The sequence below is a fragment of the Pistacia vera genome, unplaced genomic scaffold (assembly GCF_008641045.1).
Source record: "Pistacia vera cultivar Batoury unplaced genomic scaffold, PisVer_v2 Contig78, whole genome shotgun sequence".
NCBI lineage: Eukaryota > Viridiplantae > Streptophyta > Magnoliopsida > Sapindales > Anacardiaceae > Pistacia > Pistacia vera.
In genome coordinates this window covers 1396488-1468385 of record NW_022196645.1, presented here as the reverse complement: position 1 = coordinate 1468385, position 71898 = coordinate 1396488, and the positions used below count along the sequence as shown (strand labels likewise).

Below are 71898 nucleotides of genomic sequence, written 5' to 3'. Positions count from 1 at the left end.
TAACGATGAATGGTAGACCGTGAATAGTAACCGTGAACAGTGTTCATGTCTGAAATCAGAGATATTCGAAGGAGCCTCCAAAAGTACGTAAGTATTCTAATCGTTGAATGGATTTACTCTATACAAATTTTTGTTTATAAACATGTAAACGGTATAATTTATAGTCGGATCTAGGCAAAGAAAGGTATTTATTTACCGATTAAATTTTTGTTTTCCATTGCGTATGGTAGATCAATTACTTACACCAATATCATTTCCCATTAATAATTTGTCATCTACATATAATATCAGGAAAATCGTGACATGATCTTTTACCACTTGTATACATACGGTTCACCCAGATTCTTTATGAAATCGAAAGTTTTGATTGTTTCATCACACCAGGTATTTGAGCTTTTGGAAGCTTGCTTCAATCCATAAATGGATCTATGTATTTTGCAAACTATATTTCTCTCGGTATTTGGTACAAAACCTTCAAGTTGCTGCATATATATGTTTTCCTCAATAAATCCATTGAGGAACACAGTCTTGACATCCATCTGCTAAATTTCATAATCATAGTGTGCTACTATGGCTAGTATGATTCTAATGGATTTAAGCATTGCAACTGGTGAAAAAGTTTCCTCGTAACCCAACCCTTGTTTCTGAGTATAACCTTTCACTATTAGTCTAGAACCTTTCTTTTGAAGACCCATTTACAACCAATAAGAACTATTCCTTCTGGAGGATCAACAAGTGTCCAAACTTGATTAGCATGCATGGATTCTATTTCAGAATTTTATCACTTCTAGCCATCTTCCAGAATCAATATCTAATATTGCTTCTTCATAAGTTTTAGGATCATCTCCATGATCAAGTTCTCCCACTGAAAAAGATTCAAAAACTTTTTCACGTAGAAAGCCATAATATCTCTCTGGAGGTCAAGATATTCTAGAAGATTTATGGGCTAGAACCACTGTGTCATGCGTTGAAGGTTCTTGATCTGGTTCACCTATCTGAGCATTAACGATTTGAGGCTTTTCGGAATATTCCTTGAGTTCAATTTTTCTTCCTGCACCTTCTTCTTCTAAGAATTCTTTCTCTAGGAAATGTGTGTTTCTATTGATTGAGATTCTTTGATCAGTGGGGAAGTAAAAATGGTATCCTAAACTTTCTTTAGGATACCCTATAAACCGACCTTTTTCAGATCTTATGTCCAACTTGTCTATTTTGACAATCTTGACATAAGCTGGACAATCCCAGACTTTTAAATAGATAAGACTAAGTGGTTTGCCATACCATACTTCATATGGTGTTTTCTAGACTAATTTAGATGGTGCTCTATTTAAAATATGCAATGTTATTTGTACGGCACAGCCCCACAAGTAAATCGGCAAGTCCGTAAAAGTCATAATCGATTGTACAATATCCAATAAAGTATGATTTCTCTTTTCAGATACACTACTATGTTGTGGTGTAAATGAAGGAGTTGATTGTGATATAATCCCATTTTCTTTTAGAAAATCTCGAAATTCCGTACTTAAGTATTCACCTCCAAGATCTGATCATAGAATTTCAATACTCTTTCCAGTTTGTTTCTCTACTTCATTCTTGAATTCTTTGAACTTTTCAAAAGATTTTGATTTGTATTTCATTAAATACAAATACTCATACCTTGAATAATCATCAGTAAAGGTAATGAAGTAGTGAAAACCTCCTCTAGCCATTTCATTAAATGGTCCACATACATCTGTATGTATTAATTCCATCAATTCTTTAGCCCCTTCCCCTTTACTCTTAAAGAGCGACTTGGTCATTTTTCCTTGAAGACAAGATTCACAGGTTAGATAGGATTTTAAACCCAATGAACTTAAAAGTCCAATTTCTCCTAATTGGATTACTCTTCTGTCATCTATATGATCTAATCTATGATGCCAAAGTAATTTAGGATTAATTTTATTTCGAGTTCGTTTATTAGTTATGGAATTCATTGTGCTATGGTCATTTAATACTAGCACATACAAACCATTTGTACTGATAGCTATGCCAACAAGTTTGTTTTCAAAATAAACTAGACTTCATTTCTATTGAACTGTACACTATAACCATATTTACATAATACAGAAACATAAATTATATTTCTAGTAGCTTCAGCAAAATACAAGACATTGTACAAATACAAAAAGTGTCCTAATGGAATCATCAAACTGCATGTTCCCATGGCTTTGGCTACAACATTTGCTCGATTCACCATTCTTAGCATGACTTGATCTTTTGCCAGAGCAGAACTATTCTGCGGATGCTGTAAACAAACACAAATATTTGAAGTAGCAGCTGAATCTAATATCCGGGATGAATTATTTGAACTAACATTTAATTCAAATTCAATGACATACCATTGGGACATACCTAATCCAGTATTCTCAATGAGAAGAGCTTTAGTCTTCTTAAAACTTTCTAGGTGGAAAGGCCAATTCCTCTTCCAGTGCCCAATTTCGTTGCACCAAAAGCATTGGCCCTTTTCTTTAGATTTTTTGGATAGAGGTTGCAGCCGTTTTCTTAAACCCATTTTCCTTGGGTTTTGTTCTCAATTTCTTTTGGAATTTCATTGGCTTTTTCTTCTTTGTCTTACTGGAATAAGCTATACTAACAACCTCCTGTCTTTTGCCTTTTCTTTCCTGACCATAAAACTGTTGAATCTCATTCAACAAATCAAGAAGTTTTCTCTCAATCCCATTGAGATGATAATTATTGATGAAAGGTGTGAAACTTGAAGGTAGGGATTGGAAAATTAAATCCACCTTGAGGGTGTCAGGCATTTCAATTTTCATGGCATGTAATTGCCCCAAAATGTTAATCATCTTCATGACATGTTCTTCTGGTGACATGCCCTCTTTCAACTTCATTCTGAATAAAGTTGAACTTAATTCATATTGCCTTATCCTCGAATTTTCACGGTACAAATCTTGTAACGCAAGGTAAATTTCATTAGCACTTTTCATCTTTTCACACTTTCTCTGGAGTCCGTCACTCATCGATGCCATCATATAAGAACGAGTTCTAAGTTCATCTTCCTTTCAATTTTTATATTCGTTATGCTCATCAGAAGAAGCATCAAAAGTAGGAGGTTCAGGTAGGGGCATTTCTAAAACATAGTCTACGTTTTCTGAATTTAATATTATTGTCAGTTTCCTCAGCCAATCACTTAAATTACTACGGCCAACTAACTTGTTCTCATCCAGGATTTCCAATAGTAGATTATTCATGTTTTACGATTTTATATTTTATGAGAGATGCTACAAGGAAATTAAAAAAAAAAAAAAATTATGAGTGTTTTACCACATATATCTTTTATTAAGCTAACCTAATTAGCTCTCACTAATCTCATTAGCTCCCACTGTTTTATTCAAATCCTATATTTCCCTGGATGAGTATTCAGAAAGTTCGTTGGATTAAATTTTTAGTGGGGAATCAAATTCTTATTAAACTTAATGTAACCTCAGATAATAGAAATCTTGGTTCATTAAGCCTAATAAGCTAGTAGAAAACTATTTTTCTTTTATATCTCCATATAAAGTTTGATTCAATTCCTTGTCTCTAGTTTTCAGATATCCTCATATAATAGAAATTTGGTACCCTAGACTAGTCAAATTTGACCCATTATGCTTTCTCAAAATAGAATTCCCATAATGCCATCATATAATAGAAATCTTGGACATAATGTGAATTTGTATTCAAGAACCAAGACAACCTATTCTATGCAATAAAATTAATATCCCTTACATAATAGAAATCTTGAGATATTTAATTTTATCACGAAGAATCGAATTGACCCATAATGGAAGGCTTGGACTTAATATTTTAATTAGAGAAGATTTAAAGATTAGGTTTTGTTTTAGGTTAATGTTTTAATATCTACTCTATACATATCCGCCATATGTATCAAACATAAAACATAAAACATAAACCCCAAACTACAAACCTAAAACCAAATGTCATGTCATAAATTTAAGTTTCAATACTTCATATAAATATTAAAACTTAACTACACAATGGCATAATTAATTTGCATTAAACATACGAGCATATTACATGCTTCAATATGGCATCACATGCTATCAAACATAACAAATATGCATTATGTTAATATAACACATATATTCCATATATCAATTATATTAAATAAATTGTCCATTAATAATCATTAATTAAAATACAGTTCATTAAACATTAGGGCATTATGTAACATTTACACAAAATAAGCAATTATATAACCAACACATGACATATTAATATACATTAATCCAATTAATCTTATCAAATACATAATCAACAATTAAATTGTGTTCACACTACTTTTCCATGTTTTTGGTACAAAGACAATTTTACCCTTAACTCTTTAAGGCAGATTATCTTAATATCCTTTAATGTCCATTAAATCACATATTTAACAAACACAATTTATCATAACGCATTATGCCAAAAAAAATAAAATCAAATCAAATAACCCTTTTGCATCAAATCAAAATTTATGCAACATTTCTCTCATGACCTAAATTCAACTCCATGCATCCAAAATTATTCTAAGCACCATTAAAACATCATAAAATTTGTATTGTCTAAACAAGCATGCTAATTAATCAATAATTAATTTGCAAACTTGTTATGGCCAAAATTTCAATTAAATCTTGATGTTTATGCCATAACCATCATGTTCTTCAATCAAAATCACAAGAACACAAATTGAAATAAACAATTTCAAAAACCTAATCCATGGCCTAATTTTGCTAGTCAACTAACATGATCAAAATCAATTTTTATAGCATATAAAAGATACACATGTATGGATCTACAACTTTTACAAAGCAAGTTAACATATAACTTCACAAATCAAAATTTGAAAAATTACACAACATTATTCAACAATTAAACATGGATTTTTTTGGCTAATTTTAGACAAACAAGGATCAAATCCGTGGCTCTGATACCATTTGAAAGATGGATTGCATGGAAGAACATGAATTGGAAGCATATATCACTATATTATGCATATTATGGTTTTTAAATAAAATTCAAAAGCTTGAATTAAATAAGGTGAAAACTTGTTACCTTAGTTCCTTAGTAGCTAGGAGATCTTCCAATTTCAAGAGAAATTAGCAAAAGAAAGTCCACACCAAGTTGAAAGAGAGAATTCAACCAAGGAGAGAAAAATGCTAGGGGTTTTCAATTTTTCATTCTATTAAAAATTGAATATCGTTTTCTTTATATAGATAAACCAATAAACAATTCAATAATTGTTCAAGGATGCCCTTATGCAACTTCATAATTCTTTTAGGGTTATAACTAATTCCATAATTATGAAATTGGATTAACATTTAATCATAATTAACAATTTAACTCTTAAATTGTTTATCTATTTACAATTACAACCCATTATTAAATCCAATTTAATATAAAGAAAATGATTAATTATGAATTGGAATTCCGTTTAATTCCAATTAGCAATATAACTATTAAATTATTCATAATTCGATTATAACCCTCCATTGAATCTAATTCAATGATAATAATATAAATAACTTTATTACTCTTGGTAGGTCCTAACCAATCTTGGATAATCAACTCTCTTTGGCTATTTCTCAATTCTCAGTTTTTATGTATGAGGTTCATTATGGCCTAGCTGTGGGCCCAATATAGTAGTCTATTCTGATATGTTTTGTCATAACTCTTTATGATCGAAACTCCTACCAATTATGGTAGGTATCTAGCAATGTTCCATAACCCATAAGTCACAATGAAGATATACTCTAATGAACCATTTTATAATCGTCACAACATGTAATATAATCCCTCCGTTGTCTAATCCCGATTAAGAATGGATTCATGGTATGTCAAAATCTTTGTCTTAATCTTACATCAAATTGGCAATTAATACATTTGGAATGTGTCACCATGAAACACCTTTCAGGTAACATTTTATATACCCCGGACGGAGAGTTCCTTTTTTCCAATGTATCTTGACATTTGTCTAGGAACTTAATATCAACCTATACCAAGTCAACAGATCATATCTTGACTATCACTTGTCTTCACACATAAATAACACATGGCCAAATCGGCTTTTTACACATGACATGATTAGCTTCATTTTTTATACATCATATGAACCATATGCATTTATGTGGAATCCAACTGTGATATCTTAGGCCTAAGGATTAATAGTACACTAGTATGATCTTATGACGCATCATTGACTGCATTATAAATGTCCATGAAATTCATCATAAATTGTCATATTCGATAAACAGTTCACTAACCGCTTATCCATGTTAATGCCCAAGTGATATAACTTTTATAATCATTCATACTAATACCTTCACATGATATTCAATGGAGGCATTCAATATGCCTACTATGTAATATTATTGCGCAATTAATATTACCTATGTAGAGAATACTTTATGATTTTGATCTTCTAAAGATTTGTATCATCCGAACATTTCACATGTAATTAATATATATATATATATAAATGAAGCAGTAAACCACATGTGAAATAAGGACATTTTCTTTTATTAATAAGATAAAAATGCATATACAAAATATATACATTAAAATATATATACAAAACATAATACCTTGGAATCGACAACACGATTGGTTCCTAGGGCATACTCTAACACTCGGTTGAGTATAAATGTGGCAGTCAATAAGGCATCGCCCAAAAGGCAATTGATAAATTTGCATGTGCCATCATAGACCTCACCATTTCAAGTAGGGTTTTGTTTATTCTTTCTACAACACCATTCTATTGTGGAGTTCCTGGAATAGTTAATTGATGTTCTATTCCCATTTCATCACAAAAATTTCTGAACTGATTAGATAGATATTCACGACCTCAATCAGTTTGCATGACTTTTATCTTCTTATCTAATTGATTCTCAACTAAGTTTTTAAACTTCTTAAAGCATTCTAAAGCTTTAGATTTATGAGAGATCAAAAAGACACAACCATATTGGGTGAAATCATCTGTAAATGTGAGGAAATAAACAGCTCCATGTCTAGCCCTCGCATTCATTTGACCACAAATGTCAGAATGAATCAATTGCAATGGAACTTTAGCTGTTATCGCTTTTCTAAATGGTTTTCTTGCTGTTTTTCCAACTAGGCAATATTCACAAGTAGACAAATCTGTTTTTGTTAAGTTTCCTAATGAGCCTTTTCTTGCTAGTATATTCATTCGTTGTTGGCCAATATGGCCAAGTCTTACATGCCATACATCCACATCATCATTACTAGAAGATGTAATGAAGGAAAAACAAGCATAGCTATAATTATAATCAACATCTAATGCAATAAAACCATCATAAATATAACTACAACCATAGTTATTTGTGTCCAAAAATAAATGGACACTAGTACTTAAAAAGTTTAAATTAAAACCTAATTTAATAAGGTCTCACACGGAAATCAAATTTCGACGAATATCGGGTGCATATAACACGTCATGTAGATTTATGATTCAACCTCCACGCATGATCGACTGGCATGTGCCGATCCCCTTGACTTCCACTTTAGAATTTTTACCTATATAGATCCACTTTGGTTCCTGATGCAACTAAATTAACCCTAGCAAGTTCACTAGTCATGTTCAAGTAATTAAGTGATGAGTTTGAGTATAGTCCCATAGAGATCAAAGTAATTATTCATAATAACCTAAAACTACCTACACGTTATTTGAGAAAACAAAATTTTAAAGTGTAAAACTAACATATTAAAGCTAACTAAATTAAGCAAACAAATAATTTGAAGAACTTTACAGTATTAAAGAAGTTAGGGTACAGATTTCCCCCTACTTATGCTTGACAACTACTCTTAATACCTGTTTGTGCTATGAATGGGTAGGATTCTTCTCACAGGCCAATTATCCTTATTCAGGCATAATATTCAACTTAATATAAGTCCCTATTCGATTACTCTAAAATTAAGAAGCATAAATTCATCAATCCCCTACAACTAATTCTCCCTATTCGATTACGAATTAGGTGGACCACAAATTAATCCTAGAATCTCTATTTGATTACTTCAAGTTTTAATACGCTATGCAATGTTATTCCAATAAAACAATTATGAATATGAATTAAGCAATAAACCCTAACTTCTCTATTCCAAACATCATCAAGGTAATTGAATCAATCCAACATTCATAAAGCATTAAACCTAAGCTCTTGCACAAATTCATAAACATAAATTTGGTATTAAGAATAAAAATTTTCAAAACATAATTAGGGTTCCATCCTCCCCTGACAAAAGAGATTTACTCCATCCTAGGAACAAAGAAATAAACAGTGAAGAAAGAAAACATATTCAAACTTGAAAATAAACAAAAACCAAACTCTTAAATCTGATCTTCAGTTTTCAAGCCCCAAGAATATGTCTTCTCCTCTCAAAAATATGCAAAATTCATTCCTTTTCAGTTAATCTCAATCATACTTAAATACCCTAAAGAGTCCTAAGTGAAAAATGAAAGAAAAATTGACAAAAATGCCTTAATAGTTTCAGCCACTGCCGTGGCCGTGGCAAAATTTAAGTCACCATAGCCTAAGTCGTGGTTCTCTCTGTCCTCTTAGTTGTATCTTAATTCCACCACCATGGCCATGTTGAACCACCAAGGCATGGCCATGGCCTTCAAGAATGTTAGGTAATCTCAACTTCTTTAAGCTTTAAGTCCCAATTTCATTTTAATGCTCCAATCTATTCAATCAAAGCCTTAAAAACACAAAAGCTATCCAAATCAATAACTAACCATTCACATCTCCAACTTAACAAAAACTAACATCAAAACAAATAAAACAAATGAGAAATTAACTAAACTAACATCAAAACAACCCTAAAAACACTCAAATTATGCAACTTATCAATCCCCCAAACTTAATCCTTTGCTTGTCCTTGAGTAAAGAAAATATCAGAAAAACAAACTCAACAATCATCAAGGATTCGTGGCATTCCAAAATCAAGGAAAGAAGGCAATCATGCTTTAAATAAGACTCATGCATCCAAACATACAACCTAGCTAGTTGTAGAACTCTAATCTTTCCCCAAACCAATCATGCCTCACCAAGACTTTATACTTAACCCCCTGCTTATTTTATTTTTTTTATTTTTTTCATAGGCTTCCTTAGATTGTCACATCACCTTTTTACGCGAATGCACACCATTTGTGATGGTTGTCCCTGGTTACTTAGTAATGTCACAACACCTAAAGGGGGCGTTTGGTTTGAGTGTATCTGTCATTACTGGGGGTAAGTGATCTTATATTACTTGATTACCATGTTTGGTTGTCAAGTAATATAAAATACCGGTAATCTTCAAATACCAATAGTGATTACTATTGGTAATATTGGAGGTAATCTGATTACCTCCATTTTCTTAGGTTTTCTAAGATTACCAGGGTTATCTTTTTTTGTCACAATTTTATCCCTTATTAATAAAACTTTTGGACAATAATGGCCCTATTTTAAAAGAAATTTACAATAATATCTTATTTCAATTTTACCCTTGTTTAATTAAAATTTTGGACAATAATGCCCTTGTGTTTAAAACAATTTACAAACCACCACTGCCACCCAGCCACCACCACCGACAGTGGGCCAACCACCACAGACCGCCGCCGGAAAGTCGCCGGAGTCCTTAAAAAGAACCAGATTCGGTGGGAGGCTCCGGAAGGCTTCGATGTGGTCATTTTCGGCCATATTAATGGCCAAAAACGGCCATATCAGGCCAAATCTGGCCTGAAATGGCCAGATCTATTTTGGCCATTTCCGGCCAAATCGTTGGAACTCGTCGTTCCCTGGCCATTAACAGCCAGATCTAGCCAAATCTGGCCGAGATCTAGCCAGAATAGATTTGGCCGCTAACAGCTAGGTCCATGGCCATTAACGGCTAGATCTGGCCTAATATGGCCGGTTTTCAGCCATTAGTATGGCCAGAAACGGCCATAGTCGAGACCTGGCAGTTAACGGCCAGATCTGGCCTGATATGGCTGTTCTCGGCCATCAGTGTGGCCAGAAACGGCCATATCAAAGCCTCTTAGTCACTGTGAGCTACTCACGGGGACTTTTGGAGACTTTCGGAGGTGGTTTGCGGTAGCGGCAGGAGGTGGGGGTGATTTCATCATAAATTAAAGTTTTATATAAACGGGGATGTTTTAGCTAAATTTGAAATATTTGGGGTTAAAAAAATTATTCAAAAATTAATAATAAAAATAATATTATATTAATATTTTAAAAAGGGACAATTTAGTAATTTAAATAACATACCCACCAATTTATTCCCCCATAACCAAACATATTAATGTAACATACCCATCAACTAACCAAACACATTTTCCTAAAGATTCCCAGTAATCTTCCAAGGTAATCTATCTTCCCAGTAATCCAATATTCCCAGTAATCTAACATTCCTGAACTAAACGCCCCCAAAGTGTTTTGCATACTCATACTTCAAGCCACGGTTAAACATGAGCTCATGACTACTCTTGGTTACTGAGCAGCTCGAAACAGCGGAGTAGTTCATTAAAAAATAAACAAATAAGCATAGTCAATTTATTTTAAAACTGCATATTCAAGTTTTTTTTTTTTTTTTTTCTATTTATTAAGGGAGTGAAGACAAGTTTCAGCTACTACACAACAAAGTCAAGTAATGAACCAAATTTTGAACAACCATCTAGAATCACATACTCTTCAATATTCCTAAAGATATGAGCATGTCTGAGTCCTTTCAATGACTTGATACTACCACGACTCCAAATGATTACAAAGTTCATCACAAAAAGCAATTTTGGGGGATATCACAAATTTTCGCTTGGAATTGTATCAAAAGCACAAGCATAATAACCACCATGCAACAAATTCAAAATAAAACAAAATACAAACAAAAAAACACACAAATAAAATAAACACTTCCTTAAAAATGCACACCAAACCAAAGAAACACCAACCATCAACAACGCAACACAAACCAGACTGCCTACACCCCCAAACTTACAGAATGCAATGTCCTCAATGCATGAAAAACAAAGAGAAAAAAATAATGAAAATAAGAGATAGGAACTTCCCTGAAATGATTTTTTTTTAACATGGCCACGGCTGTGTAACATACCACAAGGTACCCCGTGTGGAATGCTGGAATTCTTCAATCTTTTTATCCTTTAACATGGCCACGACTGTGTAAAATGACACAGGATATCCCATGTTGAATTCTACTTAAAGTCTTCTTCTTCTTCTATGACTTAAGTTTTTTCCAAACTTGTTCCTTGTTCCGACGATAACAAAATAAAAAAAAAAAAAAAACAAAAATAAAATGCATCAAAGAATTGGAAAAAAATAAATTGCAAAAAATTTAGCAAACAAAAATAAAATAATTGTACAGAGAAAGAAAGAAATATAGTTCTAATTTAATGTCGTTAGCTTGACTTTCTCCGCTCCATTAAAAAAAACTGGACGAATGCGGGGTTTGATCGAACCGTCCTCTAACATAGTGCTCCAAATGGTATCCATTAACTTTAAACGTCTCACTTGTCTTTCCATGGCGGATCTTAATTTCGCTAAAAGGTGTTACTTGAATTACCTCATATGGACCCATTGATCTTGACTTCAGCTTTCCCAGGAAAAGACGAAGACGACTATTATAAAGAAGAACTTGTTGTCCCAACTTGAAATCCTTTTTTACAATGTGCTTGTCATGCCATTTCTTTGTCTTCTCCTTGTACAAACTAGCACTCTCTTATGCCCAATGACAAAATTCATCTAGCTCACTCACCTGCAAAAGACTTTTAGCACCTACACTTTGCACATCAAAATTCAAAAATTTAGTAGCCCAATAAGCTTTGTGCTCTAATTCTACCGATAGTTGACATGCTTTTCCAAATACTAACCTATAAGGTAACGTAACTATAGGTGTTTTAAAGGCTGTCGTGTATGCCCACAAAGCATCGTCTAACTCTATCGCCCAATCTTTTCTAGAGGCACTAACAATCTTTTCTAAAATGCATTTTAGCAATCTATTAGAGACCTTTACTTGACCACTAGTTTGGGCATGGTAGGGAGTGGCTATCTTGTGTGTGACTCCATATTTCTTTAAGCGTGCATTAAATTGGTGGTTACAAAAAAGCTTCCCAGTATCACTAATGATTGCCCTAGGAGTTCCATATCTAGTGAAAACATTCCGCCTAAGGAATCGGAGTACTATTCTAGAATCATAGTTTTGGTGGCAATTGCCTTCACCCATTTAGAAACGTAATCTACTGCCACAAGTATAAAAGTGCTCTCATACGATGATGGAAACAGTCCCATGAAATCAATACCCCAAATATAAAAAATTTCACATACCAATATATTATTTAAAGGCATCTCATCTTTCTTAGAAATATTACTCGTTCTTTGGCAACAATCACAAGAGGATACATACCTTTGAGCATCTTGAAACAAAGTGGATCAATAACAACCTAATCATAAGACCTTTGTCATGTGCGATTTGCCCCGAAATGCCCTCCGGTTTCTTTAGCATGACAATGACTCAAAATATCTCCAATCTCTTCTTCTGGCACACATTTTCTAACAACTTGATCTGCGCATAGTTTGTACAAGTAAGGGTCTTCCCACAAATGATATTTGACTTCAGCCAAAAATTTCTTCTTTTGCTGGAATGTAAAATGCTTTGGGATCTAGCCTCCTACAAGAAAATTAGCCAAATCAGCAAACCATGGAGATTTAGAAAAGGAAGAGTTAAGAGATAGAGTCTGCTCATCAGGAAATTCTGCACTAATATCTCCCTCTTCAAGGATTGAATTATCTAGTCGGGATAAATGATCAGCAACTTAATTTTTTGTCCCCTTTCGATCTTTAATCTCCAAATCAAACTTTGAAGTAGAAGGACCCATCTAATAAGGTGTGGTTTGTCATCCTTCTTAACAAAGAGATGTCATAGAGCTGAGTGATCTGTGTAGACTATGGATTTCGTGCCTATGAGGCATGATCTAAACTTCTCGAATGCAAAAACCATTGATACAAATTCCTTCTCGATTGTTGTGTAGTTCAGTTATGGACCATTTAAGGTATGACTGGCATAAGATATGATCTGAAACATTTTGTCTTTCCTTTTACCCAAAGCAACACCAATGGCATAGTCACTCATATCACACATAATTTCAAATGGGCTATTCCAATCCGGTACGACCACTATTGGTGCTATCACTAGCTTCTCCTTTAGCAAATTAAAGGCCTGCAAACATTCAGAATCAAAGTTAAATTTTACATCCTTGGCAAGAAGATTAGATAAAGGTTTTGCAATTTTTGAGAAATCTTTAATAGATCCTCTATAAAATCTAGCATGGCCAAGGAAACTTTTAACTGTTTAAACTGTCACTGAAGGAGATAATTTTTCAATCACTTCCACTCTTGCTTTATCAACCTCAATCCCTCACTCAGAGATCATGTGTCTAAGCACGATACCTTCTCGTACCATAAAATGGCACTTTTCCTAATTCAGCACAAGATTTGATTCCTCACAACACTGTAAAACTAATGAAAGATTATGCAAACAAGATTCAAAGGTTAGTCCATACAACGTAAAATCATTCATGAAAATTTCCACAAATTTTTCACTCATGTCAAAGAAAATCACCATCATGCAGTGTTGGAAAGCAGCAGGTGCATTACATAAACCAAATGGCATACGTCGATAAGCAAACATGCCACAAGGACAAGTAAATGTTGTTTTCTCTTGGTCCTCTGAAGCAATAGGAATTTGATAATAACCAGAGTAACCATCAAGAAAACAATAAAATTTATTACCCACTAATTTCTCTAACATCTTATCAATAAATGGTAATGGGAAATGGTCTTTCCTAGTGACCGAATTTAATTTTCTATAGTCTATACACACAAACCATCCAGTTACCATCCTAGTGGGATAAGCTCATTATTTTCATTCTTCACTACAGTCATTCCCCCTTTCTTAGGCACTACTTGCACGGGACTAACCCAATTACTATCAAAGATAGGATAAATAATACCTGCATCAAGTAGTTTTACCGCTTCCTTTCGTACCACTTATTGCATGGTAGGATTTAATCTCCTTTGTGGTTGTATTTTTGGCTTGAAATTTTCTTCCGTGAGGATCTTATGCATGCAGATAGAAGGGCTTATTCCCTTGATATCAGCAATTGTCCATCCTATGGCCTTCTTGTGCTTCCTCAGAATGTCTAGCAATGACTTCTTGTTAGGAAACGATCATACATGGCAGCAGAAACAAAAATTATTTAAACATTATAGATCGTTCCTTTGGACCAAGATCAGGGCACAAATTTACAGTTTATACAACATATTAAATCTGCAATAAAGCAGTTCAAGGTTAAGAAACCATACCCACGTTTGAAGGCCCCTCCAATTTGTCTCGGAATGGGTTTCGCTGTCGACCCAAGTGTAGGATCGAACCAATGTAGTCCACACGAAGACAACCTCAAGGAACTAAAGAGGTATTTGCTAGATCCTCTTTAGCCTTTAAGAACCAAGATGAAAAATCAAATGAAATATTTTCTTCAAGCAAAAGAAATCTAGCGTGAGAGAGAGAAGAAAAGGGACTGGAATATTTTGCTTTCAATGAATGAATGAACTAACTTAAACAATTCACAAAGTGTTACACTTATATAGTGCACACTTTGCCCTATTCCATCATGGAATGGGCTTAGGCTCCAACCCAAAACCCCTTGTATCCAAACAACCCCTTTAAGATATTTTTATTTTAATTATTATTGTTATTTCAATTAAATCCAATTAATATATATATTTCATATATTAACATTTAACAATAACAATAATTTATTTAAATATATGCGAACACATATTTAAATATAATTTCACTTATTTAATTTAATTAACAAATTAAATAAAGGCTACGACTTCAACAAATTTAATTGTACTATGAAATTACCAAAATACCCTTTCCCCTAAAAGACAAAAATGCCCTTCTTACAAACTGGTTCTTAAATTATCTTCTATGTGTGTGACCCGTAGGCTCCTTATCATACCGGCAGTGTGTAGTATCGCGATTAACACCAATTAATCGTCTCACTACACACAGACTAAGATTGGCCTCTAGCAAGGCATCATGGCCACCCGATAGATTCAGATTATTATTCAGGTCATTGGTCTAGTAACTGAATACATACATATCGAGAGTAACCGAGGTTGACACTATTTCTATGCCTCGGTCTCATCGAGATAACATTTGATGAAAGGATTAGATTGTGTGGTAACCATATCGTTAACAGGTACACACAGACTAAGATTAGCCTCTAGCAAGGCATCATGGCCACCCGATAGATTCGGATTCAGCGAAGTAGCTACCTGTCAACGATATGGTTACTGTACAATCTAATCCTTTCATCAAATGTTATCTCGATGAGACTGTGGCATAGAAATAGTATCAACCTCGGTTACTCTCGATATGTATGTATTCAGTTACTAGACCAATGACCTGAATAATAATCTGGATAGAGCAACAACTCAATCCCACTGTGGCCACAGTTTAAGTGTCACTGTCATTTACTAAATTGCGTCGTGAGATAACTTCTCCTGTACCCGGGAGTGATGAATCCTCTGTCTATCCACCATAGTATTGATACACTCCTTGATGTAGCCAATCACCACCGTATTGACAGCTCTGAATAGAACTACGTTAGGCTAGTGTCAAACTACACCAATCGATGGACAAGGTGCTCTGGTGATCTCAAGTCTAAGGATCACATGTACCACCATTCGTTAGAGGATTTGTTCCATAGACTCTAGGGTTACCATCCATATGGAATCCTCTGGTGGGTCAGTCTAGTGAACTTGCCTACAACAAGAACCCATATGCTGCACCAGGTTGTTACCAAACAACCTTGACAAGTGAGATCAGTCACTGTTTTTCAACAGAGTCGTTCAACACTATGATAGCCTTACCATATTGTCTGTGCCCTTACTTCAAAACAATACTGGGGCTACGGACGTTTCTAGAATGGCCACCATATGTGCTCATAGGGTTCTCACTATCAAGATTTGAAACACTTGATACCCTCGTCACAGTTCTACCATTCTAAGGACATATATCAATACATACAATGATGATTTACATGATATAGAATAAAATGTCTTTTATTGATCAATGAACATTATTACAAAGAGTCAATTCTACAATAATTGATTGGCTCTATGGCATCTACTCTAACACTTCTCCTCCAAATCTGTCAAAGATGCAAAAATAATCACAGGGTAAGCATCTTTATCTAGAAAAACATATTTCAAATGTGAAAGAAGAGGTTTAAGTTCAAGTTTATGAGCCTCATTAGGAGTTTTATGCAAATCCTTCTTACCTCCATATTACTATCAGTCAGAGATTCCTTCTCTGACACTTCAACTTTTTCTCTCAAGCACGAGTCTTCATCTTCTATTGTGCTCGACTCCATTAGAAATCTCTTCAAAGAATCCTTTTGCAGAACTTCTTCTTTGTGATCACCTACAATCTCACCAAAATTGTCAGAGTGAGAACAAGATTCAATATAAAATGCAGTAGGACTTTTCATTGCTTTATGGACATCAAACACTATTACCTCATCTTTTAGTCTCAAGATTAATTTTCCTCGTTGCACATCTATCAGAACATGAATTGTCTAAAAAAATGGACATCCCAAAATTAGAGGCACCTCACAGTCCTCCTCCATATCAAGAACTATGAAGTCCACCAGAAAGATAAACTTGTCGACCTTTAACAAAATGTCTTCAACAATGCCTTTAGGTCGCTTAATTGATCTATCAACAAGCTGGAGTGACATGTTTGTTTCTTTCACTTCTCTAGGTCCTAGCTTCCTAAAAAATGATAAAGGCATTAAATTAATACTAGCACCTAAATCACACAATGCTTTATCAAGGAATGAATCTCCTAATGCACAAGGTATAGTAAAACCCCCTGGATCTCTTAGTTTAGGAGGTAATTTATTTTGTAATATGGCACTGCATTCTTCAGTGAGCATAACTGTCCCATGCTCCTCGATCTTCTGTTTGTTAGAAATGATGTCTTTTAAGAACTTCACATAGCTAGGCATCTGTACTAAGGCTTCAGCAAATGGAATATATATCTAAAAACTTTGAAATTGTTGATCCAATTTATCCTTTCTAACTCTATCAGGATAAGGAAATTCAGATACATCTTTTTCAGCAACAACAAAGTCATAATTTGATGTACCTTTTCCTTTACCTCTTGCAATTTCCTTTACCTTAGTCTCTATCTTTTTTTCTGAATTCACTTTCTTTTTTTCAATAGAGACTGGTAACTTAGCTTCACTTTCCACCCTCTTTTGAAATTCTTCTTCACCAATCACCTTTCCATCCCTCAAGGTTATGGCCTTGCATTGCTCCTTTGGGTTCTTTTCTGTGTCACTCCGTAAATGCCCTAGCTGTCTACCCAAAATGATATTGGCCAACTGGCCAATTTAAGCCTCTAAATTCTTGATGGAAGCCTCCTAATTCTGAATTCTTGTCTCTGTAGGACTTAGGAACTTCGCCATCATCTCCTTTAAATTTGATTTATTCTCTTGAGATTGGAAACCTAACGGTGGAGGATTCACTTGATTGTTGTTACTCCAAGAGAAATTTGGGTGATTCCTCCAACCTGGATTATATGTTTCACTGTATGGATTGTTATTAGGCCTGAAAAAATTTGAAACATTGTTAGCTTGATTAGACATAGAATTAATAGGAAACATGTTACCTGACTGACACTCATGGTTAGGGTGATCTTCACCACAAAAATCACACACAAAAGCAACTATAGCAAGTTTTTGCATTTGAAGTCCATCAATCTTCTTATTCAACGTTTGCATTTGTGTTGCCAAAGCTGTGATAGCATCTATGTTATGAACACTTGACGTTCTTCTCACAGGCAACCACTATGGTAGCCATTGATAGGAATTTGAAGCCATTTCCTCCGATAATTCATAAGCGTGGTCTGGTGTCTTCTTACCTAAAGTACCACCCGCAACAACATTGATCATATTCCGAACTTCACTATTAAGACCATTATAAAACGCTGGACTTGCAGCCAAACCGATAATTCATGGTGGGGGCATCTCTAAAGCATGTCCTGGAACCTTTCCCATGCTTTGTATAATGACTCTGTATCCACCTGCACAAACATAGTAATATCATTACACAACTATTTAGTCTGTGTAGGAGGAAAATACCTACTTAGGAATTTTTGTGTCATCTGCTACCAGGTTACAATCGAGCTTGTTGATAATGAGGTCAACCAATTCTTAGCTTGTAAAACCCCTCCCTAGTCAGGTACCCTCTAAATATCCCTCAATGAGAATCTAGAGAATTCATGTCTGGGGAACGAGTTGTATTTAGAAAACTTGTGCAAGAATAATAATAATGTTGGAAACATTACTGTAAGATGTACCGCAGGATCAAAATTTGTCCCTTCAAAAATAAAAATAAACACGTAGCCTAAAATAAAGAGGGGCGAATGATAATTTGATGATGAACACGTAGCTTGATAATTATGATGGAGTTAGAGCCCTAGGATTCTTTGTAGATAGTTAGATTTAGATTTGCTTTAATGTTGTTTATGTGTTTTTCTTTATTTCATTCTTGTTACTTTTATCAAGGCATAGTTTCTAGGATCGCAAGAGCATCTCCGGTCTCTATGGAATCAACCCTTACTCGTGCACTATGCTACAATTGTGACTTGTGCACTTGCGAAGGATTAAACTTTATATCTGTCAAGGGGGCCAATTAAATTTTTGTTGGACAAAAACCTGTAAAAAGGATTACTGGACACTCAAAGCTGCTAAGTGGCAGAAAGTGTTAAAAAACGATCAAGTCATGACAGCGGAAAACAAAAATTATTTACAACATGGATCATTCCTTAGAACCAAGATCAGGGCACAAATTTACAATTTATACATTATATTAAAATCTGCAGAAAAATCAGTTTAGAGTTAAGAAATCATACGCATGTTTGGAGGCTCCTCCAACTTGTCTCAGAACGAATTTTGCTACCGACCCAAGGGTAGGATTGAACCAAGGTAGTCTATACGAAGATAACCCCAAGGAACTAAAGAGGGATTTGCTAGATCCTCTTTAGCCTTAAGAACAAAAAACAAAATAAAAAGATATTTGATTCAACCCAAAGAGACAAACTGGCATGGGAAGAAGGAAAGGGGGCTAGAATTTTAAGCTTAATGATTGAATGAATTAATTTTTTAAATTCACAAAGTGTTGCACTTATATAGTGCATACTTTGCCCTATTCCATCATGGAATGGGCTTGGGCACCAACCAAAACACCCCTTGTATCCAAACAACCCCATTTAGATATTTTAATTTTAATTATCAGTATCTCAATTAAATTCAATTAATATATATATAATATTAACATTTAACAATAATGATACTTTATTTAAATATATGCGAACACATATTTAAACGTAATCTCACTTATTTAATTTTAATATCAAATTAAATAAAGGCTACGACCTCAGCAAATTTAATTGCACTGTGAAATTATCAAAATACCATTTTGCCTAAACAGACGAAAACGCCCTTCTTATAAACTGGTTATTAAATTATCTTCTATGTGTGTGACCCGTAGGCTCCTTATCATACTGGTAGTATGTAGTATTGCGATTAACACCAATTAATCGTCTCACTACACATAGACCAAGATTGGCCCCTAGCACTGCATCATGACCACTTGATAGATTCGGATTCAGCGAAGCAGCTACCTGTCAACGATATGGTTACCGTACAATCCAATCCTTTCATCATCCGTTATCTCAACGAGACCGAGGCATAGAAATAGTGTCAACCTCAGTTACTCTCGATATGTATGTATTCAATTACTAGACCAATGATTGGAATTATAAACTAGATAGAGCAACAACTTAATCCCGCTATGGCCACAGTTTTAGTGTCATTGTCATTTATTGAATTGTGCCATGAGATAACTTCTCCCATACCCTGGAGTGATGAATCCTCTGTCGATCCACCATAGTCTTGATACACTCCTTGATGCAGCCAATCACTACCGTATTGACAGCTCTAAATGTAACTGCGTTGGGCTAGTGTCAAACTGCACCAATCGGTGCACAAGGCGCTCTGGTGATCTCAAGTCTAAGGATCACATGCACCACCATTCATTAGAGGATTTGTTCCATAGACACTAGGGTTACCATCCATATGGAATCCTCTAGTAGGTTAGTCCAGTGAACTTGCCTACAGCAAGCACCCATGTGTTACACCAGGTTGTCACCAAACAACCTTGATAAGTGAGATCAATCACTGCCTTTCGACAGGATCGTTCAACACTATGATAGTCTTACCGTATTATTTGTGCCCTTACTTCAGACTAGTACTAGGGCTACGAACGTTTCTAGAATGGCCACCATATGTGCTCATAGGGTTCTCACTATCAAGATTTGAAACATGATACTCTCGTCATGGTTCTACCATTCTAAGGATATATATATCAATACATTCAATTATGATTTACGCGATATAGAATAAAATGTCTTTTATTGATCAATAAACATTATAACAAAGAGTCAATTCTACAATAATTGATTGGCTCTAGGGCACCTACTCTAACAAAAAGCAAGAATACTAGTAAAAAATATTTGATAGATGAGAATGTAACTATAATTTTTGGTGCAAGAAAGTTTCATTGAAGTGGTAGTAGTCTCTAATAAATTGTTCATGATTCTATCAAACGACTATTCAATTGTTGAATCTCAAATGAACTTGTACTGGATACATAAATTATGAATTTATTCCATGTGAAGGAGAGTTCCATAGCTAATTCTATATTATCTTAAAATGAAATCAAAAGCAATTTAAACCATTCACAAATCACAGCCTTTCAACTCCTTTTGTCTCATCATGTTTCTTTTCATTTTTCTGAAGAAAAACAAGTGACCCCCTTGACTTAAACAACCAGGTTGCAGGCCCTCGACTTTCACAAGTAAATTCCTCAGAAGTCAAAGTATTTTAGACTGATTGCTTTTTGCTTCATAAAAGGATTGACTCCTATTTATCTATTCACACTGTTTATCAGTCATTCACCAAAGTTAAAAGGGTCTGTTTGGGTCGAGGTCATATAATAATACAGTGATAATCTTCATTTAAGTTTTAAAATTTCCTTGTTTGGTTTGCAAGCAATAAAATATTACGGATATCATTTATTGTAAATAATATTTACTGTTGGCTAAACAAAGGGTAATCAGATATCCTCTCCAGGAACTGTTATTAAAAGATTACCAAGTAATATTTTTATACCTATTTTGCCTTTAATTAAATACAATTTTGGGCACAATTGCCCCCTAGACCCCCTACTTTGAGAATTTAGCTAAAACACCCTATCTACAAAAAAGTTTAAAAGCTAACAAAATACCCCCAACCACCCAAGACCACCACCGACAGACAGTTGTCGTAATGGCGCACAACTAGCGGGATCTGGTTGGCCGTGCGCTAGTAAGGTCATTTCCAACCATGGATATGTGATCCATGGCCAGAAACGACCAGATCTGGTCGGAAACAACCTTACCGATGCACGATCGGCTAGATCCCGTCGGTCTTGCGCCATTACGGTGATTGCCAGTGGTTGGTTGTCGGCAGTTGCTTAGAGTGGGTGAGGGTGACTTTGCTATAAATTAAAGTTTTATATGGTTTGACTGTTTTAGCAAAATTTCAACTGTAGTGATTAAAAGAAATGATTCAAAGAATAACGATAAAAATAATATTATATTAATATTTAAAAATGACAAACAGTTTAATAATCTATTTAATATATTCACTCGTTTATCTTTCTAATTAATATAACCTAGTCACCAATATATTGAACCAACTAAACACACCCAAAGGATTATATTAAAAGGAGAATGTATTAATTTAAAAGCCGAAGATTACCCTCCATTCCACATAGAGTGAGAAAGTGGCAATGGAGGAGTGTGTATTGGAGCTTCCATTAGGCGAAGCAGCAGGAAAATTCGATCTGGAAACAGCAGTCTGCAGCCATGGCCTGTTCATGTTATCTCCCAGTCATTGGGACCCACTCACAAAGTCCCTCACTCGTCCTCTCCATCTCACTGTCCACTCAAACTCTCCTCCTCCGTCAATCACAGTCACCATTTCTCAACCCCGCCAGGACCCGCATTCTCTCCGAATCAAACTCCACAAAACCCCATCTGGTTCGCTCTCTAAGCACCAGCAAAACGCGTTGGTGCGTCAAGTTGCGAGAATGCTGCGCTTGTCGGAGAGTGATGAGAGGAATGTGAAAGAGTTCAAAAGGGTTGCTTCAGAAGTAGGTGAAGGGTGTGATTTTGTGAAGGATTTCAGTGGAAGAGTGTTTAGGTCTCCTACTTTGTTTAAAGATATGGTCAAGTGCACGCTCCTTTGCAATTGCCAGTTAGTTTCTATGCTCTGTTTCGAGGATTGCTTTTTGCTTATATAATGTTTGATAAAATGCTTCAGCCAGTTAAAGTTGCTTTGAATTTTATTTTATGTGCTATAGGCATTGCAACTATGCTTGTAAATTGTTCTGAATGTTTCTAATCGTTAATTTTTTTTTTTTTTTTTTTACGTTTTGTGATGGAGTAAAAAAGCGTTGAAGCTTAGATTTTTGGTTAGAGTAGATGTTGAGAGCTTACAGAAACAAAAATGTTGACAATATTAGTGTGTTTTGTGCAGAGAAAGATGAAAATTTACAACTTACGGAGTTAAACATTATCTTTTTTGTGCTATTAGACTACATGTTAGTATTCTTCTTGATTTTTAACAAAAAGTTGGTAAACTATATATTTAAATTTTAATAGGTGGCCGAGGACTTTGAGCATGGCTAGGGTACTTTGTGAGCTTCAGTTTGAGTTGCAGCATTGTTCATTCAGTAGCTCGGTTGCTGAAGTTAAGCAGGAGGATTACATTCCGAAGACACCAGCAGGAAAAGATTTGAAGAGGAGGAGGAAATTGTCGAAAGTTTCCACCTCATTAACTAACAAATTTGCAGAGGTTAAAGCAAACTTGGAATAAGATTTGGATTCGAAACTGAATTGTGTTAGAAAGACAGAAGAGAATTTGAACCCAAGCTTTCCTCAGGATGACATTGAAGATGATTCATGTGCAGCACAATAGCTGTCTACAAGTGATTTGTGTTTAGTGTCTGATCTTTAGTCTAAAGGGAAAGAAACATATGCTAGTGATAGGATTGGTAATTTTCCGAGTCCAGGAGAACTAGCAAATATGGATGAAAGTTTTCTGGCAAAGCGCTGCAATCTTGCCTACAGAGCAGGTCGTATAATAAAACTTGCCCCGGCTATTGTTGAAGGCAGGATTCAGTTAGAACAACTTGAAGAAATTTGCAGTGAAGCAAGTTTAGCCAGCTATGATAAGCTGACTGAACAGTTGAGCAAGATTGATGGATTTGGTCCATTTACATGTGCCAATGTGCTTGTATGCATGGGAATTTACCATGTGATTCCTTCAGATTCCTAAACAATCAGGCATTTAAAGCAGGTAATGTTTGGTTTCTCCTTTATGCGTTGTGTGAAATTTTGTTTGGTATATCTGTGACAGTTTGCTAATGCAGGTCCATAAAAGAAATTGTACCATTAAAACAGTTCAAAATGACGTTAAAATGAACTATGGAAAGTATGCACCATTTCAGTTCTTGGCATACTGGTACAACATCTGAAATTCAGCTATTCTTTGATTTGCTCCTTTGATTCTCTGATTTGACCAAACCTGTCAATAGTATTCTCACTTGATCTTTTATGTGATTAGGTCAGAAGTATGGCACTTCTACGAGGGAAGGTTTGGGAAGCTAAGTGAAATGCCTTACTCCAGTTACAAACTTATAACAGCCAGTAATATGAGAACCTAAAAAACCAGAAAGTTAAGAGGGGTAAGACGTCCAGATCAACAGTGGCTTGATATCAACTACAATGGCAAAACCACGCTAAAAGATTACTATTTATTTCTGCAGCTTCTATATATCTTTTGATGTGGAAACCATTCAGGCTTCAGCTATGGACTCCGGACTCTGCAGGCTGCAGGATGTGCTCAATTTCTTTGACTACCTCGCACATAGAGCTGTTGGTTCCCAGTTCCTGTACACACATCATTGCCAGTGTCCAAACTGATGGCAGGGATCAAGAATCTTTGATAAATCGCAGTCATCAACTCTCTTAACATGTAGATTCCTAGTTCTATCGGATTTCATCAAATGCAAAGCTATAATCATCAATGTCTATTGTTAATTATCGAGTGGTGAAATATTTTGGATTCGAGTAGCACTAATAATCAAATGCGAACTTTGTCAGCTTATCAAGTTTGATAGTTTGTCTCCTTGACATGATTATAGAAAAAAGTTGGTTTTTTAGGATTTGTTAACAATCTAAGTAAAGTCGTATGATCGGACTCTGTAGTTTGCTTCCACAAAGTATGTCCAAAAATTAAACACCTTAATTGAATTATTAACACCTAATTAATAATTATAGTACTATTTGCTTAAGTTTTTGGGGTCTTTTTTATTAAGTTTAATGCATTAACTAAATCCACAACATTATTAACCCCTAATTATAGCATTCATTGCTTTAGACTATACCTTTTCATTGGTACATTCAATTGGGATGGGCATAAAACCTCGCCCAGTGAGGACCTGCCCCGATGGGGCAAGGTTTCCCCGAATCATTCGGGATTTGGGCCGAGATCGGGCCCAAAATCAATCCCGAATTTCAAGGATGGGCCGAGGTCAAGATAGGTCTTGCCTTGCCCCGCCCAGGCTTGACCCTGTCTTGTCCCCACCCCGAAATCCCCACCTATATATATATTATATTATTATATATAATATAATATAAATATAATATAATATATATATTTAAAAAGCCAATCATATATATTATATATACTTATATTAATTTTAATATTGAAAATATATATATATAATATAATATATTATATATAATATATATATATTTATATTATATTAAAAAGCCAATCATATATATTATATATACTTATATTAATTTTAATATTTGAAATATATATTATATATATATTTATAAATATATATATAATGTATATGTATTATACATTATACATGATATGTATGCTATGAAATAAAGTTATACATTAACATTGTGTATTATATATGGTTATAATATATGTTAGATAACATATATATGTGTAATATGTACATTTGTATATATTATCAATTTAGTATAATGGTCTTTATGTTTATAGTACATTAGATTTAATTTCTTTTTAATAGTATATTATAATTAGAAAAAATAGTAAAAGAACATAAAAGACACAAAAGTACAAAACGGCCAAACGGGGAATTCGGAAATTTGGGGAACGGGCTTTATTCGAGGATTCCCCGAACGGACTACGGGTCGGGATTAGGGAATCCTCTTGGGCTTTCGGGTCAGGGCCAGAACGGGGTCCCTGACCCCACCCCGCCTATGCCCATCCGTAATTATCAACTAGTTTTTATATTAGATTCTTGGTCAGTCGGATTACTATTGAATCCAACGGTGGAGATTTGTGCCCTGGTATGTTACTGGCCTTATCAACCGTTGGATTTCAACTCTCCGGTAAGGTTATGTTTTTAGTGGGTGTTTGTTTAAGCTATAAGCTGGTCAAACTTGCTTATAAGCTCTAAAATTAAGTTAACCTGTTTGTTTATAATTTTTTTGAGCTTATAAGTAAAAAAAAAAAAAACAAAAAAAAAAAAAAAAAGTTGGGAGGGGAGGTATTTTTTTTTTTTTTTTTTTTTGGCTTATAAGCTGTTTGACCAAATATATTACCACATTATCTTTATTTAATTTTAAAATTCCATAGTATGCCCTTGTTTAATTTAGTACTTTTTTTAATAATTTTATAATAAAATGTACTTATAAGCCACATTTTACCAAACAAGTCAATTACTTATCAGTCACTTATAAGTACTTTAACCAAATACGTAATTACTTAAAATTTCAAATACTTATAAGTTAAAATTAACTTATAAGCAATTTGCTTATAAACTAATTTTCATAAACTTAAACAAACACTCTCTTAATTAGCTTGTCCTGCCAAAAAGAAGTTAAAGAGCCGGATCGATTTGATCTATACCCAACTAAAATCGAACGGCAGAGGATGAGTTCACAGTTCAATAAAGCCAGCCAAACGCCATTAAGATTACGCCACGTGGATAACCTCACGACGAATCTTGACCGTCGGATTATAACTCATGCACAAGTACTCTGAGAAAGCTTTTTTATATCGAAGCAAAGCTAAACCAAAACCTTAAGCGCCGCCTGCGAACAAAAGAAGCCAAGTTCTCTCTGTTCTTCTCTTATCTTCTCCTTCCCCACTCAAAACCCTAGCCAAGGTAGTCCTAAAACGCGTCTTTTTCTCTGTTCCCTTCTGGGTCTTCTTGTTTATTCTCCTATATTCTAAAGACTATTTCTCTCTTATTCATTTATTCTTCGTACTTGAATTTTTTTATGCTTTATTGATTTTTGGTTTATGGGTTTGCTTTGTTATTCGTTTGTTATATTGTTAAGTTGTTTTCTATTGGATCCCTTTTGTAATTGTTGTTAATATATTTGCTTGTTTGAGCTAGGGTTTTTTTGGTTATTTTGTGGGATTAATTATGCGGGTTTGAGTTGAAATATATAGTAATGTTTTTGCACCATTGTGGATAACGAGTATTGCTCCTCTGCTTCAACTGCGCCCTTATTGTTACTCCTGGAACTGTTGTTAATTTGTTTTGGGATTAGGTTTTTTTAATTCAGCTGAAATCATTTATTGGTACTCTGTTTTGGCTCATATTTTGATATCTCGATATGTGCATGCTTATATGAATTTCATTTTTTGTTCCGTTCAGCTTACACTGATTATGTTTTGTCTTGTAGTGTTTATTGTGTGAACTTAAAACTCTTGCAATTATATTTAGGCCGCGTTTGGTTCTTGACACCTCGATTTTGTGGAGTTTTTAGCATCCTTTGCCTTTTGTTTTTCTATAGAGTCTTGATGTTTTGTTTTAGGTTTGCGTTGGCTGATTTTATCAATATATTTCGTTCTGATTGTTTTCTATCATGTTTATGCAGATGAATGTTGAGAGGCTAATGAAGATGGCTGGTGCAGTTCGCACCGGTGGAAAGGGTAGCATGAGAAGGTGTGGAAGTTTACCTTGCATTGAATTAATTGTGTGGTGTTAGTGTAACAATTTGTTTTCAATTAGGTTGATAACTAGATTATTGTTGTATTTTTTTGTTTGCTTTTGGGCCTTCATGATTGTTTTTATGCATCTTGTCCTCAAGTATCCAGTTTCAGTTTCTAGCCAAAAAACTTAATGTTTGAAATAAGGTTCTTTATTTATGATAAACTTAGTGTTTTGGGTAGTATAATTAAGAAATGTCCATGAGTGGATATGCTAACATGAGGCAGAAGAAACCAATACTTTGTGTAGTGCTTTATTTCCTTTGTAAAGATTCTGCACCTTTTGTTGCCTGTGGTCAGTGTGTGTGTTTAACTGTGTACTGATGAATTAGTTTTGCTTTCATTTGGAGAAGTGTTAGTTTCGTCATTAAGGTTGGGTTGTACTTGAAGTAAACTCTTTTTCTTTCTTAACATACTCTTTCACCCACAGAAAGAAGAAAGCTGTCCACAAGACAACCACCACTGATGACAAAAGACTTCAGAGCACCTTGAAGAGAATAGGAGTGAATGCTATTCCTGCAATTGAGGAAGTTAACATTTTCAAGGATGACGTAGTTATTCAGTTCATAAACCCCAAAGGTAAAGCCTATGTAAACACAAGTTATAAGCCTTTTATCTGTTAAATAAATTATAATCCTCTTTTTCAGACTTAATAACTTTTTTTCCCTATATTCAGTTCAAGCTTCCATTGCTGCCAATACATGGGTTGTTAGTGGCTCTCCGCAAACCAAGAGTAAGCTTATCTTTCATTTTTTATTTGGAAGAAAATCTATAATATATAAAACTGTGTCTACTTACTAAGAATTTGGTTCTGTCACAAAGTTATTTTGTATTTTTTTGGTTAATGTCTTTGAGCTATCCATAAAATATTGATTATCCTGGGTATTCTGTATTTGGGTTTTTGTTAAATTCTGATAAGTGTAATGTCATGAGAATTAACTTGTGGTTTTTTTCCATTTAACAGAGTTGCAGGATATTCTCCCAGGAATTATTAACCAATTGGGTATGTATTTTGTGTTGTTTTTTTCTCCTGAACAATTGATCAGTCAGTTAATTTGTGACTGGTGGCTGAACAGCATTTTTGCTTTCAAATCATTTTCAGGACCAGATAACTTGGACAACTTGAGGAAGCTGGCAGAGCAGTTCCAGAAGCAATCGCCTGCTGCCGGTGCTGGTGCTGTCAACAATCACGAGGAAGATGATGATGAGGTCCCAGAGCTTGTGGCCGGTGAGACCTTTGAAGCTGCCGCAGAGGAGAAAACTGCTGCCTCTTAAGAGTTTTTTTTGTTTTTGTTTTTGTTTTTTTTTTTTGGTTTTTTTAAGACGGACTTTGGGTTATTCTATATATTTTCTATGTTTTTTCTTTTTTTTGGTTTTTCGAGTTTTAAGTTTTAACTTTGTGATGTTTAATCAGATGCTTCTTGTGACACTGGGTATTGTCCAATTTAATGTTTTGGTCCAAAGAAACTTACACTCTTTCTGGGAGTTGCTATTTTTGTTTGAACCTAGCAACAAGGTTACCCTAATTTACCAGGTTTAGCTTGAAGCCATTGCATGAGTAGAATTATTTTTGTAATAAACTTAAAATAAATCTACTCTGTTCCCTCTTAAACTCTTAATCACTACTAGGGGTGCAGTCGAACCGAGTAGCTCGTGAGCTACTTGAGATCGACTCGTAACGAACTCAGGCTCGACTCGTCGAAAATTGAGTAGATCACGAGTTTGAGCTCATGAAAAATGTCGAGCTTTTTAGGCTTGATTCAAACTACTCACGAACTTTTGAAAAACTCGATACGTCATTCGAGTCGGAGAGCTTGTGAGATCGATCAATTTGTTTCAGCTCGCGTATTCAGATTTGCCCTAAAATCTGAAACAAAGATATTCAGTCGTAAAATCCTTAAAACAGAGACATTTTTCCTTCAATCGTATTTCACCTTTGCCAAATCATATCGCAAGATCTGAGACGCCATCGTTGTCTAGCCTTCATCCAACCTTCATTCAGTTACTATCGACCATTGACCGATCTTCAGCTACTATCATCCACCGTCGTCTTCCCTTCTTCACTTCTATTGCTCCGTTTGAGTTACAGCTTCAAGGTGTAGCACGTATCAAAAGGTAGAAAACTTCCGTTACCATGAAATGATTAATGGTTAGTCATTATTGTGAATGATATGTTTGTTTCATTATTTATTGATTAGTAAACACAAGCAAATCATGTGATTTGCAGAAGGAAAGAGAGAAGTAGAGATCATAACATTCACCTTTATAAAGTCATCGAAATTACACCCCCTGCCAAGAGCCGTGGCGTTTGCTGCTTCCCTTCTGTAACTTCTCTCCTCTAATTCATTTTTATGATTTATTTATGATTTGCATGTGATTTTTAAATTCATCAAACACCTCTTAAAATCGACTAAATTTTGTTTGAAACTTTTCCCTTCGGATTAATTTATATAAAATCGACTGAATTTTGTTTGTAATTATTGGTTTATTAATGATGTATTTTGTGATACCATAGTGTGTCAGAAAGAGATCAAACTCATGGAGAATATCTGTTGTTACACCCAGCAAGTGGATGCATAGCTCAATATTTTGACACGATCTCTCTGTTTAAACTTTGGGTTTGGAAACATATACTAAGGTTATCTTTTGGGTGAAACAGAAGTTCTTTATATGTGCATTGTTATGTTTATCAGAGAAAATATTTTGTTTGGTTTGGATATGCAAATAATATATATTTTTGTTTATATTTTATGATCATTTATCTCAAAAGGAGATAAATTTGGAGAAGTTGCAAAGAATTGCTGACACATGATTTCCTGAAGGAGGAGGTTTGCGTGCAACAGTTTGGAAGGTATGTAAGGTTTTATTTATTTATTTTTATTGTTAGTATCATGCTTTTATTCTATTTAGTTTTGATTAATTCAGCTTATGTAAATAGTTTTGCAATTTGAAATTTGCAAAACAATATTATAAATGACATTTGCATAATGCTTTGGCAAAAGAAAATGTAGTAAAAAGAATTATCAGTAGTGGATTATTGCCTATCATCTACATGACAATTTAACCGTTAGACTACTTTTTAACTTCTTATTTATTTTCTGTCATAAGATTGATTATACTAGTTCATTCAACATTATATGACATGTTCAAGAAATGTTGCATTGAATATCTAACAAATGTCCCTGGAAGTTGCTCTGAAGTGGAGTTCAATTGAGTCAGCATACAAGGTTTGTTTTGTTGTGTTTAAGTGGATGAAATATTCTACATTGCTTGTTAAGATAGATAGTAAATTAAGTTATAGAGGATGGTGGTGTACCATGTGGAAGTTATGGGATGTTATGCATTCCAAGTTTTACTTGGATAAAGTGGTGTATTCCTGACCTGATGTTACCTAATCTTTATTTGTCAATCATCTATAGACAAATTAGGTTCAACTTACATAGATGGTATTGCAAATGAAGTAATATTCCACATAGTAAAGTGAAGCAACTTGTTCTATAATATAGGATAAGTCATTTTGTTCCATAAGGTTTCATGTTGATATGTATAATTTATTCAACAACAAAAAATGTTTTTATGTTAGTTCTTTTCATGCAAGAAAAATCTGCAGTAGCGCTGATGATTAATTTCCACCTGAAGTTATTTCACAAGAAAAGGGTAAACGAAAACCCAGGTACATGACTGCTCTCTATGATGGGCTATCGTTACCTCTATTTTTACTGCTTCTCTCATCTGAAACCTAAAAAACATGCTTATTTTGCTTACTAATGAATAATGATGGCCCTTGCTAAAAAAATGAACATTTATATATATACTTGTATTTCAATTTGTATAATGGCAATGAATGTATCAATGCATATAGATGTATTTTATTTTGGATACCAGTGGGAAACAGAAGTCAATCTGATGATAGCAATACATCCCAAGGAGTTGGAAGAGGAAAATAGTAAAATATGAATGTTATTTAGTTGAATGGATTAGATACAATAATTATGGGTTTCATGCAGGTGATTGATATCTATTTTGGGGTTTTATATGCGTAAGCATTAATCAAGCTTACCAAGTTCTTAGCTTTGTTAGTAGCCTTGTTACTGAATTAGTTCTTAGCTCTGCAGTTCAGTGCAGTTCAAATTTCGTTTTTTTTTTTTTTTTTTATGGGGAGTGAAATATGATTTTAATTGGCTTCGTTGGGTTTTAGTCATCTGTAGTTCTATAGTTTGCTTGAATGGTTTTTGGCTTAATGTTTATGACTTTATAGTCTTTTTGCAGAGGGATTTGTTTGTTCCAATAGAGCATCTATCATTCACCCCAATCGAACACACCCTTCCACTTCACGAATGCAACCAGTAGAAGATATCTTTGAAACCTGGTCTGATGAAGATGCCACACCCACAAGGACACTCGGTGATGGTGTTGATGCTTCTACCCCTAGTACTGACGAGGAGCAAGTTAATCATTTTCAGAGGAAAAAGAGACCAAAGACATCAGTGGTTTGGAATAAATTTAAAGAGGTAGTTCTACCAAATGGTTTTACAAAGGGATAGTGTATTCATTGTAAGGCAAAGCTCGCAATAACGGAGACCAAGAGCACAACTCAGTTTGCAAGACATTTGAAATCATGTTTGAAGTGAATAGGTAGTCAGAGGCAAACACAGTTGTTTTTTCAGCCAGCCAGTTTAACGGATGAAATCTTAATGCAATCTGCACTTGCATTTTCAGATGCCAAGTTTGATATGAGCAAGATGCGGGAACTAGCTGCTAACTGGGTGCTTATGCACGAGCATCCATTTACAGCTATGGAGGAGGATGGTTTTAACATGATGCAAAGATGTAGTATGCCACAATGGGAGAAGATAACACGAAACAATATTATGTGGTTGTGTATAAGATACAAAAGAAGAAGTTGGTTAATTTGCTTAAGAGTATTAACAAGATTAGTTTGACAACTGATCTATGGAATTCTTCTAATCAGAAGCTTGAGTATATGGTTCTCACTGAACATTTTATTAATAATGATTGGAAGTTACTGAAGCGTGTGCTCAATTTTGTTCATCTACTGGCTCCTTGACCTGGTGTTGAGATTGCTGCTGCTATTCATAAGTGTCTAATTGAATGGGGAATTGAGAACAAGGTGTTCAGTATCTCGGTTGACAATGCTTCAAGTAATAACACGGCAATCAAGATTTTGAGGGAGAATTTAGGAAGAAACAAGAAGCTAATTTGTGGTGGGAGGTTGTTTCATGTGCGGTGCGCGACACACATATTGAATCTCATGGTTCAGGATGGGCTTTCCCAAATTAAGCCTATCATTCAAGACATACGTGACTGTATTTTGTATGTCAAGCAATCAGAGACTATAGTAATTATGTTTTTAGAGATTGTTCAAATGTTGCAATTGCCTAAGCGGAAACTCATACTTGATTACAAAACAAGGTGGAATTCTACTTATGAGATGTTGGCACTTGCAATTCAGTACAGAGATGTGTTTCTAATGTTAGTTCAATTGGATAATAATTTTACTTGTGCCCCAATAGATGAAGATTGGGAAAAACTTGAGAAAGTGTGTGAGATTTTGGAAGCCTTCAACTCGGCAACTGATGTCATATCGGGGAGTGAATACCCCACTTCTAACTTATTTTTGCAAGAAATTATTTACATAAAAGAGTTGTTAGATGAAAAGTGTTCTGATGATGATGATTTCATTCGGTCAATGGTGGGAAAGATGAAAAAAAAGTTTGACAAGTATTGGGGGGAATGCAATTTCGTAATGGTAATTGCAGCTGTATTGGATCTGAGGATGAAAATGAGGTTGCTACAATTTGCCTACCCATAAATGTATCATGATGAAGAAGCACAAGACAAAATTGATGAAGTGCAGGCTGCCTTGTATGAGATTTATGAGGAATATGTAGCGGAAAGTCAATCTTCCAATAGTTAACCACCTGTAGAAATCAGTAAAGTTTAGCAGGACAATGTACAACGCCCTAAACGTACTAGTTCATGGTTCTGTCAATTTGTTAAGACAACTAAAATAGTGCAACATGAGAAATTTGAGTTAGATCGTTATCTAGAGGAGAAATGTTTGTTATGGGACGAGGATGATACCTCATTTGATGTGTTACAGTGGTGGAAGGTAAATCAAATGAACTATCGCATTCTATCTACGATGGCTCGTGAAATACTTTCCATTCCAATCACCACGGTCGCTTCGAAGGCAACTTTCAGTGCTAGGAGTCGAGTTATTGATACTTATCGATCATCGTTGTCTCCCGATACTGTGCAACTACTACTTTGTGGTGGTGATTGGTGTCGCAATCTCTATAGAGTCAAGAAAAGTTACAAAGTAAGTTTCATACTTCCATAGTCCAATTTATTAAAATTATGGCATTATTTGGTCGTTTATTAACATTATTCAAACTAAAACAATTGGTTTTCTTCTTTGTTGTTTAGAAAGAGAAGACAAATGAGGAGTTTCAGCTTCCGATCCTATGAAGTTTTGGTGGAATCGTGACAGGTTAGTGATAGTAAATGTTATACTTCTCAAATTATTTGGTTTTTGTCTAATTGATTTACATATTTGGCTCCCTATCTAGCTGTCTTGTTTAAATTGTTTGCATTTGGCTATGGTCTCGTTACCACTAGACAAGTTCTAGTTATTTATCTATGCAGCCTCTTGTCCCATTGTAATCTATCAGTACTACACATTTAGAAAACATAGTTGCATGGTAACGCTTTTTAGGTAAAAAACCAGTATATACCTGAATCAATTATTTCTTCCTATTGTGAACATATGGGCTGACATCATCATCACTTTCATTGCAATATTCCAGTGTTGATATATGTAAGTTATCAATAATATGATGAATAGTCTGATGGTGTTGCAGTCAAAGCCAGTATTCTCAGCTGCATTGGCACCGACATTAACTACAAATTTAAAAATTCATTAGTATCAAGAACCAGAAAATGCATCCAAGATAAATCTCTAATTGTGTACAATCTGTTTGATTTTCTTTGTTCTTATGATTTAGGTTGATTTACAATTTGTTTTCAAAAAATTATTATAAGACTTATGCACATTTTGGTTTAATTGTGTACTTGTACAAACTCTGGAACTTTGGAAAACAAAGGATCAGACTAACAAATAGGATTTAGAGTTTAATTTTTCATAAACTTGTTGACAGGTGTTAAACGACTTCCATGGAAAAACCTTCAATATCTTGACTTTTCCATTCTTTGGCTGCTGGTTTAGTTGTTGATGCAAGAGAAGAAAAGCTTCAGGGGTCAAGTGGATGCAAGAGAAGAGAAGTTGCTAGTCTTGTTGTTGATATGATTCGGCAGAAGAAAATAGGATGCTTTTTGTTTCCCATGGACTAAATTCCATATGCTTAATGTTTGCTTTTATTTTGTGCTTAGCTTTGAATGTTGTTTTTGGATTAAGGATTGTTAAATTTACAGTTTGTGTTTTGCTTTGGATGAAGGTTTCATTTTGGATGAATGTTATGATTGTCATTTCTTAGGAGGCCAATGTGAAATTGATTTGCAGGGGAAGTTTTATTGTTCTGTGACAGAAAGAAGAGGTGTCACAAATTACGAGCGAAAGTATTGGGACTGGTTCCTGGTTACTATTTGTCCTAATTTCCTTTTTCTCCAAACTGTTCTAATTCACTAACCAATTTTCATACATTCATATGAGCTGGATTAGTTTAATAACGTGCCAAAACACAATAATTGTTCTCTTACTTTTTACTTAGATTATTCTAGTGGGTTTTGCTTGATTCCTTACCCAGGTTAAGAGAAAGCATTTTAGTTTGTCATAGCTTCCCAACTTCAACTGACAATTGTAAAGACTTTCAAACATACAACTTCAATTGAATCATGCGATTTTGGTGATCATAATATTTAATCTGATCAGAAGGCAGAATTAAATTGAATTTTGATACTGTGCAACTGCATGCTGTTTTTTTTTTTTTTTTTTTTTTTTTTTGGTTTTTTTTGGGCTGCCTTTTGTAATATATAACCGAGCTCGAGCTCGAGCCTCCTTCTAATGCATCCGAGCCAAGCTCGAGCCAACCACTACTCGACTCGGCTCGACTCGTATGCACCCCTAGTCACCACCCACCTTGATTTATCCCTTGATAGCTTTATGAATTGCCATTTGCAAACTTTAGGCTTAATTTGGGATTATTGTAGTTTGTCTAGTAAGATTTAAAGTTGCCACATGGCACGATTATTCATATAATCAGGTAACATTATGTAGTTAACACAATTATCCAGTTAACATTATGTAGTTAACACAATTATCCAGTTAACATTATGTAGTTAAGACAATTGTTTAGTTAACAATACGTAGTTAAGAGGTGGTTTTAAGGAGTTACTAAGGTAAACTGTCTATCTTAATCCTTGATGGAAGGTATGAAAGGTAGTTGCTAGGAGTTTTCTTGGTCCCTAGCATAGCCATTATAAATAATTCATCTTCTGTATCAAAGAAGAATATATAATGCATAATACCAGTTATAATTGGCATAGGTTAAAAAAAACCTCTTAAACACTTTCTCACAAATCATCATCCTACAATTCACATTTGGTTACTGTCATCACTTGGGTTGACAACAATCTACATTTGGCTTTTATCATCTCTGGATTGATTTTCTCATAACACATGGACAATATGGCTAGAGGTAAGTATTAAATATATGTACATTCAGTTATTTTCACGTGCTCCATAATCACTTATGAGTTTAACTTTAGAAATAACTTATCAGGGTGTTTATTTTTCTTAATTTTCAATCACTTTTACTTTTAGTAGAGGTTATATTAGAAATGTAAAAAGACCAAAATAAGTGTATTTTATATAAGTTTTTTATCATTATTAAAACATATCAAAAGTTAACGTTTTAAATAAAAAATTTGAAATTAAAAAAAAATGAAAACCAGCAAAAACCATTGTCGGTAGTGGCAGGCCATCGTTGGCAAATTTGTAAACAACAAATGGGTTGACATTGTTTGCACCACTATGGCAAAATGCCACCAAATCATTGGTACCATTAGACAAATTATCGACTGACGATTGTAATGGTGCCAACAGTGTCAACCTACTCGCCATTGACATCCAGTAGTCGAACACTAGGGGTGTTCAAAAGCGATTAACCGAATCGGCTAATTGATTTTTTGAACCGAACCGGTTTTTCAGTTTAGTAAAATTTATGAACTGAAACTAAACCGGTTTACTGCTTTGAAAAAACCGGTTAACTTGTTTTGAATCGATTTTCCCCTTTTTATTGGATAAAACTTTTTTTTTTCCTAAATTAAATTGTGAACATCAACAATACTTATCCAGATAAAAACTAAACATTTATACATATCCATTGACCACAACTAATAATACATTAAAAATTGATACAAATAAAAGTCTAAAATTAAACAAAAATAAAAGTCCATAATGAAACGTCCATGATTAAATAACTAAATAAGTCCAAATGGAAAACAACAAAAGAAATTGTGCAAATTTAATGATTAATATTATTATTATTATTATTTATTTTATATATATGTAAACCGGTTTCAGTTAACCAGTATTCATTTTTACCCAAATTGAAAATCGAACTTAAAATTCAATTTTTTGAATTCTTTGAACCATAACCAAACCATTTTTTAGTTTGGTTTTTGCATTTTTTCGAACACCCCTACCGAGCACCGTCGATGGTGGTTGGCCGGCTTTAGTTTTGTTATTTCTACTTTTACAAAAAAAATTATTATTTTAAAAGTTATTTATAAAAAAAAAAAAATTAGAGTATATATAACATTAATACATTTTGGTAATTGACTATTTTGGAAAGATTTTGAATTCTAAAAGCTAGAATTGCCCGCTTTTAGAATTTCTCAATAAAAAAGATTATGAAAGAAGTAGATTTTGAGATTTGTTGAATGATTGTTTAAACAAAAAGCAATTAAATTGATGATGCATTAAATGATATGGCCATGCTGATGTCACTGCGTATCATTTGAAATATGAAATTTGAGATTAGTAGTATTACTCCGTGTTTTTAATTATTAAAAATGATTTTTTTTTCATTGTTCTGATGAAATAACTCTCTACATAGATCCAAAGAAAAACTTGCCTTTTATGAAAAGAAAATTTTGCAACATTTAAAAAAAACCCAAGAAATAAATAATAATAATTTATGAACCAAAGGTTTATTGAAAAATAGTTTTAGACTTTGAACAAAAAAATTTCGTACAATGGTATATTAACGTTGACGCAAATAGAAACGATGAGAGTTAAAAGAAAGAATTTTAGAAATAGATTTTTTAAATATGGATGATATTGAAATAAAACAAAAATTCATATTTAATACTAAAATTAATTATTGATGGAGGTTATTATCAAGGTTTTAAAACCCGACCTAGGGGGCAACTCGGCCAAACCACCGGGTCACGGGTCGAACGGTCCGGCCAGCGGGTCAGACCATGATGTTAGCAAAAAAAAATTCAATTTTTTTTTTTAAAATGCTGATTTTAATTTTTAATGGGTTTTTTATTTATTTTTCTTCTCTGCTAGTGTTGGTTTTGTCGAATAATAATGGAGAAGGGAGAAGAGAAAAACTGAAAATGGTTACTTTTAATTTTATTATTTTACTGTAGCAACCTAGGTTATACCAGTTGGATCGGTCGTTCGTTGGGTCAATTGCTATTTCTGGTTTTTAACATTAACCGAGCGATCTAACCACCGATTCCCAGTCGAACCGGTTCAACCGGCCGAGCCAGGCCAGGTTTTAAAACCATGGTTATTATTATTTATTGCAAGCTTGTTGCTTGCTCACTTGTTTGGGTTGTCTATGAACCAAATGACCTAACTACTGTATTTGTATGAAAACCATCTTCACATTTAGATGGGCTCTGGTTTGGATCTCACACTTACTAAAGGCCCATGAGTAGCTAAACAACAGCAACTTTTAGTATGAATTATGAAAAGAAACATATTTTGATGGCATGCCATTGCCAGGATCAATTTTCTGTATCAACAGCATATCTTGAACAATGTATCAGTATCTCCCAATTTATTTTTTAAGTGGGGTACAAAGAGTTATAAGAAAAAACAAAGAACTCCTGTTGTTAATGGCCGGCGACCATTGCTGCTTGAGACGTGTTCGGCAACATCGCTGGTGTCAGAAATGATCACCATGAGTCGGTCTGTCTGACGTTGTTGAAAGAGTTGAAAATATTTGCAACATTTGGCTACAGGAGATGGCCGAATATATGTCTTTGTCTTCTGTGGTCAAATGCTGCGAAAGTTCGAGTGCAATCCAGGAACTAAACAGAAGCAGTAGTTCTCATAAGAATTCCAAAATGCCATTTCATTTTGCTAATAATAATAGTGTACAATCGGCTTTCTATTATTTAATATTTATACAACTTACATAATAATTGTTGGAAGGCCAGGAAAAACCACCTCCAACTTAATTTATAACATCAACCAGTGGCTCATCCTCTTTAACATTTGGTTAATGTAGTTACTTCAAACTTTGCTAGATGAAGATTAATTAATGGAAGTTCTTGCATCAATAACATTTATAACTTTGATTTAGACATTATTCCATGGCCCTGATTCTTCTTTCTCTTCAGGATTTGGGTTGCTTGTGTGAAGCATAAAATTGCATGCTGCAACTGCTTCTCCTACTGTCAAATATATCCATTCTTGCCCCAGATTCTCCATGAACTTCGACTTGTCCAGCTTCTTCGTCACCTCAGCTCCAGGATTTGCCAATACAAGCTACAAATTAATTAATCAACAATTAATTAATCTCCATTTGTATATATTAATTCTCTAGTTCTGAAAATATATATATTTAATGCACAAACCTTGAGTGCCCTTCTGTCAAAAATTTTCTTAATCTCCTCCAGCATGCTTATCCCACTGGTGTCAATGTTCCCAACACCTGTAAAACAAACATTACATTAATTCTGGAGATTTGGTATTAATTTCAGAATAAACTTTCCTGGAAAGAATGCAATTACAGGATTTCTACCTCCCATATTCAGTATGACATATTGTAAGGTGGACTCTCCTGAAGATTTCAACCTCTCTTCTTCTTCAACGACCCATCTCGCAATCCTTTCTCTCAAGTAGCTCGAATTGGCGAAGTAAATGGGAGCGTCAATCTCAAGTATGAGAATTCCAGGAATGGACTTTGCATTAGGGTATTGTTCAACGTTTCTGTATATCCCCGAATTCGGAATGTTTCCGAGAACAAACGTCCGTGGTCTCGCCACAAACAGAAGCACTCTCAGCAAAGAAATCGAAAGCGCGGCCACCAAGCCAACCTCAATGTTGACAAAAACAACGCCAATATACGCGCCCATGCACACGATGAAATCAAATTTATCGACTTTCCAAAGATGGATAGCTGCTTCGTAGTCGATGAGGCCGAGCATTGCAGCCATTATAATCGCGGAGAGAACCACGAGGGGAGTGTAATGGAAGAGTGGTGTTAGAAACAGCAGTGTGATCATCACTGCCATTGCCATAACAACGTTGGACATTGCTGTTTTACATCCTGCGTTGAAATTTACAGCTGACCGCGAAAATGGCCCTGTTGTGAGATAGCAAGAAGTGCAAGAACCCGCAATGTTCATCATCCCAAAAGCAATCATCTCTTTGTTGCCATCAATGTGATAATTTTTGAACATTGCAAAGCTTCTCCCCACAGCTATTCCTTCCTGTAAGTTACATTATTCCATTCTTCTATTACTTAATTGTCCTTTTTTTTTTCCAATCAAAATCAAAATATTTTAAATCTAAACGTCATGAATTTGATTTTTATCACGTGTTTTTTAATTTTAAACATCAAAGTAATTGGTCATAATTATCACACGCTACAGAAAGAACAAGATATCATAAGATATAATGATATACAGAGGCTTACAGCCATAGCTATGACGCCAGTGATGATGCCTGTTTTGATAGCTGCCATGAGATGAGGCGACACGAAAACCAGATCCGTAAGAGACGGTGGATTCAACCCCTTCTTCAGTTGTCCTATCTGAATAAAATACAACACAATGCACCACATCAGAACTCTGCATCAACTACATAAAACAAATCAAATCAATCAATACTGTCCAAATTTAATTAAGACAATAGGAGTTAGAGCAGGTAAGATCCGGTCTCAATACAGTGCCGGATATGATGGTCCCCAGCATTATTGGTGAGGGCCCAGTTGCTTTTGTTGTATTGGGCCCATTGGATGAGAAGTGTAGAGGACTAATCACGTGCATGATGGACCGTGCGGTCTACTCTGCTTTTACCTGGTGGGGTTGGTCCAAGTATAATCTGACGGTGATAGTAGTGTTTCTATCAGTTTTGTCACGGCTGCTTGAATTTTACAATAGAGACGGAACAGCTTTTATTATTTCTAAAAAGCAGGAGAGTGAGAGAGGAATAAAGATTAAAGAGGAGAAAATAACAAATTAGTCCCTGAGATTTGGTTTAGGTAAATTTAGTCATGTAAATTTTTTCAGTAACGTTTTTAGCTCAGTGCTCACCACTTCAACGCCGTGCTTCTCAGCATGGGTGAGATAAACCAGAAGGCTTCCCAGGATGACTGATGTCAATGGCGCCATTGCTGATATCCAAAAGAATTTTGGTTTCCTTTTGCTCTGCATATAATTAACATTATAATCAAATCAAAATCATTGAATATAAGAACCCAGTTAATCACTTATTCAGGATATTACAAACTTACAAAATATCTGGTGGTGAGGAGGAAGAAGAGAAAACAACAGCCCAAGACGGCACTTTCCCATCGCCACTGTAATAAGCATAGATCTCACTGTTAGCTAGAAGACATATATATATATAAAATAATAATAATAATAATAATAATAATAATAATCCAGTGCATGGATTACTTATTATTCCAATGCATGCAAGAAAAAAGAGCAGATATCTATTGCAGAGTCTGAAAATATCCAATTTCGACATTGAAAATAGACTCTATCAATTTTTAATAGGACCAAAAAGCAGAAAATATTATATTTAATCCTAAAGTGAAAAAAATAAATGGTAATAATATTTTGTATCCCGTAGAATAATACCCGTGAATAATAAGAACAATTTTTCATATCACATGAAATTAAATAATATTATATATAAATAGGGTCAAGAGATCAGGATGAAGATAGACCTCATTTGTTTGGGTGAAGACAGAACGCATAACAGAGACAATATCAGTGGAATGGGTGAAGTGACTTATCCCAAGGATCCCTTTTAGCTGTTGCAGGCACACCACTGTTGCGGCTCCTCCCATAAAACCAACTATCGTTGCATGTGATAAGAAATCCACGATGAACCCTAGCCTGCAGTTTTATTCAACAACACTCCGTCATTGTTCTAATTTTAGTGAATTTTTTTTGACGGTGTGCCAACCGAAAACGATGGACGAATCGCAATCTCATCGATTCGTGTTGATTGATCTTATCATCGATCCAGATAGACAAACCGGAAAAAGACAAGAACTACAGCAGAGATATATATAACAAGTACAAAATGCTTCACTTAACCTTTTCCATGTCAATTTAATTAACAGTTTGTTTAACTGAAATGACGTACCTTTAGGTCTTGTTTAACCTTATTATCAATTAATTAATTACCTTAACAATCCAAAAGAAGCTTGAAAAACTCCGGCAAAGAACGTTGCGGTGAAAGCAAGGTGAAGATAAAGCTGCGGGTTCTCGGTAGCATTAACTTCTTTACCCAGCATCGAACCAATGAGAAGAGATGCAACTGCAACCGTCCCTACAGCCAAATCTTTTGAACTCCCCATCACTGCATACACTATTGGTGGAACAAAGCTCGAATCTGCACCAGTAAAACAAAAACTTTTAAGCCCATTAAATATTTTTTAACCAGTAGATCGTGAATATTAAAAATTTTGTACGTACACAGGCCAAGAATTGGTGGCAAGTTAGCCAGTTTGGCGTAACTGATCCCTTGCGGGATAGCAAGACTGGCAATAGTGATCCCAGCGATAACGTCGGCTTTCAAGAACCGGAAATTGTAACGAGGAGCCCATTCGACGATTGGCAGAAAATACTGAAGGCCTAAAATGAATTTCTTAAAAGTTGGCTGGTTCTTGAACTGCCGAAGTGGGTCATCAGGAAAGAACGTTTCCTTGAGATTACACTTAAACGACTTGAAAAACGGTTGCGGTGGTGGAACCGCCACACGATGTGCTCGCTCGGCATTTTCATTAGAAGGGTAAACGTAGTCTGCGTTACCCATGGCGAAAAGTTTAGACGATAATATTACAGCAACTATATATCAATGCGCAAGGCGCAACTTGAAATATATGGACCAGTACTGTGTTATAGGAGTGGCGAAGCTAAATTTGGAGGTGGGGATGATGATAGAGAGAGATGAAGAAAGAAATATTGCGGGGCGGGTGCTGTGAGTGAAGGAGTGGGGTGGTGTACAGTGGCTTTATAGGAGGAGGAGGAGGAGAAAAAGAGATGGTGAAGGGATCTATTTGATTTCAGTGCGGTAAGGGACCCGCTTGTATTGGTTTAATGTAAGAGGAAGAGCATGAATATTAAATATTATATACTGTATTTTGAAAAGTATTTTAAACAGATTTAATTTGTATATTCTTAGCTGCCCACCTCGTGGCTTCTGTTTTGCTATGTGCTCTCCCTATCAAAAAGAGGCAAAATCTTGGAAGCTCACGTATGCCTTTTATATGTATAAAATTGTATCAATCTAATTCTTCTTGTCATTGTTGCATCACCTCAACACTTGGAGCAACCCCATTGGAGATTTCTCTCAGGGACTTTGAGCTTCACACGTAGAAGATGATTACTGGTTTCTGTAAGTTAATATTGGCTCATTCATTAAAATGCCCACCCAAAAAAAAGAAAAATTTGGACCAGATTTTGTTAAATTTGTCTCTAGCTTTAACACCTAACAGTGCCTAACCATGCACAATTTCATTAGATATATAAAGTCAGCGATTAATCTCTTTCGAAATCGGGTATGCCCCCAGCCCCACGTTTGGGGAATTTCTAAATTATAAAAAAAAAAAATCTCAGTTCTGCGGGCTTTGCTTTGAAGATTCTACACGGTTACATGATTGATTTGACGGTAACATAATTTGTATAAAAATTGTTATGGAATTTAATCTAAAAACGGTGGAGTTTCAAGTGATTTGCATGGGGCAAAACCATTTTGGATTTGGATTTGATGGTGGGCACTTAGGAAGTTGGGATAATTAGTAGTAGTAACTAGTAACAGTTAGGCGGAAAATCGAAATCGTAACGGCATAAAAGTGTTTGACTATTGGGTTCACCGATGACGTGGACAGCTAACTCAGCACCTGTTTTGGTCAAACGGTCAAACTTGAAACGCTTATTAGATCATATCGTGATGTTTTCCACCGGCCAAATTTGACGGCTTTGCCTAGATGCATGCCGACTTGTAAAAGCTTCAAATCCAAATCCAGTAACTAGAAAATCAGAGATGACACGTGTTAAACATGATGACGGTGGACATGATTTCCTATGATTGCCTTTTGCTGTGGTGGATCCTCCTCACTATGCCTTCACTTGGCCGGAAAGACAAAATTGCCCCCTACCAAGTACCAACGACACCACTTTTTCATATGCCTCAAGCAGGAAATTACATTAATATCCCCTATTCTTTTTTGGGTATGTAATATATATATACAATTCAACTAATTTGTCAAGACCCTAGAACTATCAGTCGTGTAAAAGCTCTAATAACCACCCTTATTAGCAATCATGAGGACTCAAACTCGAAATATCATGTTAAATTAATTTCTTACTTTTTTACCCTCAAAAGGACTCGAACTTGAAAGACCATATTAAATCCTTCTTTTGTAAGACCATGTTAGATCCCCCTCTTACTTTTTTACCATTAAGGAAACTTAAACTTCGGAAAGCATATTAGATCTTTATTTACTCTTTTACCATTAAACTATGGAATTGATTGTACGTTATATTTTCAGTAAAGCTTTCCATATAATGATTTTTTTTTTCTATATAAAATTATATATACAATAATAATACGATGAAGAAATTAATTATCATGTTAATGACAATAATCAAATTAATTGTTGATATAATGACAATGATAAAAACAAAAGACAATGTAATTCCAAACAACAAGAGGGATTTGTCTCCATGGTTGACACACGAGTTATACATTAAAAATCTCAATAAAATTACTTTAATTAAATCAAGTTTAATTCTAAATAAATAAATTTGGAATTTATTAAAAAATTATGAGCTTAATTGCATGATTAATTAGCGAAAACAAATCTTGTGTTAATTGAAAGTATCACAGATAGGAGGCTCTTTCCCATGAGACAAAATTTGACAACTAATTAGAATTGATCACGAGAGAGACATAACATATATCTCTCCATGTTACATTTAATAATATGATAATTAATTTGATCCCTTTATGGATACGTTTGTCTTTTACTATAGTAATAATGCACGAATAATTATAATTAATGGATAAGCTAAAGCCACGAAGAAACCAAAAGCGTAGAAGAATGAGTTTACACGTCCTTGTTACATGATTAATTAATTAAATAAACAAGAAATTCTCATTCTCTAAGTTCTTTCTTTTATTGATTAATTATATTAGATTAATTAAATTTATAATTAATGGTCAACTTGCTATATTAAAAATATAACCAAAGCAGGGATCTGACACATAAGGGTATTTTGTTCCATCTCGATCTGTCAAGAACTATGGGAGATTCCAAATTATTAACTGGCCATGTCAATTAATGTGATTAATGGAATAATTAATATTTATATTAATGTAGATATTCACTATGTTCAACACAGTGTTCATACACACATCGATTTGGCAATAATAAACTGAGAAAAAAGTACCATTTTGCCTTAATTTTTTCTGTACTTTCAAACTGTAAAGAATTGTCTAGTTGGATAAGAGAATTTTGCAGTGTTCTATAAGTATTATTAATTAATAATAATTAATTAATTAATATCACCATTGAGGATTAAGTTGCTAGATTAAGTATGAATTAAACATTAAAGTAATTATAAATATGCCTACCCTAACCTAGGGTTTGTAGGAATGTTTTTTTTTTTTTTTTTTTTTTTTTTTTTTTTTTTCCTATCCTAAAGCATGTCCTATGGTAAGATATTTTTGTCTTCGTGTTTCTTTGCTTACTTCTCTACTCTTGTCTCCTTTCTTTTGCGTGCTTAAGATAGAGAAACAAGAAGATATTAAGTTCTCAGTCTATGAGTCTTGTGTTTTTTATTCTTATCTAAGGATTTGTCCTGAGGTAAGATGACCCCTTTTTTTATGGCTTTTCTGTATATTATTTATCTCTTTTAATGTTACTACTTACTTACCAAATAATAATAATAAAGTTGGTTGTGAATTAGTGATCACACAAATTTTTAAATTCAAAACTTTAGCCATCTGGGTGGGTTATCCAGAGGTTTTGTGTTCGAGTCCTACAAAATGGTCATCTACCTAGTCCATTAGGCTTGTAGTATGTTTGATAGACGTCGAGATTAGTTGAGTTGCATGCAAGCTGGTCGGACACTCAGATTACCCAAAAAAAAAAAAAAGAAAAAAAAAATTTAAAACTTACCTAACCCTTGTAATATCATGGCTAAAGAATGAACGTGAGAAACTAAATAAAAGTTAAACGTCTTTAGATCATCACTTCTAGACTTAAAAAATTATTCCGAACGAATTTGAGTGTGGATTCTATATATTAAAAGCGGGGATTTCTTAGATATTGATATGTCCAAATGCAAGTTGAATTTTCCATTTTTACTCTAACATTTAGTGTGGGGATGGGTTCATCATGATTTTGGCCACGTGGGGAGAAGAACCAAGACATACACTCCTTTAGATCGATTTTGACCAAATTTATTTAACTACAAAAAGAAGCAACGACCCCAATAGTTCCCACAAATGGGTTGGAAAAATCTAGGAAAATCCATGCATTTTCAGTATCAAATTTATTCGTCTTTCTGGTTAAGGCTGCAAGCAAGATTGAGCACTATAGTGGAGGAAGATACACAATCCCACTAAATAAAAAGATATTAACGTTTTCCACGTTTCTCCTCCCTTTATGTTGAAGTTCGACTGTGAAGAAATGACTTTTTGTAGGCCAATATAATGTGTACATGATTTGTTGGTGTAAATTAATTATTATAAAGATGCTACCCATTTTAATTATAATTTGGACTGCCCATTTGAGCTATCCATTTTATCTTCATATATCTTCTCTTTATTAATGCTCTATATATGTATAATATATTATTTTTTTCTTAATATAGGATATAAGAGCATCTTTTCATTGGTCTTGTAATGGTTTGTTTAACTCCTTAAGGTTCGACAATAGATATTGTTGGCAGCCAAATTTTGGGTCGGGGTCAATAGTGAGTTTCAGCGACTAAAGACTGTCATCCTCTACCTAACTCTCTAGAGATCTTTAAATGGGGAAGGTGGTTTGGCTGATGAGTTGTTCATGAACGTGAAATTGGTCATAATTTTGTTAGACAATGCAGATGTGAAACACGAAGTTCCGAATTCCGATCACACTTCTCTCTCTCTCTCTCTCTCTCTCTCTCTATANTAAAAGTTAAACGTCTTTAGATCATCACTTCTAGACTTAAAAAATTATTCCAAACGAATTTGAGTGTGGATTCTATATATTAAAAGCGGGGATTTCTTAGATATTGATATGTCCAAATGCAAGTTGAATTTTCCATTTTTACTCTAACATTTAGTGTGGGGATGGGTTCATCATGATTTTGGCCACGTGGGGAGAAGAACCAAGACATACACTCCTTTAGATCGATTTTGACCAAATTTATTTAACTACAAAAAGAAGCAACGACCCCAATAGTTCCCACAAATGGGTTGGAAAAATCTAGGAAAATCCATGCATTTTCAGTATCAAATTTATTCGTCTTTCTGGTTAAGGCTGCAAGCAAGATTGAGCACTATAGTGGAGGAAGATACACAATCCCACTAAATAAAAAGATATTAACGTTTTCCACGTTTCTCCTCCCTTTATGTTGAAGTTCGACTGTGAAGAAATGACTTTTTGTAGGCCAATATAATGTGTACATGATTTGTTGGTGTAAATTAATTATTATAAAGATGCTACCCATTTTAATTATAATTTGGACTGCCCATTTGAGCTATCCATTTTATCTTCATATATCTTCTCTTTATTAATGCTCTATATATGTATAATATATTATTTTTTTCTTAATATAGGATATAAGAGCATCTTTTCATTGGTCTTGTAATGGTTTGTTTAACTCCTTAAGGTTCGACAATAGATATTGTTGGCAGCCAAATTTTGGGTCGGGGTCAATAGTGAGTTTCAGCGACTAAAGACTGTCATCCTCTACCTAACTCTCTAGAGATCTTTAAATGGGGAAGGTGGTTTGGCTGATGAGCTGTTCATGAACGTGAAATTGGTCATAATTTTGTTAGACAATGCAGATGTGAAACACGAAGTTCCGAATTCCGATCACACTTCTCTCTCTCTCTCTCTCTCTCTCTCTCTATATATATATATATATAGTAACTGTTGTGACCGATTATGATTGTTCATGAATCCGCAAACGCTGCACGTGCTTAATGCAACCTAAAGATTAATTTAACAGTTGATTTTGACACCAACGACTCACACGTATAAAATGCTAAGCGAACTTAGAAATTACACGTGATATGAAAGTGTGCAACGAGAGAATAAACAAGAGATAATTTTTAAAGTGGTTCGAATACTAAAAAACGAATCCTTCATCCATTATATTTGTATTGATGAATGATAACAGTCAGGTTATAGGTAGCGAGTTGAGTTACAATCTAGAGAGAGAATTTAAATACAGAGAGAGAGTCTGCTCTTGAAATATTAAAAATGAACGGAACCCGTAAATGAGAGAGGAGCCCTCTATTTATAGTCGAGGGATTCAAGATAATAATCATAATTTTGCAGTCGGGCAAGTGTAGTACAATTCCTAACCTGCTTCCCATTGGCTGACAGTACAGGAGATATTCTTAAATCGCATAGGGTTTGGGCAAGTAGACAATTCCTAGCCACTCGCAAACCAAGCTTTCACCTGCCACGCTGACGACAGCCTTACTTCTTCCATCCTTGCACGAGGTGACAGCGTCTGGAAGACACAAAACCTTCTTGAACTCTGATTAGCCCTTGCTAGCGTGAGCTTACGTAAATCCTGATTTTTTAGACATAACAAAGTGCACGTGCTTATGATGTCCATCCACAACTCTCCAGCAAAAGAAGCAAAGCAGCAGCCATAGATAAGACTAAGAGCTTTCATATTTTCTAATTTTCATTTTGGCACCACTTATGGCTGCTATATATAAATGAAATTTAATGAACTCCATTAATTCATGCTTCCAAAAGTCTTATACATGCAAGCATGATGTCTGAATTGTAATTAAGAAATTAGGATAGGTAGTCAGTATAATTAAAAACGTAATTAATGTTATAAACGGGAGAGTTGAAAACTATCTGAAGTACTATCTGAAATTTGATTTTTAGGATCAAATTTCAAAAGAAAATAATACACGCATAACAGATGGATAGCCGTAAGTCTTATACATGCAAGCATGATGTCTGAATTGTAAGAAATTAGGATAGGTGATCAGTATAATTAAAAACGTAATTAATGTTATAAACGGGAGAGTTGAAAACTATCTAAGTACTATCTGAAATTTGATTTTTAGGATCAAATTTCAAAAGAAAATAATACACGCATAACAGATGGATAGCCGTAAGTCTTATACATGCAAGCATGTCTTATACATGCAAGCATGATGTCTGAATTGTAAGAAATTAGGATAGGTGGTCAGTATAATTAAAAACGTAATTAATGTTATAAATGAGAGAGTTGAAAACTATCTGAAGTACTCTCTGAATTTTGATTTTTAGGATCAAATTTCAAAAGAAAATAATACCCGCATAACAGATGGATAGCCATAAGTCTTATACATGCAAGCATGATGTCTGAATTGTAAGAAATTAGGATAGGTGGTCATTATAATTAAAAACATAATTAATGGCATAAACGAGAGAGTTAAAAATTATCTGAAGTACTATCTTAAATTTGATTTTTAGGATCAAATTTCAAAAGAAAATAATACGCGCATAACAGATGGATAGCCGTAATACAAGAAATTAATGTATAATTAATTATTTTTTATTCATACTTCGCATTAGCCCTAATATCATCTTGTTTTTTTCCTTAAGTAATTAAAATCCGATTTCTTTTCCTCGTATTAATGCATTTAGCTATTATAGTAGTATTTAAAGCTGAAAATGAATAGAGTAGGAATAGATTTGTCCCTTTACTAATAACCTAGCTAGTTTATGATGCCAGGTCTCACAGCTTGAATAGTGTCGACGTTATCAAAATGCCATGAATTTTGACAAGACACTTCGAAACGGCCAACGAACAAAACTCATATCGTAAGGGTCGTCATTTTTTAACCTTACGGGATCGTTTTGAGGGGTTCTTGGACGTTTTTATGATTTTTAGGTTTGCTTTTGCGAGTTTTTAGATGTTTGGGTATTGTTTAATTTTCTTTTCCTTTCTTTTTTTGGGATTAGAATTTTAAAGGAGAACTATTTAAAAACTGTTTCAACCCTAAGAATGTGGTTTTGATTATTTTATTTTAATGAATTATTAAAAACCTCATATTATCTAGTGTTTGGATTTTGATACAATTCAGTGGTGATTTATTGTATCTTTGTTTCCTACGTTCAGTTATCTCTTGATTATTGTTTCGGCGTCAGTTTCTAATTAAACCAATATGAATTTGCAAGATAAATATATATAATTTAAGATCAAAGTCAGATCATTCATGTGTGCATTTACTTGTCACTCAGGGCTTGAACTTTAATGAATGGTCCAAGATTTTAAAGCATACACTTGTGTATATATTTCTATTACTTGCCAAATAATTAACAGAAAATAAGTGGCTTTAAATTCTTGTGTCCTTCTGAAAGAGAAATCGCAATCGCTTTCGCAAAATGTGGTGCTTAATTGGCTACAGGCGTGCTGGACTCTCTAGTACTACGACAGGGACAACTCAATCCCGAGTCGTCGTTTTGGAGCCTTTCCACTTCTGCCTCTAAATTATAAAGCCAACAAATGTGTAAGATTAGGTTAGTTTGTCTTAATCATATTGTATATATATATATGTTTGAGTTAGTTCTGGAAATTCGGCAATAAACTTGATCAGCATGTGTATAGTTATTCTAAACAAAAATTAAGTTTGGGCTAACTTAAATGCGTGCAAATTGTAAACTACTGATTATTATTAGGCAGATAGTATTATATGCTGATGCCGGATGGAATCAAATTATTTAAACGATTTAAGGTGCAGAAATATCATCATAGTATCAGTATCGAAAAAAATCAACTGTTATGGAGCAATATATGAAAAGATAAACTATTAATAATGATAGGATAATGAACCACTGGTTGGTAGAGTATGACTACAATGGAAGGGGGCCTTAATTATTGTTCACCAAACAGAAATACATTTATCTCTTAAATCACTTGACTCTATTGAATTATAAGATGGTTTTAGCTAAAACATATCTTATTTCGGTTCATCCCTTTTACCATATTTGCAAATAATGAAAGTACATATAGTTTATAGATAAATAATGTATTAATAAAACGGTTGTATACGTAGTATCACTTTATTCTGGTAATGATATATGAAAGCCGACAGAATCTAGAAGGTTCATCGAATTTGCTTTGAAATTAAGATTGAGAATCAATTGTTCACTTAATGTTATATTGTCTTTTATGTACATTATTGGTTGACTTTCCCGAAAATTTCGGGGCATTTTGGGAGACACTATCAATGAGTTCTCCATTTCTAAAAGGGCATGAGAGCTTTAGATTCTCGATAATGTTTTTGGGGCACCAATTGGTGGGTATTGTAGGGAGACTGTGTTTTTATTGACCAAACGTCTTCTCAGAACTAGCTCAACCTGAAGAATCGTGGTTCAAAATCCTGCTGTTATTGGGACAAATGAAACTGTATCAGCTGACCCAACTACGCCATAGTTGAGTTAGCATTACATGTGGATCATCCGTGGCTCCCAATTGATGTTTCCCAACACTGCTAATTGCATCACAATCTGATCATTGAGAAACAAATTTATAATGGTATACATTATATTGTCAACTACTTTAAGAATATTAGTTGAAACTCAACTGTTTCTTTACGTTATTGCCAGTACCCAAAATATAGGGAGGACTGTTAATTATTGATATATGGAACGAGGAATCAGAGAGTGTGTGGTGAGTATTTGAAGATTTCATGAATGAAGTAATGTAAGGTGCCGAATGCGGACCCAGGCCCCTTGAGGGTAGGCCCAGGCCTGCCCTCAACTTTAAAAAAAAAAATTGGAAAGTTTTTTTAAAAGGTGAACGAAAAAAAGTTTAAAGTTAATAAATTAAAAAGTTAGGTTTGTCTTTTTTATATTCTAAGTTTTTCTTCCCCAATTCCCAACTTCCCATTTACATGGGCATCCGGATTTTGAGTGATTGTAATCCATATTTTTGTAAATCTTTATGTATTTTACTTTTGTTAGAGTTATGATTGAACTCTAAATTTGTGTAGAATATTTTTAGTGGATTTGTGGTTGTTATAAATGATAATCCTATTTTTTTCCTATGATTTTGCATTGAATTTCGATAGGATTTAGGATACTTCTTATACAATTTGGGCCATAATTGCTACCTAATTCTATTAATTTGTTTTTGTAGGCCTAAACGATGATTTTGAGCATAAATAACAGTTTTAAGCATAAATTTCGTAACTTGATCTTGGAAACTTAGAATGACCTGATTTTAGAAGCTTTGGAAAGCTAAGAAGCAGAGCTACAACTTTCATGTTTTGAGTTTTTCCTAATTCTGACTAGACAAGGGTGAAAACTTGGCTTGAAGTCGTAAACAGTATGTTGGAAACTGAAGAAAAACGTCTTTGGACGTGCTTCAGTATTTCTATCATAACTTGAGCTGTAGACCTTTGATTGTACTGATTCTTAAACGAGTAAAAACATAATTTAAATGGCTACAATTCATATGTTTAAGACTTTTCCATATTCAGACTCTTTCATGCTCAAATTTGGCCCCAAAGATTCTCACTGCGGCAAGGAAAAAGCTCCGCCGCGGCAAAACTGTGTCATAAGTGAAAAATAAAACGATGCGTTTTGGCTTGCTAGGGCTTGGTCCTTAAGTGAAAGAGGAAATTAGCATGAAAATGAAAGAAAAATGGTCTTGGTTCGTCATTTGGAAGGCAGCTCTTAGAAGGAAAAGATTATTGAAGATTTGGGCTTCAAATTAGAGAAGATTTCTCCATCTTTTGCTTGTTTTTCAATGATGAATCTTGATTCAGTTTGTTTTTGTTATTTTATTTTGTTTTTGAGTATGAACTGAGTTGTTTATCTAGGGTTTGATGTAACCTTGATACAATGATTCAAATTTATATGAATTGATTTACTTTGAGTTTTAATTTTATGATTGAGTGTTTATCTCTTTGTTTAATGACTTGTGGATGCATGATCATCATTCAAATGTGTGTTGTTCACAATGAGACTGAGAATTGATTTGTAATTGTGCCTCTTGGGATAAATATCGTAGATTAAGCAAACGCTAGAGATAAGTTCGGCGATTTATGAAATCTAAATAGAATTTCATAAAGCTTAAAAGACTTTGAACTATTAACCTTCATTTTGTTGGGTGCGAAAGCTTAATAGAGATAAGTAGGAAAATATAGCTGGAGAAGGTATGTTCTACAACTTAGGGAATTCCATTTTCAATCAAGGAATTAGAACTTTGGTAATAGATTCTATGATTTGTGTTAGCGTATCTATGTGAAATCAACACCCTAGCATTTTTTTTAGCATTTTGTTTAATTAGTTAAGTTGTTGGGTTTTGCTTTAATTTCATTATCATTCATTTATATTTTCTTAAATTGTATTTAGTTCGTTAATTTTCCATCAATCCAATTTATTGTTGCTTCAATTAGGACTTAAACTAGAGAAATCAGTACTAAGTAACACTATCCGCATGAAAACGATACTCTACTTATCACTTTATTTATTTTTGAGACTAGTACACTTGCTACATTTGTATGTTTGTTAAAAATACGCATCAGTAAACTCTTTTGATTATATTGAATTTAAGTGGATCGTTAGATTCCCGTGGTTTTTTTATCTCTTCACATTGAAGAGGTTTTTCCATGTAACAATTTTCTTGTGTTTCCTTGTGAATTGAATGTTATTTTCTTATGTTTTCACCAGTTGATCGACAAACAGTGGCAGAGTGAGGGGGGCCCCTGGACAAAAATCCTGAGTCCGCCACTGGTGCCAATGCCATCCATCCTTACTAGATGGAATCATATTCCTGTGGAAGGGGAAAAAAGTTTGGAAATTAAAGAGATCTGGGTCTCTGAAACTTTAAAAAAAAAAACTTGTATGAACCAGTTTCACTAACTCACTCTACTAAAATAGTGAAACCGTTCAATGATATAATGGCATCTGCCAATTACATATTTGTTAAATTTTTAAAAAATTAACAATATGTGTTTTTATTTTATTAAACGATTTTACTACATCGATTAAGTAAGGTGGTGAAACTGTCTTATATACATTTTTCTCGTGAAAATCTTAAGCTTGACATGTATGTATACATATATAGTAGAGTAAACAAGTTTCTTCTCAAAAGGTATTACTTTTTTGCTTAATTGTCTTAGTTGATGGAGTAGTTCAGCAGCTCTGGCCCTCGTGTTATTGTCATTTCTTTGTGTTTTTGGGAAGTTGGGTTCACTAATTAGAATTTCTTTCATAATTCGGAAATTCTCTCTGAGATAAAGATGTTAACTATAGTTTGGCGGTTCACTTGGGATTTTTGGGTGTATTACTTAAGAGATTCTGAATTTGAATCTTCACGATTACTAATAAGCTGTAACCATTGGAGACTTATTTGATCATTAACTTTAGGATTCCAGAAAACTAGTTGAGGTATGCGCAAACTGACCCGGACACCTTAAATACCAAAATCACAAACACAAATAAAACAGAATAAAAAAAAAAGAATCATCTAAGAATAAGAAGAAAGTAATACAGAAAAAAAACAACACCACAAAGAGATATGAAAGAAACAACCACTACTTCTCCTATCATACATATTCAACTGCTTTTTTCACCATAACTTCACATAAAACTGTCTCAACTTGTTTGCATATCCAATAATCTCCTTCACTCAAGAAAAGATTATACCAGCTGCATACTCTCTTGTCCTTCTCCAGAAAAAACCTTTTTAACAAAGCATTTTTCTGAGTGACGCACCATTGGATATGGAATAGGAGGCTAGCTTTCAGTCGGTATATTCTGTGTTTAAAGATAATATTGCTGGTGGTGGTCCAGAACATTCAACAATTTTTCTGGTGGATATTAGAGAGAAAGAATCAATAAATTCAACCAAGAAATCATCTCCCCTATGCCGACTTTTAAATTTTGACAGTGTACATATCTTTAAACGAATCGTATTGACCCTACCTCATATCAAACCTATCATCTCTTCTTCTCAACATCCTTCTCAGTCAGGTACTATATCAAGTCAATTGGAATAGCAAAAAACAAGGAATTCATGGCCGGAGAAATAGGAATAATTTTTTAAATGAAAAGGGTGATGTGGGGATTTAAGGGTGGAGATTGAGTGGTGTCATATAATTGAATGAGATGTATTTGTACTTTTAAAACTATTTAACGTACATATGATATCACTCCTCTTTAGTTGAAGTTCATGCTACGTTAGACTCATGAATAGCTCTTGATTTAGAATCAATGATAATCTCATACTCAATACTATTTCTGTAAAAAAAAAAAAAAAAAAAAATTATCTCATTGTGTCTAACTTTACATGTTTTTATTGAAAAATTATGATCTTCCCATCCTCTCATATAAGTTTTTTGACTTGTTTTAACTCAAGTAAAAGTTGAAGTTAGAAGAGGATTGACAAGTAAAAAAGTGGAGGATGGGGCCATCGCGACGCCGAGTCAACTTCGGAAGAGTGGCCTATCCTAAGTCCTAAGTTATGGGCCATTGTGGGAGCCCTTGTTCTTAACAGCATTGACTTGGTTTGAGACTTCTGCTGGGGTTTGAGAGGACCACCAGGTTCCAACGTTATGGGCCTCTATAGAGACCATGTTCTAAATTTATAGAATTGGCTTGGTTTGAATTGTGTTCCATTATTGAACGCTTCAAGATTGTATGTTGTTGACATCTCTTTCTCTTTGTACAAAATATCGATCCTGACATGCCACCGAATTTCTTTTGTTTTGGAAATCCCAAGTAAATGTTGATGTTGTTAGTTACCCGTCGGCCTTAGTAATTGGAAGATTCAAACTAAAGTAAGGTTGGCAATTTTTGGGGACACGGCCAGGAACCTTCATCTCCAACCTCGTCTTTATTAAGATGGTTCTCTTTGGTTCTTGTTGAAGATCTCACATCGATTAGACACATTCAAACCAATGAATTTATAAGAGTGGACAATCTTTCCACTTAATAAGACATTTTGGGTAAGGAGTTAGACTTAACTCTAATAAGTGATATCAGAACCAGCCCCATTTTGAGCTGAGTGATTGACCAGCAGTGGGCTGCCAAACTACCTCTATTCATAGACAAGTAGACTATATGGGTTTGACCGTGAGAGAGAGTGTTAGAGATCCCATATCGACTAAGCACACTTAAGCCAATGGGTTTATAAGAGTGGGCAATCCCCCTATTCAATAAGACATTTTGAGTGAAGAGTTAGACCCAATTCCAACAAGTTCTAACCCCAAGCCCAAATATTTTTGAGCGGCTATAATGCATTAATGCAATACCTAAAATCTCTAGATTTCTTTCTTCTTTTATATTACTTTTTTTTTAATGAAATATTAATTATAATTAAATTATATAAATTCTATTTATTATATATTCTTATTGGGGATGGGTTAGGTTTCGCAGGGTTTTACCTTTAATTTTAGGGTATTATAATACTTACAATCCAATCTCAACAACAAGAAAAGAAGTAAGTGGTAATAATATCCGTACTTGTAGCAAGAAAAGAAGTCAATTTTAGTTTTCAAAATTATTTTAAACGCATCAAAGTAGAGATTGAAGTATTGAACAATAATATTAGGAATAAGGCTTTCCTAGGCATAAATAAGGTGTCAAATGTGTTTATAAAAAAGAGGAAATTAAATTATAAATATTAATTTAATTAAGAGATAAATTTGTAATTATTAAAAAGTAAGGCTCTGTTCCTTTTATCTTCTTAGCATTTTCGGCTAGTTTGTTTTGTTATTTCTATCCATATTCCCAATTTTATTTCCAAAATACTTGTTTGTTTTATTATTTGAGAAATACTATTCTATTTTTTAATTACATTTAAACCCCTTCAGTTTATTAATTTAATTAAACACCCCCTAGAAAAAAAAGTTTAAAATTAAAAAAAACACCCCCACCCACCCATAATTGCCAGATTCCGACAACCACCGGAATCTGTCACAACAGCGTAGAAATAATTGGAAATGGCCAGTAATTCACTAATCTGACATTTTCCGATCAGATCCACATTGGATCTGGTCGAAAAAGGTCAGATCTAGCTGTCAACGACAGCCAAAGAAATGTTCATCGTTGACCGACAACGACGGCCATATCTTTGGCCGTATCTGGCCGTAGATCTGACCGGAAAAGACCATATCAACACACGACCAGCCAGATCCGACTGGTCTACGTCGTAACGCCATTTTCTAGCGGTGATGGCCAGAATCTAGCACTGTGGGTGGGTGAGGGTGTTTTTGTCATTTTACAAAAATTTTATATATTGGGATGTTTAGTTAAATTAGCAAACTTAAGGGGTTTTTTGTGAAATTTTAAATTTTACCTCGTAATACTCACCCTCTTCAACTATCTAATATTATTCTCAAAATCCTATCCAAAATAATAAAACAAACGGACCCCTCGTTTTTTGTTTTTCTGCATTGAAATATGTGAAGAAGCTCTTTGGATACCCTTTTTACTTTTTAGTGAATTGAGATTGAAAACGGACAGAAAAAAATGTGAGAAGACAGTAGTTTTGTTGTGTATTGATAATTTCTTTTTTTTTTGTTTTAATCAATAGAAGCATTCTATAAAAAATCTACTTGACCAGCATAAGAGATCTCTGATCGATTTGGTATATCAACAAACCCAGGTTCAGGTATGGTCGAATCCAGACCTGGGCCCAGAATTCTAGGTCCAAAGTATACCCAACCCGAGCTCGGTTTATATTACTTAATATATATTGCATATATTATTTATAATATTAAGGATTATTTAATAAAATTTTAAAAAATAAGTCAAATTTAAACCAGAACCTAAAGGCCAAAGCTTAGGTTTGAAAATATCTACTATTGATAAAATTGGGAAATTTTGAGTAAGCCCCCACCTGTTTGAGCAATTATAAAAGCATCTGTTCGTTATGGAAATAAGACCCTAGCCCCCATTCTGTTCGGTTATGTTAATGAACATCCATTGGGAAAAGGCAATTTTACCCTTGAACAAAATTACATACAACCCAACCTCCATAACTTAGAAAACTTACCGTTTGGCCCTTGTTCAACCCAAACATTGAAAAACCAATTTTTTTTTTTTTTTTTTTTGGTAATTGGGTGTCTAAGCCAGTTTGCATGCACCTCATCTAATCCTCAGGGCCACTGTTCTGAAAACTGGATCAGACCGCCCAGTCGGACCGGTTCGACCGGCAACCGGTGCCAAATCCGGTTCGGTATATATAAAAAATCGTCATTTTGATTTAAACCGGATTGGACCGTCGGAATAGTGCCGAATCGCTGTCCAATCGCAGCTAAACCCCATCGGATTCCGGCATCTTTCGACGGAGAAAACACCCTCATTCGACGGATGACATCTCCACGACCAAAACCATCCATTTTCAGCCGCCGTTGTCTAGCCTACGTCGATCGCCGTCCACCTAAAGTTCACGCGTGACGCGACGTCGGATTTCTTTCGTTGATTCCAGCGAGTTCCGATGACGATGGAACTCCCTAGCACCACCATCAGAGTCGCCGACACCTACATCAAAAGCCCCAAGATTCCAGCTTCGATTGGCCGTCGATCGTCGCTGCCGCCACCACTCACCAGAATCTTAGAACGACAGGGGTGTTTTAGATAGATTTCAAACCTTAAGCGAGTATTAATGGGTATTTTTGATGAATTTCAAACCTTCAGGGACTAATTTTTTTTTATAAATTATGGTCCAACCGACCGATCCAACCGGTCAAACCGAAAATCGGACCCTTGAACGGGTCATTGTCTGGTCCGATTTTCAGAACATTGCTCAGGGCCATTGAATGCTCTACAAGCCCAAAGGGTCAAGTAAACCATAATGTTATTTTGATAGATGATCCCAAGAATTTAAGAAATAGAGCAAACCTCTTTGACCGTCAAGTCAATCCCTTGAGGTTGAAAAACCATGATTTTCGCCCTCGACGACGTCATCCACGGCCACTTGGCAGCTACTAGAGGGCGTAAGGGACTTGTGGAAACATCTGGAGACCACCAAGAGCCTAGTGGTGGCCGTGAAAAGCTTGGAGCCTCACTCGATTACGAGATGGCCTAGCGGTTGATGTCGATAAAGGGCATTATCTGGCCTCTCGGAATTGCCAAAGCCCAATTTGGTCTTTTAGGTATCTTGCAAGGCCAAATTTGGCCTTTGTCGGTACTCTTGAAGGCCATATTCAGTCTCTATGTAGCTAATAGAGGCCTAATATGGGGAAGCCCATTGGAGCATTTCCCAACGAGAAAAGGAGGAAGAAGAGGGGGCTAGAGAGAGAAATGGAAGAAGAGGAGGAAAGAGAATAAGAAGAAAAAAGAAAGAAGGGGGAGGGGAGGGGAGAGAAGAAAAACAAAGCTAGGGTTTTCCTTGGGATGATGAAAAGTCAAAACAACCCTTTCATTTGAGTGAAAATTAAATTTTACCTGCTTGTTGGTTAAGTTTAACAGAAAATTCTAACGGAATGGGGGCTAAACCAACGGGTGTTATGATAATAATTTTATTTGTTAACATGGAAAACAATTTTTTTTAATAGTTTTATAAAATTTTAATTTCTTTCCGAAAAATTTTGCTGAACTCATTTTGTAAAGAGGACTAATAGGTTTTTTTTTTTTTTTTAGAAGTTAAATTTAGGTTTATCTAGATAGATCAATTATTAAAATAAAAAAAATGTAAATAGAGCCATTTTTAAACCTTAAAACGTCACGGTATTATGACCTCGTCGAAGTGGCTCGTCTTCTTTTTAGTTTTATAAGAGTTGAGAAAATCAGCAGCTTGGCAGTGAAGTTTGCGGTAGAAAAATAGTGTACAGTGGAACTTTCCCACCAACCAAACATTGATTGCAACACATGGCTCCTCCGAAGAAATCAAAATCAAAGAAAACCAAGAAGAATTCTAAGAAATTGAAGAAGAACAAAAGTTCCAGTGGGGTTCCAACTGAACCCAAATCTACCGACTCCGATTGGTGGGACAGTTTCTGGGCCAAGAACTCTTCAACCCCAGGTTTTGATTTCTTCATTCACCCAAATATCTTCATACTTATCAACATTCGCTTAATGGGTATTTCTAATGTTACTGGGTATATCAACATATCAAGTAGTTTACTCATTTTAAAATTAGCTAAATTATTTGTTTTTGAAATCTGTTGTGCTTAGGTTACTCATTTAGAGAACGAATTTAAAATTTCTTTAATTTTCCGATTAAATTTGATCTCTTGGAAACCATTTGCTTGTGGCTTTGCTGGGAATATATTTGTTGGCTGTGTAACAAGTGTGAAAAAAGTCATGAATGGGGATGCATTGACTGTATATTGCAAAAGAATGGTTAATTTAGTTCATTCAATTTTAATAATTTTCGGAAGAATTAAATTTGTTTAAAAAGTAAAACAAAAAATGAGTAGAGAGTAAATTTGAATATGTAGTGTTCATTAAAAATGCATCATATTTGCTTTTTTCCAACGTGCAGTGTGATACTCACACGGGGAGTGAAATGGCTGGTTTATTTACATTGATGTAACTTCAACTAACAGGTGTAACAATACCTTCCAATGAGGAAGAAGCATTCAAGTATTTTTTCCGGGTTTCGAAGAAGACTTTTGATTATATATGTTCCCTTGTGAGGGAAGATCTTGTGTCAAGGCCACCATCTGGACTAATCAACATTGAGGGAAGACTTCTTAGTGTTGAGAAACAAGTTGCAATTGCTCTAAGAAGGTTAGCATCTGGTGAGTCCCAAGTCTCGGTTGGAGCTTCATTTGGGGTTGGTCAGTCTACAGTTTCACAGGTGACTTGGAGATTTATTGAAGCATTAGAAGAACGTGCCAAGTACCATCTCAAGTGGCCTGATTCTAATAGAATGGAGGAAATCAAGTCCAATTTTGAAACATCATTTGGTTTGCCAAACTGTTGTGGAGCTATTGATGCAACACACATTATTATGACACTTCCGGCTGTGCAAACCTCGGATGACTGGTGTGACCAAGAGAATAATTATAGCATGCTTGTGCAGGGTATTGTTGACCATGAGATGAGATTTATTGATATTGTGACTGGCTGGCCTGGAGGCATGAGTGTGTCTAGACTATTGAAGTGTTCAGGATTTTTCAAACTCTGTGAGGCTGACCAGCGTTTGAATGGAAATGTAAGAGCTTTATCTGCAGGAGTGGAGTTAAGAGAATTTATAGTTGGTGGTGCTGCATACCCTCTTCTTCCATGGCTGATAACTCCTTATGAAAATAATGGTCTTTCAGCTTCCATGTCTACTTTCAATTCTGTGCATGAAGCTACAAGGATGCTTGCTGTGAAGGCATTCTTGCAGTTGAAGGGTGGTTGGAGAATTCTTAATAAGGTCATGTGGAGACCTGATAAGCGGAAACTACCAAGTATCATCTTGGTATGTTGTTTACTCCACAATATTATAATTGATAATGGAGATCAGTTGCATCCTGATGTTACTTTGTCAGGTCATCATGACTCAGGTTATGGAGAGCAATGTTGTAAGCAGGTTGATTCACTGGGGAGAACCATGAGGGAAAACCTGGATAAACACTTGCAGCATAACAAAAACAAAGCTCCAGCGAAGTAGTTCTCCCATTTTATATCCCAGAGCTTGTACCGGTGCTTGTGTCATTCTGGTTCTTACCAATTTGAATATCCTTAATCATGTCTCTACATTGCTGAGAAGTAAGAAAATTTGTATCTATAGTTCTCTGTGTTGAGATAGCCTTTGGTTTTAAACAAATATTGGGAGGATCTTTGCTCTGCTGTCAATTTATCCTCTCTCTTTGCGATAAGTGTATCTCCATTGATTTTTGATATCAACTATTTTTGGTATCAACTTTGCACTTACTATTGAAATAAACAAGTTCTGTTAATTGCATTTTGTGGATTATATTAGGATTTAAGTATCATGTCAATTTTACCAACATATATGAAGATGGTTCCATCTATTGCCATGGCTAAATGCTGAATATGTCTTGCATTATAGCTCTTTTGGATTATTAGATTCTTAAATATTATCTATATCATTGTAAATGCTGATGCTCCATAACCTGCCATGGCTCAAACCCTCGAATAGGTTTATTCAGTTAGCGAATTTGAGAGACTAAAAGCAGCAAAATCATAGCATCTTTGGATGGCCAAAGACATATGTGGTTGAGGTAAAATCTTAAACTAAAACCCATGAAGATTTGAATGATACTATAAATCACCAAAGCAGGTTCTATTAAAGCTCTCTATTCCTAATTAAGAATCCCAGTTCTGGTATGAGACGTTCATTTGCCAACTATAATAACCAGAGCAAATAACACTGCACAGACGAAAGTAAATGGTATTTGACAATAAGGATATAACCATAACCTTCAAGAATATTGTTTCCTGGTGAGATCCAAATTATTGATGTAAAACACAGGAAAAGGAGGGGATTAAAAAAGAAGCTCAATAAACACAGCTTTTTTTAATTATATGAAGCCTGACATTTACAGCAGGATCTCTAAACTAAGAAGACCAGATCTTCCCTAAGTAAACAAAATAAAAACTCGAGTTCTAAAAGATGTAAAAACATGGAGTTCTAAGCACCACTAGAAATTAAAATTTATGGACAACACAACTAATATCTCGATACTTCAAACTAAGATTATGTGCCGATGAAAAGTAATTGACTCAATCCCCCTTTGTGGGAGGTTGCACACAAGCACAGAAATGCGCCTTTTTCTTCTTCTGGCTTGTTCTTGTCCCGCCACCGTAAATATAGTCCCGGAGAAGAACTCTTGTTTTCCTATCTGTGAATCTGGTTCTTCCTCTGCTCTCTTTCTCATCATCAAGTTTCAACAACATAAACTGGATTTTCTGCACCTCCAACTGCAACCGCCCAAGTTTTTCCGATCCTCTTCGTGCCTGCTCTGAAATTCTGCGCCTCCTGACACTCCCACTCTCATCAGATTCAATTGCAGATTTACCATCAAAGGACTTGGAAGCATCTTCAGCATTGGTGATCAATTTGCGATTGGCATCAAACAGCTTCAGGATGGCTTCCTCAGCTTCATCCAGCTGCTCCTTAACAGTATCATACTCAATTCCTTTTCCCTTTATGCCCTTCTCTGAAATCTCTACCTTCCCCTTCAAATCTTTCACAGTGATTTGAAGGTTTGTCAACTTCTGTGCATCAGAATCAAGTCTTTCAAGAATTTTCTTCTTGCCGCCTTCCTTTTGAGACTCTGAAAATCTCTTAGAGATCTGTAATTTGTCCACCCCCAACTCCTTCTCAACCAGTGAGTCAATAGTGGGATTTTTACTCTTTTGTTGCTTCATTGCTTTGATCTGATGGTGGTCAGCTGATGCTGTGGCAACCTTTTCAGTCTTTCCAACTTTCAGATTGATGCTCCTACTGTGGTCAGTGGTTTCCCATAACTCAAGCATCTGATCATCAGACTCGATAGGTTCCCTTCTGCTTCTCCCATAGGACGAACACTCAGATACTTGATCAAGCATAATGTCTTTTGTCATCATTTCACTCCCCTCTTCAGAGATTTCAGGTGTTGGTTTCTGTTGTTTGAGATTGTTACTAAGTCCATCCCCTTGCTCCTCCTGTTGTTGTTTCCGATGCTTGCTTGTTCGACCACTTCCTTGATAAGAACTGCGTCCACATTTTAACTCCTCAATCTGTCTCATTGCAGCTTCTAGTTTGGAATCGGCATTTAAGTTTTCCAGCGTAGCAAGTCTTTCCTTCTCTATAACAGCCTTTTCAATAGCTTTAATTCTCATTTGCAAATCCTGCAGTTCTGCAATACCATCTGGCACTGTAGCAATTTGATCCTCGCTAGTTTGTTGACAGCTTTTAGCTTTTACGTGATTCACCAAATCATCATCCTAAAACAAGTAGAATATAAACAGTGAATTTACAGGTAAATCCAAAAGTAGACAATATAACTAACTTGATAGGATCCGACTGAGAACCAGTTTATGCTTTAGACAGAATCTGATTAAAATATTATAAAATACTTTCATAAATATAACAACAAGGCCTTTGTTTTTTTTTTTAATAAAAGAAAGAATGAAAACAACCAATAACATAAAAAGAATTGGTAACCAGAGATCAAGCTTTAAGAACTCGAAGAGGTTAAAACAAAAACAAAGTTGAAGCAGCATATTTATGTAGTCAATTCTGTGAAACCTGAATAGTATATATTATGCAATTTTAAGAGTTCATATCATTCTGCATCAGAACTTCATTTCAACAGTAAAATAGAAACTATTTAAATAAATCAAAATTACCTTTGCTTCTTCATTGTCAGCTTTATGTCCAAGAGTACGATTCTCAAGAGATCTTATATATTCCCCCAAAGAAATGACTACTGGGATAGATGCAGCGAACTGAGCTTTTAGTCCTCCATTTTCACCTTCTAAAGTGCTAACTCTTTCTTTCAATATGTCAATCTCAATATCTTTTGAATTTCTTACATCTACAAGATTCTCACATGCTTTGGTGAGGTCATGAGTCTTTCCTTCAAGCACTGCTTCAAAGACTGAGGAGATTTGCAGTTCACTAAAGAACGTAGCAGCTTGAGTCTCCCACAGCTGACCCTCATTTCTTGCCTTTTCAAGTTCATGATTCAAACTTTCCTCCCTATGTTTGGTTTCTTCAAGCTCCTCACGCAATTTCTGAAGTTGAGTCTCCAAGTTCAGATTTGCTTCCTGAATACAGCTTGTCTCCTTAATCTGATGATCATAGTCTTCAGATATTTTCAGAATCTGCTTCTCTTTCTCTTCTCGTATCCTCTTAGCTTCATCATACTTGTACTTCAGATCCTCCATTATATTATGCAACTCTGTTCTCTCATCCCGTATTGCGTTCAGCATCTGTTCCGCTTCCATAAGCTCATCTTCCTTTTGAGACAGCAGATCCTTTGCATTCGCAATTTCAAGATTTAACTTATCAGAAACACACCTAACAGATATCATTTCATTCTCTGACTTCTCCAGTGATTCTTTGAGATGTGAATTTTCCATCTGTACATCTTCTAATTTGCCCTCCAGCTGCCTTGCCTTCTCCTGAAGTTCATTATTGATACAACAAAGTTGCTCCAAATTTTCATTCAGCTCCATTCTCTCTACAGATTTTTCAGAGATAATATCCTTGAAAACCAGAGAAAGAGCACTTTGAGATACTGTTTCAGCAAAGATCGCACAGTTCTCTTCTTCTAGTACACGCTTCTCTTCCCCCAAATCCGAGACTTTCTTCATCAAAGCTTCTTTCTCATCAAGCACCTTGCAGTTCTGCTCTTGTAAGCTCTGGTGTGCCCCTTGCAAGTCCAACAGTAGCCTGCACAGGTCCTCCATTTCAGTCTTCAAGACTTTCTCTTTGTTGTCTCTGTCCACTACTTTCAATTTCATTTCTTCATTTGTCTCCATAAGTTTTTGGGCCTCCCTCTGCAAAAGCAAAATCTGCTCACATTGGATCCTAAACTCCTCATCAAGGGTGTTCCTCTCATTTGCAAGATTTTGTGCCTCCAGTTTCAGTTGCCCAATAAGTGCAACAAGAACTGCTTTCTCAATGACCAATAGTTGATTCTCATCCAAGGCCTTAGAAAGAGATAGTTGCATCTGTTCAAGTTTGGCATGTATATGGTTCAGAAGAGTCTGGTCTTGCTCAAACTTAGCTCCACACCCATGGTCTGCATCAATCTCAAGATTAGCTAATACCTGATAAAGCCCCAATCTCATTGCTTTAATTTGATTGACCAAAGATTTAATCTCCTCCTGCTGTTCAAGATTTTCATGCTCCAGAGTATAGATGAGTTTCTCTGACAACTTGGATGCTTCTAAGAGCTTTTGACACTCAAACAGGAGGGTGAAATTCTTTTCTTCCAGATCTTGTACACATTTCTGCAAGACGAAAGTCTCAATCTGAGCATCCACAGCAGCGTTGTCTAGTTCCTCTTCAAATGCTTTCTTCCTGCGTTGATCTTCTTCTTGTAGAAAATTGATCTGCAATTCCATACCGGCCACTTGGCTTTCATATAAACAGACAACATTAGCACGTTCTTGCTCTTCAGCATCTAAGGAAGCCTGTAGCTCTTCTACTTTTCGAAGTGTAGACTCTCTCTCTTTCTCTAGACCCAAGTATCTCTCATCTAATTCTCTATATCGTTTCTCCAAATCTTCCAGCCCTCTCTGAGAAATATCCAACTGAGAAACTAAGCTTTCTCTTTCATTGAGCAAGCCACACTTCTCATTATCAAGCAACAGGCATAAATCTTCTAAGCTCTTTGATTTTACCCTCAATCCTTCGAGTTCAGCATTAGCATCGAAAAGCGAATTCTCCAGAAAGGTGTTCCTCTCTGAAAGTTTCTCTAAATTCTCAGTTGCAATCTGTAACTGAGAAATAAGCAAGTCCTTCTCAGCAACAAGAGTAGATTTTTCTCCCAACAGACTTTGACAGACTTCCTCTAAAGCCTTCACCTTCTCTCTGACACCTTCTAACTCAGCATTCAAATCTGAAAGGGAGTTCTCTAGAAGAGTATTTTTCTCGAGAAGTTTCTCCATAATTTCCAGCTTCTGCAAAAGAGCAACCTTTTCGCTTCTGTCACTCTCACAGACCTCTTTTAGCTTTAAGTTCTCATCCTGTAATTCCTTCACAGACAACCCAAAGTTCTCTGGATTTAAGGAGACTGATTCCACCTGCTCCATCATTGCCAGGTGCTTCTTGTTAAGTTCATTCAGTTCCTCTTTCAGACAGTAAATTTCTTGCTGGAGAGCATTTCTTTGGTCAACTCGAAGTTCAACTTCTGCTTCAAGTTTCCCTATTGTTTCCCTTAAACTGAGGATCTCATCTTGCAAATTTTTAATTGACACAGCTGAAGATAAGTTGAGTTCATTCAGGCCCTTGTTCTCCTCCTTGACCTTCTCTACTTCTTCTCGTAGACATTGATTATGAGATTCCATGTCCTTCAAAATTTGAGCCCTATTCTGGAGCTCTGCAGCCAGAGATCTCAGTTCTTCCTGAGATTGGGAGTGCAAATGTTGCAGAGTCTGGAAAGCAGTTTCAGCTTCCATGAATCTCAATCGCTCTTCCTGGATGCAAGCCCATAGTCTCCCCAGCTCCTTTTGCTTCTCTGTCAGTTCTTGACTTTGACTACCCACCTTTTGTACCACAGACTCCAATTCAGAGTGCAGAGTCTGATTTGATCTCTCTAATAGAAGACACTTTTCTTCAGCACCCTTTAGCTTTGCAACCTCATCATCTAACTCAGAGCCAAGCCTTTGGGCCTCCTCTTCTGCATTAGCAAGCTTACGCTCCAGGTCAGAAATTGTCTCTAGGCACTGCTGATATTGAAGAGCCAAAGCTTCCTTCTCTTCAGTTAGTCTTGCAAGTGCTTGTTTCAGGCTTTCAATTTCACTTGCAGCTTGATCAGCTACATCATTGATCCTTCTGGCATCTTCCACAGCACATTGTAGCTTATTCTCCAGATCAGATATCGTCTTTAAAAATTCTTCATGTTTAACAATTGCAGCCTCCTTTTCAGCTTCCACTCTAGCAAGGTCTTGCTTTAGGGATTGAGATTCAGTTTCAGCTTTGCTTAGACGCTCATTAAGTTCTCCAGCATCAGTTTCAGCACGAGAAATATTTTTCTCCAGATTAGATATTTTATCCAAGCACTGCTGGTATTGAAGAAAATTAGTTTCCTTTTCAGCCTGTAATCTGGAAAGGGCTTCCTTCAAAGATTGAACTTCAGCTTCAGCTTTGCTGGCTACTTCACTCAGTCCTTTGGAATCCTCTCGAGCACGAGAGACTTCTAACTCTAAATTAGATAATCTCTCCAGACTTTGTTGATACTGAAGTAAGCCAGCTTCCTTTTCAGCTTCTAATTTAGCAAGGGCATTCTTTAGGGCTAAGATTTCTGATTCAGCTTTCCCCATTCTGTCAGATTCAGATGGGACCCGAGCCTTCAGATCATGACTTCCATTGTTTTGAGCTCGTTCTTTCTCCTCTGAATCATAAAAATTAAGGCCTTTTCTAGCCCGTCCTTCTCCAGAACCAAACAAATCATTAAACTGTTTCAAACCCTTTCTGGTTGTTACAGAATCAAATTGATCGGTAAATGCTCCATTTCTTTTTAAGGCATGGAGATGAGATGAAGAGAGTCCCAGAGAATCATTTTGCAACTCATCAGGGTCAACCAATGCACGTGCTGGACCCATCTCAGGTGTACGGGGATCCCCATCATCACCCATAGCAAATGGGATTTGGTTGGGAAATGCTTCTGCCATTGTTCGATGAGCCTGGCGGAGTGCCCCCGTTGCATGATCATATCTTTCAGCCAATGCACGGTATGCCCTGTAAAACTCTTCAACCAATTTCATAAGCTCAGGCCGTTTCTTATAGTACATTTCTGCCCTCCTTGCGAAGGAATCTGCATCTTCTTCAATAACCTTGATCATTTGTTTGACTTTGGCATCCATATCTGTTTCAGCAGCAGAATAATTTTTATATCAAATCACAAGCAGGGATTGATAGACAAAAAGAATTACATCAAGAGCCAGCTTCCTGAGAGTCAACAAGCATATTTACTCTCAAACAAGTTGGATAAGATAACAAACTCATAGCATTGAAGTCTAGTGACAACATAATCCATCATCTATATTTTCAACTTGTTTCAAGAGTATTCAAAACTTTATATCTTTAGACTTCTTTTCTCTCAAAGTACAATTATCTCATGCTATAACCTTTATAAAAAATTATGAAACTTAAAATTATCTCATACTAAAAACTTCATAAGGCATTATGAAAAGAAAACTTAAATACCCATAAATTCAAGCTACAAGACTTAAGCTGACATCTATCTCAAGATAAATGCAAATTAAACCCATAAGAAACAAGTAATACCTGTAAGATTCTCCTGAAGCCATTTGGAATTTTTCGGGCTTATGTGGCTATCCCACCACCAAGAATACATTCGTCTAGAATCCGCCTGCGCCGCACTCTTTGCCATGATCCCAACCAATTCTAACTCCCTTGATTAGAAAACTTCAATGCACTTACTTCCTTGCGCCACTCAGAATCTCCCCATCTAAACACTTAAGCAATCTCCATTAAAAAAAGCACAAAACAGAGCTCAAAGCTACTTCAAAAAGTAATACTACCGAACCTACTTCAAAAAAAACCAAAATCAAGATAATGATAAATAACTAACTTATTAGCTTTTTTAATAATCACCAGAAATTGATTAAATCTCTCCACAACCATCAGAGCTTCAAACAATAACTAGGTCTATAGATTTGGTATGATCTAACGCCAAAGATAGATGCTAAGAACTAAGAAGACCTCAAATGTCCTCAATTATTAATAATTAGAAGAACATATGCGGTGCAATGATATAGTGTGCACATGCCCATAAGCAGAGGCTTAACTGGAGTTACCTTCAGGTGTTCTCTTTGCTCTGCATATTTATCAAGGATTGCTGTTCCAGTTGCAAAAGATTCTTGCAACATCCGATGAATTCTTCAGCTTCCTCATCAAAAATCTCAACACATGAGAAGAGTCTCCATTCTAGAAAATAAAATAAATTCATTCGTCTGCCGCTGATTTCTAAAAAGTACTTATCGAGACTTTCTTTCAATTATTCGGCCTCTTCTGCTACTAATTCCACTTTTCTGAATATGACATAATTAAGTTGTAGCATCAAAGAAAGTGAAAGAAAAAGAACACAATTAAATTGAAAAAAAAAAAACACTCATATTCTCTTCTAGATCCCGCTTCAACATGCATTTCCTCAATTGACATCATTGATCCACCAATGCACAGAGAAAACACACGATTGCAAATGACTCGTACCAAAAACACATTCCGCCCTAACATCGAAACTAAGCCATGCATTGAGCTCAGAGAAACTCTACGGTGTAGTTATATTTCAATTGAATTTCATTACACAGATATTTCAAATAATCAACAAACTACCAATCGATTCCATACTAAAACATAATCAAGAATTCATATAAATTGACTCGTTGTGATTCTTTTCTTTTAAAGACAGATAAATAAACAAATAATCAACGTCATCATTAAATACCATTGTTGACGTAACTAAACAAGTGAAAAACTTTATTATTGCTGAGAATCTGAGAGTTAGAGATCAGAGATGAGATGAGACTATGAGAGTGAGAGATCAGAGATGTGGAGTTTGAGAGATCAGATCAGAGATGAGATTGAGAGTATGAGACTGAGAGAGTGAGAGGCGTGAGCGTGACTGCTGTGCTGCGTGAAAAAAATTAGGGATTCAAAAAATTAAAAACGATTTCTGCAAATACGGGTGCCCGCGGGTGCCCGCGGGTTCACCCGTATAAACCATTTTTTTTAGGGCCGGGTACGGGTACGGGTCTAAAAAAATGGGTTTAATACATTGGACCCGTACCCTATATTATTTACCCGGGTACGGTCCAACCCGCGGGTCCAGACCTGTTTTGCCAGGTCTAGTTAAGATTAATGAGATGAACAAAAATAACCTTTTAATAGTTAAAGGGTAAAAAGGAGTAAATTTTTGGGTTGTTAATGTAAACTAGTTTAGTTTACATGGGCCCTTGAATAATATTGATTATTCAAAGGGTAGCATATTAAATTCGTGGGGTCCTTTTATAAAATAAGATTTTATTGGGCTTGGAAGTGAAAAATAAATAATTACAATATTGCCCAAGTATATATAAGTGCAAAAGGTTGCATTTTTGTTCATTCTTGACTAGTTCACAAAAAACACAAACCAAAACTCTCTCTCAAACCCACGGCCACTCTCTAATCTCTCAAGGTGGTGTTAAAGTGTGGAGGTTTCATCCTTTTAAAACTAATCTTCATCAATCCAAAGCAAAGGAGTAGGTATAATTTCTTCTCAAGCTTTGTTTTTTAAAACCGTTTTCTTGAATCCATTTTTTATGCTTTCTTCTCCATTTCCACCACTCTTCATGCATGCATGCTGTTCTTTCAATAGGCAAATTCAATATCTTCCTAGGTGCATGATCGCTTAAGCGATCCGTGATATCGCTTAAGAGATTCTTCTCTTTTTTGCTTGGTCGATTAAGCGATCGTGGATCTCTTAAGAGATCATGTGATGAGTAGAATCAATATGTTTTAAGGTGCATGATCGCTTAAGCGATCCGTGATACAATAACACATATTAATTCCATACTTTTTCCTCAATTTGACAACCTAATTCTAAACTAAAATCACCAACAAATATCTAGGTCATATAACAAGAATACTAAATATAAAGAATGATTTATTCAAGGTAACAATAAAATTTAAAACATCATTAATTGAAAACAATAACTCATCAACGGTTGGCCTTGGCAACTCCCTGAATTTCATCCTTCTTCGAACCTAATTTTCTAGATCTGCATGTGATTACTTCTGGCAACTACTTCTCTTGTGGCCAGGTTGCTTGCAAATTGAGCACTTATTCATCTTTCGGGGAACCTCAAAGGCTGATGGAATACGCTTAACTCTTTTTCTCCCCTTTGTTGTCTTCTTGAATAGCGGATGGATGATAATGTCAACCAACTCTGGCGGCATTACCCACTGGTCTTCTGGAGACACTGGATATATCGTTTCTGAATAAGCTAGCATGTAGTGATTTGCCATATAGAGAGGGGAGCAAAGTTCCATGTAAATTCTTGAACCAAAATCCACCTTCCGTTGGTGTTTCAATGTTGCTAGTGCATGAGGACAAGGTAAACGTTGAATGTCAAGCACTTTATAGTTGCAAGTTTTTCTAACAAGGTTATCTAGGGCATTCAGACTATAGCCGCGTATAGTGAACTCTTGAGCATTAAGAGGATAGGCAAACAGTGAATTTGACAATTCTATACGTTCTCGCAATACTTTTTCAGCTGACGGAACAAGGTTTGTATTAAAATTATCTGACTCTGTACGACGCTCATGGAACCACCGCTACAATGTCC

General features: G+C 35.1%; 5 protein-coding genes and 1 long non-coding RNA gene across 7 annotated transcripts; 4 read left to right on the top strand and 2 right to left on the bottom strand.

Annotated features, from left to right (window-relative positions):
- The first annotated feature begins 22310 nt into the window (after positions 1-22310).
- Positions 22311-23510, top strand: LOC116116546. The gene is made up of 3 exons (XM_031402604.1): positions 22311-22480; positions 22888-23048; positions 23215-23510. The coding sequence occupies exons 1-3, from the start codon at positions 22314-22316 to the stop codon at positions 23226-23228; spliced, it is 342 nt and encodes a 113-aa protein (XP_031258464.1). The 5' UTR covers positions 22311-22313; the 3' UTR covers positions 23229-23510.
- Positions 23511-23555: 45 nt separating this feature from the next.
- LOC116116547 lies at positions 23556-24352 on the top strand. The gene is made up of 4 exons (XR_004125830.1): positions 23556-23584; positions 23658-23749; positions 23852-23972; positions 24054-24352. It is a non-coding gene; the product is annotated as an uncharacterized LOC116116547 (long non-coding RNA).
- A 1983-nt stretch (positions 24353-26335) lies between these two features.
- Positions 26336-28574, top strand: LOC116116643 (nascent polypeptide-associated complex subunit beta-like). The gene is made up of 6 exons (XM_031402699.1): positions 26336-26444; positions 27166-27233; positions 27708-27856; positions 27954-28010; positions 28242-28280; positions 28380-28574. The coding sequence occupies exons 2-6, from the start codon at positions 27166-27168 to the stop codon at positions 28550-28552; spliced, it is 486 nt and encodes a 161-aa protein (XP_031258559.1). The 5' UTR covers positions 26336-26444; the 3' UTR covers positions 28553-28574.
- A 10014-nt stretch (positions 28575-38588) lies between these two features.
- LOC116116592 (sulfate transporter 3.1-like) lies at positions 38589-42824 on the bottom strand. Its single transcript, XM_031402656.1, has 9 exons — positions 42218-42824; positions 41927-42134; positions 41461-41632; positions 41020-41085; positions 40820-40933; positions 40201-40317; positions 39304-39994; positions 39137-39213; positions 38589-39047 (listed from the first exon to the last, which is right to left on the bottom strand). The coding sequence occupies exons 1-9, from the start codon at positions 42555-42557 to the stop codon at positions 38859-38861; spliced, it is 1974 nt and encodes a 657-aa protein (XP_031258516.1). The 5' UTR covers positions 42558-42824; the 3' UTR covers positions 38589-38858.
- Positions 42825-59692: 16868 nt separating this feature from the next.
- On the top strand, positions 59693-61826 carry LOC116116597 (protein ANTAGONIST OF LIKE HETEROCHROMATIN PROTEIN 1). 2 transcript variants are annotated; one of them, XM_031402662.1, is made up of 3 exons: positions 59693-59956; positions 60483-61345; positions 61416-61826. In XM_031402662.1, exons 1-3 carry the CDS (start codon positions 59803-59805, stop codon positions 61479-61481), a joined length of 1083 nt encoding a protein of 360 aa, XP_031258522.1. In that variant the 5' UTR covers positions 59693-59802; the 3' UTR covers positions 61482-61826. The 2 variants fall into 2 exon arrangements, with proteins under 2 accessions (XP_031258522.1, XP_031258520.1); XM_031402660.1 differs by having other exon boundaries at positions 60483-61826.
- A 546-nt stretch (positions 61827-62372) lies between these two features.
- LOC116116707 (protein NETWORKED 1D) lies at positions 62373-69466 on the bottom strand. Its single transcript, XM_031402766.1, has 4 exons — positions 69370-69466; positions 68837-69020; positions 64225-68414; positions 62373-63819 (listed from the first exon to the last, which is right to left on the bottom strand). The coding sequence occupies exons 2-4, from the start codon at positions 68940-68942 to the stop codon at positions 62614-62616; spliced, it is 5502 nt and encodes a 1833-aa protein (XP_031258626.1). The 5' UTR covers positions 68943-69020; positions 69370-69466; the 3' UTR covers positions 62373-62613.
- Positions 69467-71898: the final 2432 nt, after the last annotated feature.

What these genes read in the sequence shown, in the direction of transcription:
- LOC116116643 (XM_031402699.1), top strand. Translation starts at nt 27,166, where the DNA reads ATGAATGTTGAGAGGCTAATGAAGATGGCTGGTGCAGTTCGCACCGGT. An exon ending in GGAAAGGGTAGCATGAGAAG is followed by an intron (nt 27,234 to 27,707) that starts GTGTGGAAGTTT and finishes TTTCACCCACAG; the next exon opens with AAAGAAGAAAGCTGTCCACA. An exon ending in TGGCTCTCCGCAAACCAAGA is followed by an intron (nt 28,011 to 28,241) that starts GTAAGCTTATCT and finishes TCCATTTAACAG; the next exon opens with AGTTGCAGGATATTCTCCCA.
- LOC116116592 (XM_031402656.1), bottom strand. Translation starts at nt 42,557, where the DNA reads ATGGGTAACGCAGACTACGTTTACCCTTCTAATGAAAATGCCGAGCGA. An exon ending in CTGGCGTCATAGCTATGGCT is followed by an intron (nt 39,995 to 40,200) that starts GTAAGCCTCTGT and finishes TGTAACTTACAG; the next exon opens with GAAGGAATAGCTGTGGGGAG. An exon ending in TTGACAGAAGGGCACTCAAG is followed by an intron (nt 39,048 to 39,136) that starts GTTTGTGCATTA and finishes ATTAATTTGTAG; the next exon opens with CTTGTATTGGCAAATCCTGG.
- LOC116116707 (XM_031402766.1), bottom strand. Translation starts at nt 68,942, where the DNA reads ATGGCAAAGAGTGCGGCGCAGGCGGATTCTAGACGAATGTATTCTTGG. An exon ending in GCTTCAGGAGAATCTTACAG is followed by an intron (nt 68,415 to 68,836) that starts GTATTACTTGTT and finishes CTGCTGAAACAG; the next exon opens with ATATGGATGCCAAAGTCAAA. An exon ending in CTGACAATGAAGAAGCAAAG is followed by an intron (nt 63,820 to 64,224) that starts GTAATTTTGATT and finishes TACTTGTTTTAG; the next exon opens with GATGATGATTTGGTGAATCA.
- LOC116116597 (XM_031402660.1), top strand. Translation starts at nt 59,803, where the DNA reads ATGGCTCCTCCGAAGAAATCAAAATCAAAGAAAACCAAGAAGAATTCT. An exon ending in CAAGAACTCTTCAACCCCAG is followed by an intron (nt 59,957 to 60,482) that starts GTTTTGATTTCT and finishes TTCAACTAACAG; the next exon opens with GTGTAACAATACCTTCCAAT.
- LOC116116546 (XM_031402604.1), top strand. Translation starts at nt 22,314, where the DNA reads ATGCTGCGCTTGTCGGAGAGTGATGAGAGGAATGTGAAAGAGTTCAAA. An exon ending in ACGCTCCTTTGCAATTGCCA is followed by an intron (nt 22,481 to 22,887) that starts GTTAGTTTCTAT and finishes AAATTTTAATAG; the next exon opens with GTGGCCGAGGACTTTGAGCA.